At 38.7% G+C, this 72,089-nt stretch overlaps 1 protein-coding gene and 1 long non-coding RNA gene across 2 annotated transcripts in view; both read left to right on the top strand.

The window, feature by feature from the left end:
• Nucleotides 1-22,978: 22,978 nt before the first annotated feature.
• Nucleotides 22,979-57,150, top strand: THBS2 (thrombospondin 2). Its single transcript, XM_083830473.1, has 22 exons — nucleotides 22,979-23,223; nucleotides 24,271-24,345; nucleotides 25,257-25,813; nucleotides 27,227-27,311; nucleotides 31,710-31,906; nucleotides 32,655-32,795; nucleotides 33,052-33,148; nucleotides 34,202-34,372; nucleotides 35,166-35,342; nucleotides 37,374-37,547; nucleotides 37,993-38,120; nucleotides 38,224-38,376; nucleotides 39,405-39,623; nucleotides 42,851-42,958; nucleotides 44,735-44,894; nucleotides 46,364-46,482; nucleotides 46,927-47,161; nucleotides 50,017-50,244; nucleotides 50,689-50,960; nucleotides 51,927-52,024; nucleotides 53,923-54,062; nucleotides 54,734-57,150. Exons 1-22 carry the CDS (start codon nucleotides 23,217-23,219, stop codon nucleotides 54,739-54,741), a joined length of 3,549 nt encoding a protein of 1,182 aa, XP_083686599.1. The 5' UTR covers nucleotides 22,979-23,216; the 3' UTR covers nucleotides 54,742-57,150.
• A 4,630-nt stretch (nucleotides 57,151-61,780) lies between these two features.
• The window catches only part of LOC310897168, a 17,034-nt gene continuing 6,725 nt past the window's right edge, over nucleotides 61,781-72,089 (top strand). The window contains exons 1-4 of the long non-coding RNA XR_014582112.1: nucleotides 61,781-62,004; nucleotides 63,511-63,691; nucleotides 65,361-65,519; nucleotides 72,087-72,089. The exon at nucleotides 72,087-72,089 is cut by the window's right edge and continues 668 nt beyond it. This is a non-coding gene — a long non-coding RNA (uncharacterized lncRNA). The remainder of the gene's footprint in view (nucleotides 62,005-63,510; nucleotides 63,692-65,360; nucleotides 65,520-72,086) is intronic.

Raw genomic sequence — 72,089 nt, 5'->3', positions numbered from 1 at the left:
TCATGTCATTTAAATACAAACTCCATAGCCAAGAGGATGAAATATTGTTCATACTGGCGTATATGTACTCCATGTGTTGCTAGCATGCAACTCTGGGGTGGGGCAAGACAGTCATAATAAAGACTCGTGTCTTAGAAAGTGAAGAGAAGGAAAAAAAATGGTCCATTACAAAGCTGAAGGAGGATGGAGACAGTTACGCTCCAGAGCTGTGCTCTTGCTTTGAATAACAAAGGTGTGTGTATACAAGACACACAGTACAACAGAGTGAAAGCCAGATGGTGTTTCTCCTTTCTGTAATTAAATAATACAAAATAAAGTGTACTAGAGAAATTTGTGAACGCATCTTCATAAACAGGAAGAAAGAAAAGAGTAAACTCTACTCCCCATGCTCTGCATTTTTTGCCATATCTTCCTCTCTGGAAGACTGAAAAGACGTGGGGACTCAGGCTCATGTGTAGGGTGTGGGGAATGGGGTTGTCCTGTACATGCTGTATGATGGCACTCAAGGTGATCTACTCCATGACCTTCCCTGGCACCAAAGTCACCTGGCACCTGACTGCCAGGTCTGTAATCCCCTGGGTCCTCCTTCGCCCTTCATGTAGATGGGTGTCACATTCGCCAAACTCCAGTCAACTGGGACAGGCCCAGTGAACCGGGACTGATGTCAATTATTGAAAGTGGCTTGGCAAGCACTTCTGACAGCTCTTTCAGCACCCTTGGGTGGATCCCATCCAGCCCCACTGATCTTGTGGGTGTTCAAGTGGCAAATTCAAGCACCACAGGTACTCTGGAATAGTTAGACAAAGAAGCATCTTTAGCCTGGTTGCAGAGAGATTTTATAGATAGCACAGAGCTGCAAGGAGAACAAAATTAACCAGTTTGGGCTTATAAGCAGCAGCAATGTGCCATCAGTGATGGCAGCATGATCCCATTTCAGAGTTTATTTAAAAGCAGGATTGGGAGAGGACTGCTGTAGGTGCAGGCTGCTTCTGAAATTTCACTGCTTTGAGAGTGTAATGGGCAGTTTTCAGTGACTGCTGTGAGGTGCTCCTCTGTTTTATACCTTTGCTTTTCTTGACTGTCACTGTGCTTGGCTTGGATAGGAAGAGAGGCAGCCACGTGGCAGCATGAAATTTTATCACAGTACTGCTCACTCCACTGGCCTTGCCATTTCTGCTCCATTTCCAGTGGTGCATCCCTTCTGCAGACACAGTGAGGAAGTGAGGAGGTTCTTTTCTTACAGAAAATAAAAAATAAAAATAAAAAAAAAACAAAAAAAAAAAAACAAAAAAAAACAAACCAAAACAAAACAAAACAAAACAAAAAAACAAGGAAAACCTTCCAAATGCAACAAAATAATTTGGATTTTAAAGCCACTCCACTGCTTAGCAGCATGCCATTTAGGAAATCAGTTTGCCCTCTGGAGATTCTCAGAGATTAGGTTTCTTTTCCAAACCCAGTGCTGACTGCAGGGAAGTTTGCAGAGAAGACACATTCCTTCTCTAGGAAAACTCAGTAGCTTTAATATGCAGCCAGAGCTGGACAAAGCAAAAGCAGGTGCTCTGCACTGGAGGAATGGGGTGGGGTGGATGATGATTTATGTTTAGAATGGTTAAATGTTTTTTTTTTTTTTTTTCTCCAGACTTAGGAATGTTCTTTTTATATATATATATTTAGTAAAAGGCTTCTGAAAATAAAAAAAATCACAATGTGGTTTCAAGAGGATTTTTTCCCCAAGACATATTACAGTTGTGCAAGAAATCTTTATTTTGTCTCTCCAAAATGTAGCTCTCAAAACTGGAAACTTCTTGTTTCTTCTTGGTCTCTGCTCACTTTATGGCATCCTTCATGTTCCCCCTACTTCTTTGTAAATACATGAGGGAAGGAACAGGCACTGCACTACTGCCCTGACCAGTCTACTAATCTGTAGTTGGTCTGATCTATGTGAGTATTTGATCTGTGTGGCTGTTGTTGTGAAAAGCTGCATTTAATTACTTTTTTTTTTGTTCCCCCAAGCATAAGGATGTTATTTTTAAATTTATTTATTTTTAAAATATAAATTCCACAAGTAAGTTTCAATTCATTTGGATTTATTTTACCTTTTATTATACATACATACAGACAGACAGACAGACACAAACCTTCTCTCACTCCCACTCTGTCTAATTTTCAGACAAGGCTGACATTTTAAAGAAAATATTATGAAAGACTAACCCCTTTATGAAGATATGCACTTAACCGCTGTATAACTGCCACTGAGTTTAATCTAGCATAATTGTGGGGAAGAGTTCTGCATCCTTTTTCAGAGTGTTTATTTATTCTATTGAGTAGATTCATTTGTTGATTCACATAAACCACATAGATGTTCTCGGAAACAGGAACTGCATCCCCTGCTTCCCACTGATGTAGCTGTCTATTTTCTATTCCCTCATGAAGAGGAATAGTGGGAGAAGAAGAAATGAGTCTCCCTCCTCTATTCCCCAAAGCCCCAGGAATTGGATGTCTTACCAAATTAGTAAGAGAGAAAACCAAATTAGTAAGTTACATACCTCTGTGAGGGAAATGTAAGTTGGCATATAATTTACATTTCTTTTTCTTGAAAGAGTATTTTATTTCTAAAAGTATTTCCTATTAGGACAGAAAAGACTGCCTCATGCCTAGAACTGTTGGACCTCTGTAAGTCCACCCTTCTCCACGTAAATGGAAAACTGGATCCACATTGACCCCTGTCCTTTCAACTGAAATTTATAAAAAATGCTGCTAGCATGTAATTACTAAAATGTCAGGCTAGGCTCTTCACCTGGTAGAAAATATCCTCGGCATCATAGTGATGTCCTCTAGCACCATGCTGAGAAAGAGTTCTTTGCTGATAATTCCACAGATAGGATACTATTACTTCACTGTCTTACATTGAATCCTCTTCCTCTGTTTCACCACAGTTTGGTGCTTGTGGCTTATTTGGATTATTCAGTCAGACAGTATGGCAAATGGCCCATGAGGGGATTGAATTATGTTGAGAGTCAGGTCTGTGAAACAATATGATTTCACCTGAATGCTTATCTAAGCCAGTCAGAGACAGGGTGCCTTATTCCATTCAAAAAAATCTGAGTGGAAAGAATGTTTTTCATGACCTCCTTTCCAAGTCTACACAAATGAAGTCTTCACTTCCTCACACGACATTTCTCAAAATATGGGGTTATAGTACATACCAGGTTGACTCAGGTAGAATATCACAATGATCCAAAAATGACATTACTTTTCCAGTACGCCAGAGAAATGTGTTTTTTGAGTCATGCGTAGCAAAAGGAATTTCTTTATAGTACTTATTTTATTAATGTAGCTTTTTTTCCACTTTTAATGGCTTATTTTTTCTCTCCTCTCTACATTTTGCTTTCTCCAGGTTCTCATACTTTCCTTTTCTCCCCATGTTTTTGTATTTCTTGTCTAGATCATCACCTTAGGGAAAGTTCACATGCTTTTTGTGCTGAATTCAGTTTGCCCAGAAACTCCTTTTTTTGTGTGTGTGCTACAAATATTACAACTATATTTCTGTAACTCACCTTCACTTTCAGTCACCATCATCACTATTGGGGAATTCCAGTCCCAGCCCTCCTGTTTGGCTGGGCAGGGAACTCCTAGCTCACAACCAGCTGAATCTCAGTACTGCAGCAACCAGAAAAACAGCTTCTTCAGGAAAGCAACAAGATAATGTTGCTGGTAGAGAATGGCATATTTTTTTCCTGTTTATGAAAACAATTTCTATTTCATCCCTGCACTTTTCTCACTATATAGCCTTCTCTTCACTTCGATCCTTCCTTCTGTCCTGCATATTCATGTATCTTTGAAAGCTTCTGAAAGCTGTTCCATTTCTCAGCGTATTTCTTTAACTCCTCCTCAAATAACTGCCCCAACAAATAGTTATTTCCTTCATTATGGTGGGAAAGGATAGGATCTGTGTGTAAGCACAATGCAGGGTATTATGGTAACTACAGACAGCAGAACCAAGAACAGATAGAAGAAGGAAAATAGATGAAAGTGTTGTAGTGCTCTCTTCACTAGCACAAAGACAGTGGAGGTACTTGAGGAATTCCTGTTTTCTTAATATAATTTCCACACCTCCATATATCCTTTATAATTATTCTATGCACGAAACATGGACAGAGTGAACAGCTGGAAACATAGAATTTTCTTTTCCATTATCAGAGAAGGCTACCATACTTTGAGCCCTGCACATAGAACACGATGGCTTATGTATCACTAATTGTTGTTTCCTGTTTATGTCCCTTACATCTCAATATTCTCAATGTAAATGCACATTGGCATCATAGGTTCAACCTCATTTCAGTGTCTGACCCAAAAGGAGAGCAAAATGAGATTTGGACAACTCAAAACCTTTAGCCTTCTCTAAAGCTAGAAAATCTTTTGTTTAGTGACCAAAGTACCCCTGAATCTGGGCAGGGAAGAGAATAAATCTGACTTCAGAAGACTGTGCTGTGGGCGAGGTCTGGAAACAGGCTCTGAAGGATGAGTGAAATAAATATTTATATCATTCTAAGGGGAATTCAGAGATAAAGTGGTGCCTGAATTGAAAGTGTTTACTGGTTTGCAGGAAATGAACTGTACGTTTTTTTTTTTAAATGTGTATCAGGTGCACTCCTCGGTTGTAGTAAACCAACAGAGCTTTGACACAGTCGCTGGAGAAATGACAAATGAAGTCTGAAAGTGGGAAACAGAAAGATCTACCTTCTACATATTTCCAAATTCAGTGGCTTGAACAAACAAACAAAAAACGCCTGCATGTATTTACAATAATTGTACAAATATAGCACTTGAATGTGCAAATGCCCCATTTGACATGTTAGTTAGTGCAGACAGTTTTAGTAATCATCCTCAGCACAAATTGTGTTTTTTCTTGTACACTCTTCAGGTCATCTAGTAGATCTTAGTCACATATCTCGCATTTGCTGTACCAGGGGATATTTCTTCATTCATCAGCTTAAAAGAACAAAGATATTTAATTATTTTTTTTTTCTTTTTCTTGGAGAGAGTATCAAGGGTTTAGATATAATCAGTCACTCCTTAATTAATTTCAAATGTTGTGATTCAATCTAACATGAACCGAACCACTGAACTGTATTTCACTCACCATAGATTTTCTTCATAGTCCTATATTTTGTCATCCCAAATGTTGTGGGGTACAGTACCAATGTGATACTGCACTTCTGACATAGTAGCGTGGAGTGAAGTGAAACGCATTGTGTGGGCCATGTAAAGAGGAAGCTCTTATTTCCTTTGGAGACAGTGACATCTGGAAACCCTGTCCCTCCTGTTACTGTGAGAAGGATCTCATCTGAGGAGAGCTAAGATACTGCAAGTGTCATTTCTGCATATCATCATTTTGCCAGCAGGGGAGTCCTCTCAAAGTCAAACAATTTACTTTACATGTTTAATGCGAAGTAAAACAAATGCTATGTTGCAGATGTGCAGGACCAAAAGCATTGTTTTATTTCATGGCAGGCACACCCTTCTCATTCCAAACATTTAATTAGATCCACCACCATGACACAGAGGATTGAGAGAGGAAATGGAATCAGGAGCAATCATAAAAAAATAACAGGCAAGGGAAGAGGTCAGGGAAATAACACACAACCTATCAGAACTCTGTATTCCTCCTGTAAACCACTGAACCAACCACAGATGATTTTATTTGCTAGGTTTGAGTGGTAGAGAAGCTTTTTTTTTTTGACAAATCAGGTGCAAAGCAACTTGGCATTTACAAGTAGCAATTCAAGGAGTGAACAAAAGAACAAAGGCAGAGAATGTCATTACAATCATCACTCATGCAGAAAGCAAGGAGAAAGTGAAGTGAATTCTATTGCCGTCATGTACAGTATCATTCACTGCATGTCAGTAAAGATTGTTCTTTGAGACAAATCCAAAAAGCTAGTCAATGAAAAAAATGTGCTTGCACTATGCTCTTTCTACTTCATCTGCCAAAGATGGCTGCACCACCGGTAGTAGAACTCCTATATATTACTGAGTATGCTTCACAGCTTTAATTCTTCCACCAGCCCATGTTTTTATATATTAATTTCTTTTTTCCTGCAAGGTTGTCAAGATTTTGTCCAAGATATCTGACACAAGCCAACCAGCATTTGACTAGCTAAGCCTACTTCCCATTCAACATATTCTCCACCACTTTCTTGGACTGCGTAAATAGTTCTAATGGAATATATAAAAAAGCAGTTTCATATTTCTCATCTAAAATATTCCAGAAGGCTTTTTACGAACCATGACAGAGAAAGGAAATAGCTGATAGAGATATTTTTCTCAGTTGGCTAACCACAATATATAAACATACAGTTATGATAAATATCAATACCATTTCTGTTTTCTTTTTCCCCCAATTAAAATATGCATTACATAACACCCAGGGGACTGTTGTATTCTCACTATTTACAGACTTTTAACTTTCCATTTTTTGTCATTTTTAATCTAGATAGACTTGAAGGAACCATGGGAGTTAGAATGCAAATTTTCTTCGATGACTGTATGACTGGTTAGAACTCAGAACCAGTCAATATGCTTTTTTGAAATGTCTTAGGATATCAAACTTCCTTCAGGAGACTATTTAAAATACTTGGAGCAGATACAGTGTTACATTTTCATGAAAATCCTCTGAACTTTTTTAATACAGAGCCTAGGAGAACAGAAAAGCTACCACTTAGAGTAATACAAACTTCACCTTCTTAAAACAAGGAAATGCAATTAAGCTACCCACCCTCTTCTCTTCTGCCTCTGTAGTACCCTCTTGTGCTGTATGCCATCTCTGTCCCTGCTGCTGATCCCCCTCCTCTCTCCTTGCAATGATGTCCCCCAAATCTTCGCTCTGACCCAAGAAAGCATCTGCGAAGCATCTGGAAGTGTAATGAAGAGCTCATTCTACAGGACCTGTAGTAGGAATCCCTTGTCACCAGACTTGCCGAGTTGCTGTGCTTTATCTATACTCAATTCTGTTGGTCAGGAAATATGCCAGTAAAATTCTAGCTATTACATCAGTGATAATTTCCTTGGAAAGTGCTCCTAAAACAAAACTGGAATTTGCATATAGATTTTCAAGCACCTAGAAATATTCTTCTGCATCCAAAACTATTGATGTCTGGGGTTGTATCTAACAATGAGATCTTTGTATGCTCCAGACTTTCAGCTCTGGATGCACATATAATTCATATCTCAACACAGATACAGTACAAGATCTATGTATATTCCAGACCCTTCCTTATAACCTTTGTATTGTCTTTTCCCTGAAATACAAATCCAAATTTCTGGCCAGAAAATAGGCTAACTCTTTTCGGTTGTGGCCCTGTCTGGATGACCCGTGGCTCAGGACACTGATGAACATGGTTTCCATTAAGTTCTAAATGCCCATGTGAAACTTGCGCTGGTTCTCCAAAGTCCCCAAACATACATCTTAGTTTAGCTTTAGTAGGAGCAGCATATCTCTCTGCTTCTCGGGCATTCAGCTGATGCAGTCATAGAGATATTTGCTCTTTAAAAGGCACTAAGCCTCAATTCACTTGATGCTTTTTCTGGCTTATTTTGCTAGCTGACATTGAGCTTCTAACTTAAACCTTGAGAAGTTTTCTATGTGAACACCTTCCCTCCATGCACTTGCCTGAAAGGCCAGAGCTGTTATGTGCTCGAGACATATTCTAAAAGTCTAGGTTCATTTCAGGAAAGGTTGAGACAAGGTTTGAGCCTTAGGTGTATATGTAAAATGAAAGATCAAGACACTCTGCATGGGGCTTCACAGGTACAAGAGGGGGACACTGGAACTCAAAATGATCTTGAACTTGCAACACTAACACTGCATTGCTGCCTCAGGAGGCCAATGATTTTCCAAACTGCCAGGGTTAATGTGAATTTTGGAGTACTTGGAACAGTCATCTTTTAAACAGTAAGCCACTGTCAGTCCCAACAGTATTTCAGTCTTTATGCTGGCACTGTTCCCATTGAATTCAGTGACATTTCTGAGTAAATAATGATTAAAAACCGAGTATGGACATCAGAATTTGTTCCAATATAATATGTTGAGACAACGCATGTTGCCATGTCAGCCTCAGAAATACGTGTTTTCCTGGCAAGACTTCCCGGTCTGATGTATAGTTTTAGTGACCTCTTCACACTCCCTTCTAAACACAGCTGTAATGAGGAGTTACTTATGGCCGCCACTTTAAGTTGAGTTCTTTTCATGGCTTTGTCTAGGATACAGTTTAACAGTTGTCATTTGAGATCTCTTAAGTTTTGTGGGTGAGAAAACTAACAAAAAATCTTCATATTTATGGTGTAAGAAGCATAAGACATTTTCCCAATAAATTTTACTCTTAGCAGAGAACTATTGCATAAAATGGATACATAGAACTGACACAAAAATATATCAAACAGACATGCAAAATTTTCCTGAAAAGAAATACAAAAGATCAGCTACACTTTATCTAGTGAGATTTTATTTTATTTTATATTTTATTTTATTTTATTTTATTTTGTTTTATTTTATTTTATTTTATTTTATTTTATTTTATTTTATTTTATTTTATTTTATTCTATTTTAATTTATGCATGCCACTTTACTGGAGCATTGAAGTTTTCCTGCAGGAGTTCTTTCTACTTTCAGAGGCTTATAAAACCAGCATCACATTTTATTTTCATAATGCCTGCTCAAAGCATGAACTGTGTGTTTTCTGAGGTTTCTGCTTTGTTCTTTCAGCTTTAGAAAACTGTACTGATTCCAGTTCAATTTGCATGTGTCCATAAAGTAAGTCCAAATTAATATGAATCAGTAGATTAAAGGTTTCTTTTCTTTGTTCAACATTACTTATCTTCAACCCTTTGCACTTGTCAGAGATGTAGATATAAATTTCTTATTAGAATAATCACTCAACAGACTATGGCCTGCCTAGGAAAATATCCTTGATCCTCCCTTCCTAAGAACATTCCTACGCTGTGAGGGTCAAATTCTATTTCCTACTGACATAAATCTCTTATGTTTAATTTTTTGTAATATTTGTAATATTGTAATGTAATATTTGTAATATTGTAATGTAATGTTTGACAGTGTAGTGAATCTGATACTTGCAGATTTTACCATGGTATCCATTAACAACTGCTATACATATGATACGAATGTTACAGGCAGTGCAGATAACAACATCGCTAGGTTAAGGCTACCTGATTCTCTTCTTACTGGCTTTTAAGTTTTTCCCTTGCTGATACTCCAAACTAAAAGTTTCAGGTTTTGAGGCTGTCAGGAGACTTTTTTTTTTTTTTTTTAGGAAGGTTCAGAAAAGAAAAAAAAAAATTGGAAAGGTTGTTTCTGAATTTCTGAGGTTGGAATGGGCCCATCTTACATGTGATTTCCCCAACTCAAAAGTTGTTCTGAAGATTTTGTACCCTCTTTTTTTTTTTTTTTTTAATAAAATTTCAAATTTCAATCAGAAGTCTTCCCATTTTGTGGAACAAGCAACTGTACTTAGCAACTGTACTTGGAAAACATTGGGCTGTTCAAGGTTCATTGATATTTCTTAAAATTTTGCAGATCATTTCTTGTTTGGCTCAGTAGTGAGTGCATCTCAGTCCCTAACAATGCCACCTTAAGCTGTCTCCCAAAGCACAAACCTCCCAAAGGCACAGAGCATATCAGTCCCTGGGGCTTTGGAGCTAAACATGCTCTTTTCTGACACTGCTGATGTTGCTTCCTTTGGTCTTGGGCAGTCAAGAGGCCTCTGTTTCCTGGGCCCTGAATGTGTGAACAGAGAGGAGCAAGAGCAAGTAGACTGACTTGTGACCGGCAAGAACACACTTTAAGAGTTATTTTGAAGAGCAGAGACCAGGGGAATCTGTGGAAAAGTAATGTTGGTCAGGAGAAGGACTGCAGATTTGGGGACTAGACAAGAGAAGATGGCAGGGAGGAGGAGATCGTGTGACTGGTGTCACATATAGGTGACAGGTAAGGGGAGAGGATTAGATGAGAGAGAGAGAGTGGGGGTAGAGAAGCAAAGGAGAAAGAAAGGATGTCCAGGAGAGAAACTGGCTTGACACAGAGATAGCTTTAGCACTCTCACTGCAAAATTGAAGTCCTCAGTGTCAGGGTCCATGGCTCCCAGAGGTAACTGTGAAATCCACAGGGAAGTGTAGGCCCATCCTTGTCCAAAACCTGAGTCACTACTCGGCCACTGCTTTCTCACACTGTCTCTGCAACCTGTGGAATAAGTCTGTGTGATGATCCAACCTTTGGATAAACGTGGTTTGATATGAGGGAATCTCTGTGTCTTTTTCAATGGGTTTTATAACACTCTGCGAACCTCTGCATAATGAGGTGTGGGTACAAGGCCCGGAATAACTTGTGCTTTTTATGTTACCAGCCTCACTGTCTTGAAGGCTTATCATGCTGTTATAGAGCTCAGAATGTCAATGAAAAATCAACTCCTCTCCCAAATCTTGCTTTTATGAGTCCAGCATTGATTTAAACATCGAGATCTATACCTGAATTTAGCACATTCTATCTTCCTGTGTCTCTGTGTGATGGACTCAAGGTCCTTATTCATTCATTCACTCTTGGAGTATAAGTATGCTTTATTTTTGTCTTCACTGTTATTTTTACGTAGCTCTACTTTCCACATTTGTGTTCTTGGCTTGGGAGGACAGGTAGCAACTTGCTAATCAAAGAACAAATTATGAATTCATAGAGGCTTCAAGCAGAAAAGGCCGAAAGGACCTTGGAAAAGTTAGACAGTAACACTTATGGAAAAAAAAAAAATTCTGCTTCAGGCTTATCAAAACAGTGTGTGAACTCTGACATCTCTGACATTTATTGTCACTATAACCTGCAACATTTGCCCATGTTTTGTTAATTTTGGTCTTTGGTAAGAACCTCCAGATCTTGTTTACTTTAGTCTTCCTTTTAGGAGAGGAGAAGTCACCCTCTGGAAATGCCCATATCTCTGTGTTAACCATAGATGGAGTCAATGGAAGACTATCTAATTCTTGTAAAACCAACTTCTAAGTTAAGTGAGAAAAGTTTTTATAGTTACAGCAGCTCATGACCCACCATAATTGGAATTCTTTAAAATCTCACTTTCCTACTTGACATCTTTTCTTCCTTAGCAACATAAGTTTTAAAATTCTTATAGATCTCCTTTTCCTCATTGTAATAGGGTATGTGTGGGGGTGTGGACTATTTTTTTTTTTTTTTCAACCTGGAATAGAGTCCTTTTTAACATCTTTGTAAATCTATGTGAAGTTGTAGAATGGGCCTAATCAGGGAATGTCCATAAGACAATACTGTTCTGGTTGACCTGATCCTATGCCATGACCTGGTTACCTCTTTTACAACGCACAAGCGTACACCAAATCTGCTTTCTATCATGAAGGCAGATGACTAAACGCAGTTGTGAAATAGGTTGTCTATAAAGCAATCTAGTAAAGATCAAAGAAGATCTCGCACTGGCCTCGTGTTATGAAAATTCTTAAACACATTTCCTTTTGGCTATGTGTTCATCCTTACACAGACTTCTGTGATGCAGAAGTCTGATGACTTTTTAATTATATCTGGGACTGAATTTCTAAGAAAATCAGCACTCTAACCAGTCCAAACCTCAGAAAAGAGTATTCATTGTCTTTTTTCCAACAAATAATCTGAGATCATTTTGTTTTGCGGCAACACAGACATTCTTCCACGGATCTGACTTTTGGAGGCCATATGTCTAATACAGTTGGAAGCTACTGATATTCCTGGCAGAACTAATCACTGCAGATTTATATTATAAGGTCAGACTGTGTCCTAACAGGAGCAGAAATCACTATTGTGTGTTTAAAAGAAAGATGAAAGACATCCTCTTAACTGAGATAGTAGCAATGAACAACTTGAGTACCTATGGCTACGACACTGGTATCATTAGCCAAATGTCTTTCAAGCTTGTGGACAGTGTTTGGACTACAACCATTGCACAGTTAATTACTACTGTTTCTCTCTGACGTGTTAAAGCTGTCAATCTTCTGATCATTTCATAGCAGTCTTTTAAGCAACGCACAACAACAGAGAGATATATGACCCAAATCCACATCCTGTTCATGATGGGCTGATGCACATCAGGAAGGTAGGATGAAAAGGTGAGCTTATCCTCCAGCACTGAGAAAAAACTCTGTAAGGGGTACTTCAGCCACATGGCATAAATAGCCTTGTCTTCTGATTATGTGCATCAGCTCCCTTCAGCAGGTGGTTTAAGAGACCAGTAGTTGGAAGCAGTAGTTGGCTGAATCTACCTTACTCCATTGTCCATATATACCTTGTTATTGACACCGCACAGAAGTAACCTCAGTCTGGGTAAAGAGACTGCATCATTTCCATTTACAGAGTGAAACCCACTCTTGTAGAGATGGTGTCTAAGTTCGCTTTATAATCCAGGAGGCTGAAATACTAATTCTAATCACAGGCCAGGCAGTTCGATTTTTATTAATTACTGAAAATATGTTTTCCTACAAAAAATGAACTCCAATCTAATTTTGGCACACAAAATGTACATGCAACTATTCATGTTCCAAATATTCTGCTAATTTACATATACTGGAAATGAATCTGAGAAAATCACAGCAACAAGAGAGGACTGAGTAATTTAATAAAGGAAACAAATCAGGATTTAGTTATCTATCTGTGATGATGAAAAGAATAACTTTTAAATATCTAACTTTTATTTATTTATTTATTTGCTTTATATGGCTTCATGAGGACTCACATGAGTAAAACTGCAGCATAGCTATAGTTCCCAGTCAAAGAGGCTGATGCAAGGGATGTGTCTTGCTGCTTACTTCCTGTCTGAAGAGAACTGTTTTGTAGTTGATCAAAATATTTCTTCAAGATCAAACCTGAACAGGGCTATAGACTGCCTATTAAGATCTTATCACAGTAATGTTCTGCAAGCCATATGGAAAAACAATTCTTTTAGCTTTGTCTAAAAGCCTTTAAAAGGAACATTTTGAAATCACTCTGTTATATTTCATCTAGTATACAAAATTTAGTGGTAGGAATATCACTTCCCCTCCTGTATTCTATAAAGACATTGAAAAACTAACCCCACACAGAAGCATATTTCCTATGAATTACAGAATTATATCTCCATAGACTTGTTCTCTATGAACAAGGCACTCTGAAGGTGTGTTGGGTTGCTAAAAAAAAAAAAAAAAAAAAGAGGCACAATTACTAGTTACTTTTAGTTACTTTTGAATGTGGGAGCCAATTGCATTTTATTATCATTGTGGATGTCTGAAAGAATAAGAGAAGATATATAGCCAGTTATGTGTAAAAATATCTTCAATTCTTCTGGGACTCACAAAGTGATAGCTGGGCAACTCACTCTGCCATCCTTAAATACCAAATGCCCACACACATTCTGGGGCCCAAAAGGAGCAAGAAGCTGAACAATGACTAATACGATATGGTATTTGTATAATTTAACAGAAGTATTTCTCAAAGTTACACTATTTACTTTGCAGGAAAAATATGGTTGAGTTTTTCTAGCTTAATACCAAGAGAGCACTTAGTAGGAAAGTTAGTACAAAAATACCGCCTCTCGTTATTTTCTATATGGGCATTTCTTACTCCATACGAATAAGTCCATAGTCTTATTTATACAGCAAGTTCACAAGAATATCTGTGTGTACAAAACCATCAACATCTCCTTTTGAAAATAAGTGTAACAGGAGAAATAGTAAGTAATTAAAATGATTTCGATTTTCAGGGTATCTTCCACCTCAAAATATAGAAACACTCCCAGGCATGACTAATCTATCGGATGAATATTTTCATGAGGAAAGTAAGAAATATTACATACACTATAGAAAGAAGTAGATCTTGCCAAATACTGGAAATATTTTTTAGCAAAAATATTTTATTTTTTTCTTGATTACAACATACAAATTCAACAATGTTGTATGTATTAGAATTTTAGAATTTTTCAATAGCTCATGGACAAAAAATTAATTTTCTTCAAGAGCAGAATCAAGAAAATCATGAAATGGTTTTCTGAGCAAAATATATATAAAGTCTTCTGTTATCACATGTATTAAGTGCTTCTCAGTTATTTTCTGCAGAATCTTTTCAGTGTAGATCCATCACCGATACAAAGCAGTTGTAAATAGGTCATAGTAATTGTTGTGGTTGTAGTAATAGTTGAAAAAGAAACTGTGTGTGGCTGAGGAGCTAGTAATGTAGAGGTCCTATAAGGGTCTCTTCTTGACACAATTTTGTTCAGTAATTGTACGTACCAGAAACTATACACTAAAAATGCTGAGAATTTCAGATAACACAAAATTTTGAGGTGGTCTCCCTTAAGAACACATATCTTAATCCGATGAAATGTGACACCAAAGGAAACAGTGACTTTAACAAAGACTTGTAAAGGGTGATGATGTGATAATTGATTGAACAACACATCCAGCACTATGTTAGGATTATGAAAGGCCATGCAAACATTGGACATACATACATTGGCAAATACCAAGTAAGGCAGTGAATATATTTTTATCATTCATTTGACTGAAAAACTATATACATTTCTTGTGTTCATATTAAATATATATATACAGCAATTTTAAACAAAAGGGAAAAAAAGAAAAGGAAAAGGAAAAAAGGAAAAAAGGGCATAGAAGCATAATGAAAATATCTGAGATGAAAGAAAAACTCAGAGTATGACATGCTTAAATTTACATCATCAAATAAACTTTGTACCAGAACTCTGAAGAAGCTGGCATAGGAGTTTCCAAACCCAGTAACAAAGAATTTGAGTGAACCTGACTGATCTGGGACAGTCTCACAGGAAATGGGGAAAATTAATGTAAATGTATTTCATACGGGAGAGGAGAGAGCAAATAAGATCGCAGTAATACACAAAGAGTTTAGAGTAAATACCAAAACAAAGAATAAGGAACGATGGGGAGAAAACTGGACAAAAGCAAGATGAGTTTACCAAAGGAAGCTCATGGTGTCATTTGTTAACAGGCAGTACATGATTAATCAAAGTAAATAAAAGTAAAGCAACACATTTTTACCCAAGCTGGGTTTGAATTTCGTTATCTCTAAGCTAGCATAACACAGCTAGCTTCCAGGGATACTGCATTGAGGGACACATCTTCAAACAAGCGCACACTTATACAAACGCATGTAGGCATCCACCACCATGAACATTGGCTCATCCCCACCTCTGCAAAAACATTGAACCAATTGCAAAAATGCCACAAGTCAGCTTTACTGCTTCTCTTTTCCTTAATGTGAACCATGCAAATCACCATGCAAATTCAAGATAAATTATGTGGCTAGAAGAAAAAAAAAAAAAAAGAAAGAAAGAAAGAAAAAGACAGTTTTTGGTCAACAGAGCTTTTCCTGAAGTAGAACCAACTTTGTTCTTATGTGGTTTTCCTGGTAGTGAATAATACTCTGTGATCAAAATATAAAATAAAATAAATAACTATGTAAATGGAAGACAAGAATAAATCTTGATGTCCCTCTTGATTTGGTAAATATCAGCCCCTTCCTGTGCCCCGATTTCCAGCATATCACTGTGAACATTTGTGGAAAGGAAAGTGAAATAATGGTAGGAGAATAGTATCACAAGGGAGAAATGCAGGTAAGTGCTGTAAGTAAACAAGTAAGAATATTAAAGTCAGGAAACCATGCATAGATTGAATTATATCATTGTTCATTAACTTACGATTTCTGTTGCCAGAGAGCATGGATAGAAATAGGAGGAATACATTTTGTAGGAACAGGAACAAATTTCAGTTTCCTTATTATCTTTTGACTAATATGAAGCCAATTAATTCCTGAACAGAGTGAAACAGAACTATTTGCAAATAAAAAATAAATAACAAAAGAAATAGTGGATAACTTGCAAGAACGGGCAAAGTTCCTGTTGTGAAAGTCTATCATAAGAGTGTAGAAAAATATACCAGTGTATACCAAAACATCAGTCTGCAACAAATGTCATCAGGATTATTGTGTGTGGAGATACATTGTTTTGTTTCTGATGTATGCTGTAATAGATATTTTTCCCATTGCTCCAGTTTCCCCAACATGTCATTATACAACCATGTCAGATTGAGTAGGCTATGGTTATAATCAGAGTAAATTTCTCCCTTTTCACTTTTTAAGAGTACCAGAGACAGACACAGTAGAAGAAGGAACATACGTAACAGCAAAACCGATTTTCTTCTCTTTGAACTACTTCAAAGGTTTTTTGAACTGATTTAATTCCATTTAGACAATGGCTTTTGGAGCCATTGCAAAGCAAACTGGATGCTTATAAGCATGAGTACCAAAAGAGTCCACACTTTAAAAATGTATGCCAATGTATTTGTTAGGGAAGTGATGGTGTGCTTCCTGGGGAGATGAAATGCTGCCATCTGACTCTGACCATTCACAGCTAAGCAAGATAATTTGTATTTTAGATATTCACCAGCAACGCAAGAAATGGCTATACAAGCACACCCAAATAATTAATGTGTTTAGGGGAAGCTGTGGTCTGTGTGGAGATGTTCTTAAGAGAGGCAAAACTCATAATAGAGTAAATATATATATATATGATTCTGTGATTTTGTGATTCTGTGATATGGGAATTATTTGCTCAGCTTTAATCATCATAATCATTACCAGGCCACAGCTGAATGAAGCTCTTTCTTCCAGTTAGAGTCCCAGAGCCAGCTGTAGTATTTTCATGAATTGCTTTCTTTCATCTCTTCACTTCATCCTGTGGGACCCATGTCTCTGTCTGTGGGAGTTTTGCACATATGGAGAGATATCGAACCTCCAGACAGTTCTCTGTGGCCTTTCAAATTATTTTTGCAATCAATTTCAATTCTTTTAGTATGTTTTTTCTTTCCCTGTTGGGGCTTTCATCCATTCAGTTTCTCTTCCCTGTTTCGCCTCTTGGTCTTTTCAGAATCTGTGAGCCCCTTGCTTCAGGAATGCACTGTACCTGCTCAGACCACACTTTCATGTTGGCCACACTGCAGCACCTACAGAAAAATGGAGGGCAAAGGGAAGGGTGCAGATGCCAGAGGCCTTGCCAGGAAAAGGGAGGGAGTGTGGCAGAGGCAGCAACCTTGGGCACGGAGGCTTCAGGTCTGCCCAGAAGAGGGGCTCCCGTCCCGTGTTCCTACCTAAAGTCCCCACAGAATGGTTCCCCGTAACAGCCACCACATGCAACACTGGGAATAACCTGAACATCATGGGACAGTTGTATGGGTAAGCAAGGAGCTGACATGATTCTGATGAAATGCCAATGAGTCTCCAATAAAAATCCTTTTCAGAGTGAGATCATACAAACATTCGCTATAACCTGTTAAGACCTCAGGAAGTGTTTAGTATTTTATTTCACTTAAATAGGTGAAAAGGCAGTTGGCCTTCAAAGACTCCCCCTCTCTCACCTCCTACTGAAATTAATGGCATCTGGTCACCTGGACCATTCTTATATCTGGGCCGAACCACTGAAGTTATCATTTTAGTTGTATTCATTTGCTCCAAAGCTAAAACTACTACTAACTTCAGTGTGTTTTACTTCTAAATATGGATTAAATCACACTGGCTAAAAGCTTTGAGATTTGGGCTATCTTTAAACATAAGTAAATATGTCAGAATGAATTCCACTTGATATACAGAAAGCACAAGACAGCAAATAAAATAAGAATGATAATATTACAGCCCAGATAATAAGGCTCGTTAGTCATAGTTGTTTAAAAGCAATGCTGCAGTGATGTATTCTATTCCTGTTATAAATGAAAATAGCAATACCTTTGCTGTGTAATAAAGTTGTACTAAAAACAGATCTTTGGGTAAAAAATCTGTTCTGAAACCAGTAAAAATATTTATTTATTTATTTAGAACCCAGAGCAACAGAGTGGGATTTACTGAGCATTTTCAGTGCTCATTTGCATTGCACTTGGTAGGGGAATGTTCCTTTTTTGGAGACTGAAAATATTTGGCAACCCTACCATGTTCAGCAGCTCATAATAGGGGAAAGAATACCAACATTCTGTAAAAAAGGTTAAGGACACATTTAACTCTTTGTAGAAGAACATTTGTTTTGTCTTATGTACTGTAAGGATAGGGGAAAAAAAGGTTTCCCATTTTAAGTTCCTGACTGTGAGTTAGAAGTCTAGGGCTCCACTTCCTGCTCATTCCATAAGTTATTGTGGGATATTAGTTAAATAATATAGGGTCCAATTTAGCAAAATGCTCATACATGTGTTTAGTTTTAAACTCAGAGTTGTCTGGCTAACACCACTGAGCATGCTTTTGTGTATAAGCCCTTCATTGAGGCAGACTGGGTTTGTAAATGGGTGGTAGTAAGATTTCCCTCTTTGACAAGATTATTGCAAAAGTATACTGGCTGGTACTTGTAAAGCCCAAGGCCATTTCCTCTGACAGAAGGTGTTAGCACTTCTAACTGGATACATTTTATACCTGGAAATTTTTTAAAGAAGATTGGAAATGGAATACTTCTCCATCTGAATAACAATAATAATAAAATAATAATTAAAAAAAATGGAAAACTAAGTATCTGGTGATGATGTCCATTTATTCTGACCACTTTTGCAACAGAACTTAAACTAAACCATACATAATGCTTTATCAAGAATAACCTTCTTCCTCATCCTAGATGAATTCACTGTCCCCTGTGTAATTTATTCTGGTGTTAAAAATCTTCATTTATCTGGAGTACTTCCAGCATGTTGTCTGAGGAACCACCCAGGTCTTTCTCCCTATCAGTAATAGCTCATTCAGAAAACTGAATGGCTGAGTCACATGCTAATCTGAAGTCATCTGTTTTCATTTTGTAACCCCGTTATAAGTGAATTATGAAAATCAAGCCTTGCCACAAAAAGAAAAAAAAATGTATTGCTGTATCTCATGTATTTGGGGAAAAAAAAAGTGCAATCTCCATTTTAATGCTGAATTTCATGGATCTTACATTAATAGAAACACAGAACTTTAAACCACAGCTGCTCCAGCAGCACTTGCAAAGGAAGCCCAGGGATTCACAGATTTCAAGGACTGTTGAAGCATTCAATCTAACCTACACAGCAGAGGCATGGAGTCTTACCCCACTGCTCTTGTATTGGTATCACTACCAAGCTGCTCAGAAATGGTCAGCAGTTCCAGGGCCAATATTTCACCTTTGAGCTTGTGAAAATGATTGCATTTATGAGATTAATTCACTTGTATGGAAATGACACAAGCAATCAACAAATTATGCTGCAATTATTGCTATAGTTTTTAATCTGGAGTACAGAAAGAAGTTGATGTTTTCTATAAAAGGTAGCTCATTTCCTGTACAACCAACACTGGAGAACCAGTGCTGACAAACATCTGAGTGCTCATATTGCTGTCTTCTCATTCTGGTATGTCTATATGACACTAAATATAGTGGTGAAGAAGCATTCTGTACAGCCTAAATCAACAGCCAGTAGTATTGCTATTCTCCATGGAACTGCAGTAATAAGTGGTTTTCAACAAAATGATGATCTTACACATGTATAGGGTCTTTGAAATTACCTCTGTGGGAATAATGTAGCTATCATACTTATTACCACTTATTAGTGTATCATATGGCATCTGATATTCACTGATGTTGGAGACTGTAAGACATGGGCAGACGCTGCCTTAATGAACAAAAGACTATGTGCAGACACAGAAGTAACAGTCCTAAGTTTATCATTAGTTTGTTGGATGAGCCTTGCAACCTTCTTCCTTTCTGCTTCTCTGGCTTATGTAAATATGTACAAATAGATTTTAAAAGGCTCTAAAGAGCTAATCCATGCCATTACTCATGATAATGATGACAATTTATCTTTGCTTGATCTTACTAATTTTTGTTATTTCTATGAATTGAGCAGGATGATGGAAATAGAGTGCAACTATCTAACCTCAAGTGCTTCCTGTGAAACATGCAACCTCTATCTAATGCCTTCAGAAATTAAAAATAGGAATTATTCATTTATCTTCATTTATAAACATAAAAAAGCATAAAATCCACTATTTTGCATATGTGTAGTGTATAGTAAAAATAAGTTAAAGTTTTTACACAATCAGTGATGTAATTAAGAAGCTCTTGTGGCATTCATCAAAGTAATCTCTCTCTTCAGATGTTTGACTCTGCTGAAGCTACTGGGAAAAATTCATCGTGCCAGTCGGACAGTGTTCCAGAATTTTTATCAGCATCAGATGAAAATCCAGGACTGCAGGATAAGACTTGAAGGACTCTTACAACATATTTGTGCAATTAGCTTCATTTCAATGAGTGGGATTGCTTTTGTGTGTGGGGTGAAATGTTGATCAGGATTTCACCCAGCAAAAGTCATGGAATTTGTCTTCTGGCACTGTTCCACAACATCTTTAACGTTGTCAGAAAAGTAGTCCAAAAATTTCTAGTATGTATAGCATATTCCACTTTCTTCAGTGGGATTTCTTCTAATGAAGGTCTTGCCCTAGTGTAAGCTAAGACAGAATGTCAGCAATAAACTCTTTGGCAAAAACTAGAGTTATTTGATAGAGATCCATCACAGTTCTTTCTGAGACAGTGCAGAACCAGACTCACTGGGTCCTGCCATTCCCCAGTGATTTTCAGTAATGCATGCTCACACAGTCCAAAATGGTAGTCCCTAAGACTGGTGCAGAAGGAAAAAATAATAAAAAAAGAAAAGAAGAAAAAAAAACAAAAAGAAAACAAGAAAAACCCCAAACAGAAGACAGAAAGAGGTGTCATAAAGAAATGAGAATTTAAGTACCTGTGCTTATGTATGATGGGCCAGTCTGAAGCAAAACACAAGAAAGGTAAAACACTGAAGGAAACCGTTCGTATGAGAATGTTACTTCACTAGTGTTCCTAACTGTAAGCAAATCTGACTTTATGATCTCTGTAATTATCATTGCTCATTTTCAGACTCTACTTAAAGAGCAGGTAGATTGAGAAACATGAACGTAACTCCAATGTTTGCATGTATACATTGTCTAGCTGGGGAAAGAAGCATGCGCATTCATTGCTGTGAGCCTTTCTGTCAGGAATCCTGGACTGAAGATGATGTTTACCTCTTTAAAGGTGGCCAGGGAAAAGTAAGCAGTGAGCATTTTCACAGTCGTGGAAAGAACAGAAGCAAATCTGTCGTCTCAAAGGTCATCATCCTATATATAAATCACTCAGCTTGAAACAATATGCTATCAATCTTTCATTCCTTCAACGCCCACAGAGATGGAAAGAAGAGTTTTATTATGTGGTAGCTGGTTAAAAGCAATCAGGATAAAATTTATCTCTTAACTTCGCACTTTTTTACTGACTTGAAAATTTCCACTGTAAAAAGTGTTCTCATATGAATGTACCAATAGTAAACTGAATTATCTCAGATACCTTCTAGTCTCCTAAAGCCTTTGCTGCCCTCTCTTCTCCAACTGTGAACCCAGACTACAGTTGTGCCAGTGCTGTTCAAAGTCCTGTGGAAAACACATTGCACAGCTACATATATAAAGACTAACTCTTAATATAGTGGGGGGAATGAGTAAACGCAGTAGAATTTGAGGTTTTGTGAACTTCATTAGCTAGTTTTTTAAATTCTTGAGGTTTCGCAAAACTGAAAACCAAATGTCTTAGGAAGACAAAAAAGCCCTCTCCCTCCTAGCTTGGCTCAGTCCCCTGGACCCTGTGAGAAAGGGGAAAGTTCCTTGGCTCCCACTACCCTGCAAGGCCCAGGCCAGCCAAGTTGGAAGGAGCTTCCATGGCAGAAAGCAAGACAGTGATGCTTGCGTTGGCGTTTTCTGCTCTAGTGACAGATTGAGCCTTTTGAAGTCTTCTGAGTTTTGAAAGAGCAACATGTTTTCTACTGGAATTTCAAATTGTGATGAGAAAGTTGATGGCTTTCTATGCTTTCTTTCTCTGTATCTTTTTTTTTTTTTTTTTTTTTAATATTTGTGGTGTTTATCCACCTATACATTTGTTTGATGGGGCTCCACTCTCCGGATTCATCACACCTCTCAGAACCCAAATCTATGCCTCTTCTCATCAGCTACAAGATCCTTCCACAGATATTGTGCAAGCCCAGATCAGGCCTCTGCAGCGGGGGTCCTAGTCTTCTCGTTTGACTTCCAAAAATTTTCCATGCTTCAGGGCAGGTTCTGTGGACACACCACAGGGATTTCTTCTCCTGCCCCACACAGCACTGCCTGCAGCGTGATGGCTGCTCCTCAGCAGGGGGACCTGCTGGTCCAAGACACCTTGCTTGTGGAGGCACTTTCCAGTTTTCCACGCTGGGCGCAACACCTGAGTGAGATTTCTCCTGTGCTCACGTTAACCTGAGGGATGGCTCCCTCCATAAGAAGCATGGAGAAGAAAGCCCAAATTCCTTGAGGTCAGCAGGGACCAGTGCTCCACGGGGAGGCAAGAAGGGCCGGGGTGCTGGGGCTCACTTGAGAAACTACTGCCTGACAAACGGCAGGGGGACGGTACCCAAGGCGGCCTTTTTGCTGCCGCCGTAACGTAAAAAATATTTTTTAAAAAGGGATGAAAACGAGAGCATTCGGTGCTGGGGACGGCTGAGCCGAGCCCTGAGCCGCCGAGGTGCGCCGGGCGGGCCGGGCCGGGCCGGAGGGGCCGCAGCCGCTCTCCCCGCCAGCCGCCCGCGGGGACGGGGCTCGGAAGGCCGCGGCGGCGGCTCCCGTCCGCTCTCGGGTCCCGGCAGCGGCTCGCGGGGTCTCCGCACCGGCCCCGCCGCCTCTCCCTCTCCCCGCTCGCCCCGGGGGGCCCGTCCCGCCTCTCGCACCGCCCCTGCGCAGGGCGGTCGCGGGGCGGCGCGGGGCAAGGGGCCGGGCCCGCCGCCGCCTCGCAGGTAGGCGAGAGCGGGCGGCCCGGCGGGGAGGGGGCGGCGGGGGGCGGATAGGGGGCGAGGGGGGGCCGTGTCACCGCCGCCGAGCAGCGAGCCGGGGGCGCGCCCCGGCGCCGCTGATTGACAGCGGGGCCCGGCCCGCAGCCCATAAAGGCGGCGGCGCGGGGCGCGGGGCCGCGGAGGGACGTGCGACGGCGGCTGGGCTTCGCGATCCGCTCCGCGCCCCGCTCCGCACCCCGCTCCGCCGGCGTCGCCCCCGGAGCAGGCAGAGCCTCCTCGCCCCGTCGGCTCCCCCCATGCCAGGTGAGGCGATGGGCGCCGTGCCCCTCCGAGGAGCACCCCCGGGGGCTGCTCCGGTGGGCTTCGCCCTGGGCTACGGAGCCTGGAGGTGGGGGATGAGGCGACCCGACCTGGGACAGGGACAGGGACAGGGGCGTCTGGGCATTGCCCCACGGGGAGGTGCTGGGCGTGAGGGGTGCTGCAGGTAAAGCGCATCCCCAATGAGCGCAGCCCCGTCCGTAGTAAGAGGCGAGAAATCAGAGGAGCTGCGGGAAAAAAAGAAATGTCTGGCAGCCAAAGGTGGTATCCCCGAGTGCTTCCAAAAACGTGTGTAGCGCTGGGAGTGTTGGAGCGGGAGGTGTGTGCGGAGGAGTGAGTGTCTGCACGTCCAAGTGAGTGCCGCCTGCTCTGTGAGAGCACACGCGTGTGGAGATGCAGTTATGTGGCTTTTCGCCGTACAGCGCCGCGGGGCGAAAATAGCATCGCGTTGGAAGTCACTTTCTCCAGCTATGATTGGGTACAGAGGGTTGTAGGAATGGGTAATGATACGTGTATGAGAAGGAGGGAGACGTTTGTGTGAAGACACTGGGAAAGGCACTGAATGAAAACTATCCCTAGTGATTAAAACTAGCATGTAGTGAGGTCCTATTGTCCTGCAAGGGTTTTCATCTGAATGAGAAATTTCAGCCTTGTGATCCAAAGTAAAGTTGCAGCTACTAATGTGCTGTATATCATGCAGTATCATCTGGTCCCTATGCCACCTGGTAAAAAGATTGTGCAAAAAAAGTGTAGTTTCTGTGTGGCTTTCTTTTATTTTTTTTTCCTAGTAGGGTCATTTAAATGAAAAGGAGCCTTACTGTAGAGTTCTTCATCCTTTCACTTGATGCCACTTTACTTTACTTCTGGCATCAGTAATGAATAAGCATGACGATAATCAAAAAAGATAGGAATTTGATTTCCTATGTGTAGTTGGGGTATATAATGAGAATTCTGCTTATGTCCTAAGGCAAATTAAAATATTTGTAGTTGACAAAGGTTATTTCCCTAATACTTATTTTTGGTTTTTCATAGGAGTTATGGTGCAGAGGAGTGGGCTGTTGTGGCTTGCTGTCTTGATAACCCTGTGGGTTTCCTCAGATGCTCAGGGTAAGTGCTTAGCTAGATATAGTTAACTCACAAAGCTAAAACTTGGTGTAGAAATAGTCTTACCTGACATACAGTAGGCACAGTAAACATATATGACTTTTTTAAAGTGTCTGGAATTGTAGTTGCTGGGGCTTTTTTTTTTTTTTTTGGTAGATGCATCTAGCTACTGCTAAATGAAGATTTTCTAATATTTTTTTTCTTTAGAAATTATTGATTGAAATGTATATAATCTCAGAAGTAATTGCTATTATACTTTTCTCTGCAGTATAAATATATTGCGCAATAAACAGAATCACTTGGGATGAACTTTTTAAAAAGATGGAGTTAAAGAAATAAACCTCTACAGACCAAATATAAGTAAAATGTAATTTGGCACAGTGCCAGGCCCTCATTTACATCTGATTTCTTGTCCTGAACCTTTAAAATGCACATCTCTTGCTTCCTGTTGTCACATGGCTTCTCATCATTTGATTTTTGTTAGCTGATAGTCAAAATACAGAAATTGGCTCAGTTTTCTTATCCATTCATATATGTAAAAATATCTACTGATTACATCGTTACTTGCATCTGTGCATAGACATACATGAACATAGAGTTCATGAACATTATGTACAATTGTGTATTATATAATGCTATAAATTATATAGTCATGTGTTTAGTTATATGATGGCATATTGATACATACAGACATAAAAGAAGAGAGGTGTCATGTAAATGAAAATGACAGATGGAAAATATTATTCAGTTGCTTGCTAGTAAAGCAATTATGTTTGTGGAGGTAGGAGAGTACCAGGTTTGCTCTGCTGATCTTCATGTGCATCGTATAATTGCAGTTACTAAGTATAGTGTGCAGAAATGTTTCTTAAGATGATTTTTGTAGTCACATTGTCACACACTGTTAATTTTTTCAGATGGTGACAAGGAAGAGGAGAATACCTTTGATTTACTTCAAATCAGTAATATAAACCGAAAGACAGTTGGAGCAAAATTGTTTCGGGGTCCAGATCCCACTATCCCAGCATACCGTTTCATTCGGTTTGACCATATACCTCCATTTAAACCAGAGAAGTTAAAAAAGATTGTCAAACTCATACGGCAAAATGAGGGCTTTATCCTTTCAGCCACCCTGAGACAGGACAGGCAATCTAGAGGCACCATCCTTGCCTTAGAGGGTCCTGGCATCAGTGAGAGGCAGTTTGAGATAATTTCCAATGGCCGAGCCAATACCCTGGACCTCATCTATTGGGTGGATGGCTTCCAGAACGTGATTTCCCTGGAAGACGTGGACCTTGCTGACTCGCAATGGAAGAACCTCACTGTGCAAGTGGCAGGGGAGAACTACAACCTCTATGTTGGCTGTGACCTTATTGACAGCTTCATTCTGGAGGAGCCTTTCTATGAACAGCTGAAAGCAGAGAGCAGCAGAATGTATGTGGCAAAAGGGTCCATTCGGGAGAATCACTTCAGGGTAGGTAACCCGGAGGTCTCTGTTGAGGTAATGTATCTGCAGAGAGTTTCTGAAGATGCAATAGGTGCATTTTTTTTCTCACAATGTCCGTTGGATTTGACGAGGTCACAGGTTTTCCCAAGCGTTTCTCCAAAATGTGTTTTTATTCATTGCTGGATCCATATTGCATGAATTTGGGAGTTCTTGAAAGCAGTAGGAGTGGTAAAGGACTGATAAAGTCTAAGGTCAGGAGAAGTGCACACAAATCTTCTTTGTTTTCCAGATGTAAGGCTTCTGAATGTCACATTTTTTTTGTGGTGATTTTGCAGAACTCTGGAAATAGCTTGAAGACCTATTTTTTGGTTGAAGTATTTCTGTTCAGTTCACAGAACCTGTTGATATTTGTTCAATTTTATTTGAAAAAGATAGAGGAAGAAAAGAATTTTTAATTGAGTTGAAGGGTGTGGTGTTGGACCATACCCTAACAGAATATCTTGATTTGCCAATTTGAATAAATAACCTTTCATTTCAATTAAAAAAAAAAAAAAGGAAAAAAATCAGAACAAAATGTTTTGATCAGTCTTGTTAAAGATTTTTTTTCTTTTCTTGTGGAAAGCATTTTGCTTCTCTTTTGTTTTAAAACAAAGCAATTACAAACTTTCTGGTTTTCCTATTAAATGAAAATGATTTCTTGTCCATAAAATGATGTGATCTGGTCCATGTACTCTAAGGATAGCTTCTTTTCACTTACAGTTGAAATCAAACTTGAACTCATGGCTTCAAAAATTTGTAAAGCCCTTTATTTTCTCATCCTATTATGCCATCTAGTTGTCAGTCAGAGGATGACATGCTGGAGAGTGGTTCCATGTGTTGACTAGTTTTGGCAGGAAGGTCAGAAGTTGTTGCCCACGGCCTCTCCATTCCTGCCTCCATGACTAAGTTGTGCTGATGGAACTAGTTTTGGAACTGTACAGTTCAGTTGGCCACTGAAATAAGAAATAGTCTCAAAAAAGAAAGGAATTAGTTTAAAAATAGAGTAAGTGAAACATACTGGTCTGTTTTTATAGTGTCGTCTCAGGGTAGTGTCAGCGCAATTGAAGAGTGCATGGGAATGACTGGTTAAGGATGGAGGTGCAATGGGGCAGGAGCTTCTAAAGTTGGCTTTGACCTCATGACCAATGCGTCATAGAACTACAATCTATTACTGTTTTATTATGACCTATTTCAGAAAATACCTAATTTTGTTGCTTAAAGTATTGAAATTGTATATAACAGAACCATCAATACATTTTTTAATGTCTAGTAGATTGTTTTATTTTCATATTTACCAGTCAGCTAAATCCAGTCAGTAGCACGGGGTTGAGACAGATTAGTTATTGGTTAATTCCAAATTGATCTAACTGTTTTTTTATTTATTTTTTATTATTACTACAGGGTCTCTTGCAAAATATTCAGTTAATCTTTGATACTTCAGTAGAGGATGTTCTGCGTAAAAAAGGATGCCAGAGGAGCCAGTCAAGTAAGGCTTTTCTTCCCCCATTAATATTGTTCAGTTGACTTTGAAAATGAGAATTGCCAATATTGATTTATTATATTAAAGCCATGCAACAGATCCCTTGGAAATTGTAGAGGATTCTTATTTGGTGATGAAAAAGGAAGCAAGTTGCTTTTTGGTGGTGAAAGGAGCATGCTTGTTAGCTGTCTTGAGATAGCATTCCTTCTCTCCAGCCTACATCTTTAGTTCATGCTGCTGGTTTGTAACTCTGAGTCTCTGTTTCGAAGCAGGGAGAAAAGCTGTCAAGAAAAAGAAAGAAATAGAAATAGAAGGAAAAATGTATATGTATGAAAATATCTATCTTCTTCCATGAGGAAAACTCTGATGCTTTGAGCACAAGACTAAGAACATTTTCTGAATTCTGCTCCTGATTCTCAATGGGTCCATGAGCAAATCTCAGGGACGCGTCTTAAAAACACCGAGTTACTCAACAATGAGTTTCTCAAATGAAATAGGCTTTGGGTTTGAATCCCAGAAGGGTGTTAACCAAAACAACGAAAGCAAAATAAGAAACTATGGAAGGCATGTGTGTGACAGGCTGCCGTGGATTCTTGTTAGTCCTGTACGTGCTGACCTCACCAGGAGGGGAGCCCTCTGTGCGTGGGAGTAGATTGGATTCCTCATGACAGAGTAATGAAAATTTGTCAAGTATGCACTAAGGTTTTGCAGTAGAGCTCATGGGAGGTGCTAGTTTACTTTCCAGCGTTTGTAACTGGCAGGAGCTCAGTCAAGACTCAAAGACAATTGATTCCATAAGAACATGGTGTTTGCACAAGGCAGTCAGGACTTGGGGATTTTATTTGAAACTCTTATCATCTGAAATGCCATTATTTCTGTCATTTTGCCAAGACATATGACATTGAGCAAGTCAGTTAAACAGACAATGCTCAACTTTTTTCCTTGCTTTTACATACCCCGAAAGTTAAGCAGTATCAGGTCTTAACTTCTTCAAAGGCAGACAGAGTTCTGAGATTTTACAATGAGAAGTCTCTAAGATACATAAATATGCATGTATATATATATATGTATGTATATGTACAAAAAATTAAGTGAGCTTGCTGGTTGGTTTTTAAATCTTGATAAAGGATATTGGTTGGTTATCCCGTACATTCCAGAGGTGTGCCTTGCTGCAGGACCTCAGACACAGGTGTGATGATGTGTTAGAAACGAGTCTTGTGGGCTAGAATGGAAGTGGCCTTAGATGGCACAAGTAAGAAAACAAGCCCTCATTTGTTGATTATCATGTATCCCAGCCACACTGTTTTCTGTACTCAGAAACTACAAACAGCACAGAACTACTGATTACTGGTTTTCAGCTTTGTTGGTGGAAGAAAATGCTTGAGATCAGAACTGTTGTGGGAGAATAGAACATTTATTTAGGTCCAACTGTAATCTAAATAAGACATGGTTTCAGGAAGGATTCCGTTCAGCTACCCTGCTTCATTTGCCAGGGGAAGCAATATTCCCAGAAACTGAGGTAGAATGTAGAGGGCATATTCAGTGGTCAGAGACAGAACCGTGTCATTATTCAAGATGCTGGGCTCCCTAGGTGTAAATAGATTTAACCAGCAAAACAAATGAAAGAGGGTGTCTTCAAATCATTTGTATTACTATTGGTTGATTACCACAAAGGAAATGTTTTGAAATATCACCAAGTAAAAATGGAATATTTTAGTACAGTATTTCTACTATAAAGAGGAAGCCAATGGGAGTCTAAAGGGATAATTGAGTTTTGCATACTGTTACATACCTACTTTAGCCGCCATAACCAGCAGCATCGTTTTTAATGCATATTTTGTCATGTTTGTCAACTACCAAATTTTCAGGTCTGATAAATTACACAGATTTTGGTTTTATGCTTCCTGGGAAATACTTAGCAAATGATTTCATACACAGTATTTTGACTTTTATTTTACAATACCAAGAGAACACTACAAGATGGAAATTGCTTGTCTAATGGCAGAAGAGGGCTAATGGCATGCTGTTGTTGGAGGCTGTCAGAATGACCTGAGAATTTTCTTACGTGCATGACTGGGATTTTCTGGCATTGCCTATCCAGGTTAATTATCACAGATGAAAAGCCATGGGCAATATGCTACTGAGCACAGAATACATAGGTATTTTCCCATTTTCCTCGCCTGCCCGTTGAGCTGAGGTACAGGCGCTAAGGTGACAACTTACATGAGAGTGTCCCACATGGCAGACATTACCAGTGAATTGCCCTCAGCAGCGAGGGCACAAAAATCCTGCTGCTTTTTCAGAACCAGGACTGTGTTTCCCTTCTGTACCTTATTGCAGTATGAGAAGGTGAGGTATAATGAAATGGTAGCTTGAGACTAAGTTGAGTTGAGGGTAGGAAAGTATCTCTGTAGTGTGGTGGTTGCAAATATTTTAAGCAGGTCTTACACACAGTGCTGAGTAGGAGAGATGACAAAAACACGCCTAAGTAGACACATCAGTAAAATCCCTTCTCCAGCTAGATCAACAGAATGAGATTTGCGTATGTGAAGGGATGCACATTCTGCTGTTCTGGTTTCTCATTTTAAGGTAATCATGTGCTCCTTAGGAAATTAGCAGGAAGCCAGCAGCAGAGAACTGATTTTGCAGTGATCCCCAGGCATCTTCTTTCAGTCGCTGCCAAGTACCACTAGGAAGTGTGGATTTAGCTCTTCTAACATCGTTTTGGTTTATGTTTCCTGCTGAGATTGCAGCTTTATTAATGTCCTTAGAATGTTCCGGTCAAGGCACACTCCATGTTGGCTTGAAAAATATGAAATTAATGACCTGAGAAGTGCTATGGGGGAATCTGAGAAACCTGGTGTTTCAGTGTGGTAGGAAAATTGCATTCTTTCCAGGGAATCAAAAAGCAGTTGAAATAAACAGTTATGACACAGAGAAGTCTGATCCGTTATGTGGTGTATCGGTTTTCTTCCATCCTGTAAGTGAAGATAAGGCAATTATATAAATCCTGGAACACTGCAAACAATTTGTTGTCGACGGTGGCTAGCAGCAGATACTCCATACCTAGTAATAGAAAATCACATCAAACTAAATATCTTAAATACAGTTGAGAAGCAATTATTTAATGTCATCTTATGGGTTGGTTCTTTGTTCTTTTTTTTTTTTTAGACTTCTAAGTGAATAGAGAATAGAGAATAATTCTGCTCCCATTTTCATTGCCTGTACATTTAACTCTAGCGCTTCATGTACGATCAAGCATGAAATCAAGCCATAAAATTTTTTTTTAGCGTTGCCACCTTCCATGGCTTGTCTACAGTGACTGGTATTGGGGTGTTCAGAAGGATATGTTTTATGACTCACATTCCTCTGCTGATTTCTTCTTTTTACACTGCTATATGCTTTGCTTCTCTCTTTCACTTGGTAACCTCAAGTTATTACAGCATTTCTAAATCTGGTAAACAAATCTTTACTGAGTGATGGGACAGTATGGATTTCTATGTAGCTGGTAATAAAGTTGAATGTGCCATTGAGTCCTTACAGAAAGTTTTCATGGAAGCTGTAGAATATTTACCTGGTGAAGATTTAAATGCTTAATAGAAGCCAGATTATTTTATGTAGTTATGAGTGTTTTATATCTTTTATTTTTTAATTACTGCTGATGCTTTCTGTTACATTCTTTTTCAAGAGTTTGCTATAGACAGGGAGGTCTTTTAAACTCTGATATTAGAACATGTTCAGTTCTCCCTCTGTAATGCACGAGAAGTTCCATCTTAATTAAGTTTTGCCTGATGGAGGAGTGGTTGGAGCGACAAATCAACCTGATCTTAGCTTGATCTCCATTTCAGTTCAGAATTAAACTAACAATATAACAGCTCCTCTGAGTTTGACACCAGGCAGTGAAACATAAGCAGCCCAGAGGTTGGTTATATATTGCATATTGGTCCAAGTAAACACGGGCTATATGGGCAGAACAATGCCAACGACTTGCTGCGAGGAGGCTTCTATTGTGTCTTTTTCTCTCATTGAGAAAACACGATAGGTCATGAAAAAATAAGAAACCTTTCATGACTCTGAGTGGATGAAATGGATTTGATTTTCTGTTACTATGTCCTTTTCGCTTTCTTCATAAATGAATGTGTTGCAGTGCCAACAGTGTTTTAAAGCGAGCACTGTGCAAGACAGAGCTTGACTTTTAATTTTGAAAAGGGAAAGACGATTATTGGAACCAGCTGACATCTCACCCTTCTCTTTTATTCAGGGTATAATATAACATGAAGCTGTTCCAAAAGAGCTGTGTTTAAACTCTACCCATGGGTGCCAATCTGTGATTTCAGCAGGAATCTGTAGTCTGTGGAAGAACTTTTTATATGCAACTCTTCTTTTTCCCTCCCTTGCTACCAGCTGAAGTGAACACCATCAACGAGAGCACTGAAATACTTCACTTGAGCCCTGCTGTCACAACCGAGTATGTGGGTGAAAAACCAGAGAAGAAGGCTGAGTTCTGTGACCGCTCCTGTGAAGAGCTGGGAACAATGTTCACTGAGCTCACTGGCCTGCGCATTGTGGTGAATAACTTAGCTGATAATCTCCAAAAAGTGGTAAGTACCTGCAAGGCTGAAGAACTGAAAGAGGTCTGTTTTTTGGGGCTCTTTCCTTTCTCTTCCCCCTGGCGCTTTGATTCATAGATGGCGAGGCTAATAGAGGTTTCTATGACCCACATTTTCAAAGTGACTAGTAAGGTAGTTCTTGAGTATGGCTCTTTAATGAAGGCTTGGTTTTCACTGACTGGGTTTAAAAGAACACATACACATGCACTCACACACAGAAGAAATCAAACCTTTAAAAGATACTGCAAGTTTGGAAATTGAAAGCCAGCAAACTATACCTTATCTGTATACCGTTAAAGCAATGTTACCATGCTTATACATTTCTGAATGCATCAACAAGTATGCAAAAGGTACCAAAACTGTAAGTATATGAGATATTTGTAGTAAGTGAGATGGCAATGTTTTACTGAAGTGTGCAAATCTTATTCTGGATAAGTTGATCTTTTCTGAAAGAAGTTTATTAATATTCCATATGTCTCAAGAGTAAAATCTTCCCATGTAAAGGAAGAAAAACTCCTGAGAACAGATTTCCCCTGCTACTGGATGAGTGTAGTTGTGCTATTAGCGAAAAATTAATACACAGTATTGCAGTACCTGAGGTCATCATCTTTATGTACATATGTAAAAGTATAGATTTTTTTATGGAAAATTTAAATCCAGTAGTGTTTCTCAGTTTTGCCTTGTTTAAAATTATTTGATTACAAAGTGCACTAACTTTTTCATTTGCTTCATCTTCTAGTCTGAAGAGAACCAAATTATGTGGGAATTGATTGGGCCTAACAAAACACTCAAGAACCAGTCTGTTTGCTGGCAGGATGGCCGTGTCTTTGCAGATAATGAAAGCTGGATTGTAGATAGCTGCACGAAGTGCACCTGCAAGGTAAGGTTTGGGAGATATTCTTCTCTGCAGAAACAAACAGCAGGTTTAATCCAGCTCGACTGTCCAGGTCTGGTCACATTTACTGAGAGCTTGGCCTAGACTTATGAAACTTTTTCAAGAAAAAAAGTCCCCATGTCCGTGGCATTTAGAACAAATCAAAGAACTTCTATACATAAAACCTTCCCCAGAAAAAAAAACAGCTTTATTTGCTTCTCTATGTGAGTGTAAGTCAGTATGTTGTTTTCTTTGCCTGTAGGATTCTAAAATTGTATGCCATCAAATAACCTGCCCACCAGTCTCATGTGCTGATCCATCTTTTATTGAAGGTGAATGCTGCCCGGTCTGCTCACACTGTAAGTATTTAGCCAACGAAAGAGATACTTTTTGTCAGTTTTTAAAACACTACTAGTGGTTGGAGAGGTCACAACAAGAGGTAAAGCAAGTAAGAAGAAATAAAAAACTTATTTGTATGAAAGGATCATATGAAATAACTTTGCTGCTCAAAGTTACCTTCTGGAGGAGTTGTGCTTTCTTCACTAATTATATTGGTTGCTTAGAAGTAAGCTGGTAACTTGCATAGCTAAGTTGGACACTAGAGGTTAGATGCATATTCCTCCCCAGTCATATTTTCAAAGGTTAGGCATTCTGGTTTTTATTTGTTTGCAACACTATGTACTGTTGTTCCTATTCCATACTGCCTAATTAAAACAGACTAGCATAAGTTAGGACATCTTTTTGCCTTCTTTTGTTATATGGAACAGGTTGACAAGGTTAATTTAAGACAGAATTGCAGGCTGTGGCCTGGGCTTTGGAGTGATAGTTCTAGTAATTTTACTACGTCTTCTTTACTTACCAAGTCTTTACTAAGTCTTTTACTAGGACTTCAGTGTGAGTTCAGTACTCTTCACTCTGTACAGATCAGATCTATTACAGAAGAAAACATCTCTACTTCAGTTGGTTAGATGTTCTAAATAAAAACGCATTGGAATAAACTAAGAGTTTTTTACCTATTCAGAGTATAGAGCACATTCTTTCAATACGCTCTTGATCATGTTCATGGTAGTGTTGTGTTCAGAGGTGTGCATCATACTGACCTGTATGCTGAAGTCAAAGGCATATGGGAATTGAGTGTTTGTCTCAGTGCATTCTAGAAGTAAGATGTCCTTCTTCAAGGGGTCGGTGCCTTGTGCAAGTGCACTGCACACAGGGAGGTTCAGGATCTAATCTGGGCTAACCTCTCATTTTCTTAAACCACATTTCCATAACTTCAGTGGTAGCTCAAATTAGAAAGAGATCTAAAGGAGAAAGCATGTATTATACAGAGAAAGGGAAGTGAAAATCTTCCAAGTGCGGTAATAGAAACAACTTTTAATGCTAAGCACTTTTTTGTATCTTTTGCTTGCCAGCTGATGACAGTGAGGAAGGCTGGTCACCCTGGTCAGACTGGACAAAGTGCTCAGTTACCTGTGGCTCTGGGACTCAGATGCGAGGAAGGTCATGTGATGTCACCAGGAGTGCTTGTACAGGCCCACACATCCAAACAAGGATGTGTAGCTTCAAGAAATGTGACCATCGGAGTAAGTAATAAAATTTCTCCCCTTTTTTAAAGTTTCTTTTGACTTCTCTAAGGAAAAATAAGCTTAGTCTGGATTTTCTGTGAACACTTATTATTCATAACGGTTGGCATATGAACACTCATATGTATAATTAAAGTAGCTATCGTTACATTCTTTATGTCTCCCCTTTCAAATATTCCTCCTTTTACTATCAACGTAGTATCTATGTGTATTCTGGGCACTCTCTTAAATAAAAAGATGGTACGTCATCTTTTCTTACACATTACAAACTGGAGTCTCTTCTTTGAAGACAGCATGGAGATAGCACTCAGTTCATATTTGCAATACCTGGGGTCCTAGGTTTAATCTGCCTTCATGATTATTGGCCCATTTTAGTCGTTTTGTAGTGTTTAGGAATTGGGTATTAAAAGGATCATACTCTTCCCTCAGAACTGTAGTTCATATTGTTGCAGATAGCCTCTATATCCAAGCTACTGGAGTACCTGAGGCTATTGCTGAAGCTGCTAATTGTTCAAATATGCATTTTAAATATTAGTTCCATTAGAACGAGTTTATTTTTAAGTAAAATGTTTAACATTCACTTTAGTGCTATACTGATTGTTGAGACTCTTAAGAAAGCTGTACTTGAATGACCAATCTGAAATGCTGGACTTTGTAAGTGACAGTGGTAGGAAAGAGACAGGATGTGCATCAGCCTTGGTGAGGGGCTTATTAGAAGGTTAAGTTTACAAGTGCGTTTGTATTACTGCTGCAGGTGGGCTATTTCCTTGAATTTTGCTCTTTTCTCTGGCAGTACGTCAAGATGGTGGCTGGAGTCACTGGTCTCCATGGTCTTCCTGTTCAGTTACCTGTGGAGTAGGAAATATCACTCGCATCCGCCTCTGCAATTCCCCTATCCCCCAGATGGGTGGGAAAAACTGTGTGGGAAATGGGCGTGAAACAGAGAAATGTGAAAAGGTTCCATGCCCAGGTAAGTCTGTGGCCTTAAATAAAAGATGACTGTTGTGGTTTAACCCGGCTGGCAGCTAAACACCACACAGCCGTTTGCTCACCCTCCCCCCTCCCTCTCTGGGATGGGGGAGAGAAACGGGAAAGTGAAGCCGGTGAGTTGAGATAAAGACAGTTTATTAAGACAGGAATATAATAATAACAATAATAGTAATAGTGATAATGATAATAGTATTAATAATAATAATGTGTAAGAAACAAGTGATGCACAATGCAATTGCTCACCACCCGCTGACCGATGCCCAGCCTATCACCGAGCAGCCGGCCCCCCACCCCGGCCAGCCACCCCTATATATTTTTTAGCATGACGTCAGATGGTATGGAATACCCCTTTGGCCAGTTTGGGTCAGCTGTCCTGGGTCTGTCCCCTCCCAGCTCCTGCTGCACCCCTAGCCTGCTCGCTGGCAGGACAGAGCGAGAAGCCGAAAAGTCCTTGGCCTGGTGTAAGCACTGCTCTGCAACAATTAAAACATCAGCATGTTATCAGCGCTCTTCTCATCCTAATCCAAAACATAGCACCCTACCAGCTACTAGGAGGAAAATTAACTCTGTCCTAACTGGAACCAGGACAATGACTCAATAGTGTTGTTCAAGAAGTCGAACTTCTTCTCTTTATACAGCTCTAGATTATAGTGAATTTCTATGACAGAGAATATCATTTGTAGTTTAGGGGTTAAATAACTCTTATTTGCTCTGAGATTCTGAGTTTTAGCATCATTTTCAGCAAGTAGTGGTCACAGAGGTTCTGGAGGAATCAGGAGTCAAGAAGTGGGGATGTCTGTTACAGGCTTGCCACTGACTTTCTGTGTAACCTCTTGATATTCACAACAGTTCTCCATGGCTGTAGTTACCATCTTGCTAATCTGCCTCACAGTGTTTTTAGAATGAACATAAGGATGCAGTCTGAAGTTTTATAAGCCTCCCAAGTTAGTATTTGGCTTTAAACATTAACAGTTTGAGAAGTTCATTTTATAGTTTATTTATTGGTGCATAGTAAACATATAAATATTTTCTATCTAATAGGAAGCTTGTACTGTACATATTAGGAATAGACATATAATCCACAGTAGCCAGGCTTCTTTGAATGCATGCATATATATTTTATATATATGGAACACATTTATTTCATATTACAACTCTTTGTTCTTCATCTACATGTTCTAACCTCTTTAGAGATTGCTTTTCATGCCTCTCTTTTTCTTTCCTTTCATATGATTTTTCCTCCTTTTTTCACTCCCTCTTCTTTCCGTGCTTTCCATTCTACTTATGGGATATGAGCCTGAATTTCATGCTAATATTAACCCAATATTACTTAAAGAGCTATTTTTTTACCTGCGTGTGCACGCAAAGCTAGCAATATTGACAAGGATGATTTATTTATGGACACACACTATTGCGCTTCTGTTTTTTACAGCACTAAGAACAAACAGTTTGGTTCAAAAATGCTTTTATTTCATGAAAAATCAGGAGTGATGACAACAGAATTGGTAGGATTGTACCAATATAAATTGTGCAGAAGAATCATTCAAAGTCACTTATACTGAGTTAAGCGATGCCGTTGAAGATAAACTGGTGAATATATTAACAAACAAGAGTAATAGCTTCAACCTCAGAGTCCTAGAGCACAGGTCTGGCTCAGCAGAAGTTTGTATCCTGTAGTTACCTGCTGCTGTCTGTATGAAATGGAATCTTAGCAGGGAGCTTTGAAGCTGCCGTACTTGCTCTGGTCAGCTTAAGTGGAAACGCACCAAGCCGGTGGGCGCTGCATGTTATTTTGAATTATTAGCCAAAAATGCCCATAAAGCAGTTGGGTATTTTTATTTGCTTGTTTGTTTCTGAAATATTGCTATCTCAGTAGAAGGCTTTGCCAGCATCTTTCTTCCTCTGTGTGTGCAGTGAGAAACTGTCAGGGATCCCAGCAAATGATTGTTGTAACTGGCACGAAATGTTGTCCCCAGTACATTTCTTTTCCCTTCTCTTCTGCATATTTTAGTGAATGGCCAGTGGGGTCCTTGGTCTCCATGGTCTGCTTGTACTGTTACCTGTGGAGGAGGAATCCGGGAAAGGTCTCGCCTCTGTAACAGTCCGGAGCCACAGTATGGAGGAAAGCCATGTGTGGGAGATACCAAACAACATGATATGTGCAATAAGAAGGATTGCCCAATTGGTTGGTATTTAATCATTTGTTATTCTGTTTGTGTAGTTATTTTCGCTTTTGTTTCTTTAATGGAAAAAATTCAAATTGACACTACAGAAATCTGCTAATGACACCTTGGTTACAGGAAAGCACTTTTAACTTTTTTTGGGTGCTGATTAGATCACTGGGATTTTATATGTTTTCTTGATACTGACTCTTCCTGAAAAGGGATGCCTTTCTCAATCAGGGCCTAAAATGCATTCAACTGGATTTAGCAACCTGTAATAGTTTCATATTAAAACAATAGTTAATCAATGTTAAATACACTTAATAACCCTAATTTTGAAGGTTTTTATGAGACTTGTCTGTATCAGATGTGATCTATGCTTATGAACAGAGAATTGCTGTTTTTTAAATGGTCTTATGTGCCTTTCATGCTCATAACTTAATATATGCTTTTATGTGTCTTTTCCAGATGGGTGTTTGTCAAATCCCTGCTTTCCTGGAGCAGAATGCAACAGCTACCCAGATGGGTCTTGGTCATGCGGGCCATGTCCAACAGGTTTCCTTGGCAATGGTACAGTCTGTGAGGATCTTGATGAGGTATTGACTTTATTTCCACTAATATCAGGAAATTACTGTGAAGTTTTCATTATTTGGGAATTATGTGGCCATCTAATTGTTTTCTTTCTTTCCTTTCCTACAGTGTATAGCTGTGTCAGATGTTTGCTTTAAGGTGAATCAGGTTCATCGCTGTGTGAACACGAATCCAGGTTTCCACTGCTTGCCATGTCCTCCACGCTATAAAGGAAGTCAGCCCTATGGGGTAGGACTGGAAGTTGCCAAGACAGAGAAGCAGGTAAGTGATGTTGGAGAGAATTTGATGGCTCAGAAACTGAGTAATTCTCACTGAAAGTATCTGTGAATTAAAATGTGATAAACTTGGGTGCAAAACAAAGATAACTTCAAATAGATAGCTTCTGCTTCAGGGTGTTTTTTGATTCAAGTGACAAAACACTGAATTTGTTGGTTTCTGTTAAAGGTTTTTATTTTCTCTAGGCATCTGCCTAGGACCAAATGAGTGTAACATGCAGGAAGTGGGCATTCCCCTAGTTTGCAATGATTTCTCTTGGGTGTATATACCTAGTTGGGGGATAGGGAAGTGAAGAATTAGGGTAGTTACCCATATAAGTATATTGCTGTTAATGTGGATATCATCAGACATATGGGAGACGTTCTCCTTAAGTTCCATTGGGCTGACAACTGTCAGTGGGGAAGGATATAAGGAAGTGAAAGTGACATTGAAGGCTATGGTTTGAGAGACAGGACAAAAATATTAAAACAGATGCCTTAGAATGCCTTCTCTCTGTTGCTGTTGAATCAAACTCTGGTTGATATAAACATAAGATTCTCAGAAACTGTCAAAGAAATTAAGCAAAGTGATATGAAGAGGTAACAAAAGCTTACTTGAGGGGAATGTGAAAATGCATTAGGCTGTTCTTGATTTAAGAAAATAAAGGTAGTCTTTGAGTATTGACAGGTGGAACACTGAAGCAAACAGGTGAGTACAGTGTACTTTCCGTTGCAGTAAATTTCTGGGCATTAATGACATACGGAAGAACACAGATAAGAGTCCTGAAAACGTTGACCACTTTAATTTCTTTTGAATAATGTAAAATTTTTCCTGTGGCTTGTTTTAATTATTTTCATTGTACACAATGTCTAGAGATGTGAACTGACAGAGCAATATGGCTTACTAACCACAATTAAAACAAAGTTCCTCTCTTTAGGCATCTAAATAACTGGCCTGCTTTTGATAAAGTTGAGGCACACAGAGCTGGCTGTGATGATTATCATGCTCCAATTAGTATGCTTTATTTGTTACAGGTCTGTGAACCTGAGAATCCATGCAAGGACAAGACACACAGCTGCCATAAGTCTGCAGAGTGCATCTATCTAGGCCATTTCAGTGATCCTATGTACAAATGTGAATGTAGGACAGGTTATGCTGGTGATGGACGCATCTGTGGTGAGGATTCTGATTTGGATGGCTGGCCAAATAACAACTTGGTCTGTGCTGCTAATGCTACATACCACTGTGTGAAGGTAGGTAAAATACTGTTGATAAAAAGTTACACCATAACCAGATTTTTTTTTTTTCCAAACAGTTGTAAGTAATGTTTTTCAGCATCAAGCTGGTGGTTGCTTTCATTTAAGCTTTGAATGTTTATAGCATTCTTATTTTCTGGAGATTCCATCGAATATGTATTCACTTAACACTAGATTCAGTAAGGATTCTCAAAATGAAATCCAGAGTCCTCTGCTTTGGATTTCTTTCTGCTCGGCATATGTTGAAGGCAGGGGTGCCTGTGAGTGGCGTTAGCATACTGAATAGGAGCTGCCTAAAGCATGTGTAGAGCGCACAGCTAGTTAGAACTAAACAGCATCTCTGAGTGCAGGTGAGTAGGAAATCTCACCTGCAAGGCTTGTAACAAGACACTAGTGGTCAAGTAAGGTCTGTGGTTCTGAATCCTTTGTGGACTATCCTTTCCTTTTAGAGTTACACTGTGAAACTGGATTCAGAGCCTGAGGAAAATTTTTAGCAATGGGAAACAGAGATGAATACGAGTAACTAGACAGAGTTGTCTTTGTAACGCTTGGTGGGAGAAGATGGGAAGTGCAGCCTCTCTTACCTTTCAGAATGTGGAGTCACGGCTCTTACCCTCTCTCCCAGATGGAATGACCTGCCTGCCACATTGGCTCTAGACCTGGCATGGGACTGTTCACCCTTGCTGCTGTGGCTGAGCCATCGTAGTGAAAAATGAAAGATCACTATGCAAAGGAGGAAGTAAGCATGAGGGAGCCTAAAAGTGGCTGTATATAGGTTTACCAGTGACTGCTTGCCATGGTATGTTCCCTGGGACCTGTTTCTATGTTGTTAAAAATAGGAATACGGATCAAGAAGCTAGGAAAGCTTGAAATCAGGCAGTCTGAGAGAATCAGAAGTTACCCAGGTGTAATCCAGTTAAGTTGTGAATCTAGGCTTTATCAGCACAAGAGAGTTTCAGAGTCTCTCAAATACCGATTTCTTCACCCTAGCTGATGTGTGTTCATTGTGGTTCCACCCAGTTCAACAGTTGCAGTTCATATATTCATTTTTGGTTCGCGTCATCAGGATCTGCAACATGTTGACTCAAGATGTAAGACACATGATTAGTTTTCACTAAAATCCTAACATGCTGTACCCATTCAGAAAAAAACCTGTTTCCAAGGACTGATTCATGCTTTCTATAAGATACGTGTTGGTCTAATAGACAGAAGTATTTCGTTTAAGGGGAAAGAAAGAAAAACACCTAAAAAATACCAGAAACAAACCAAAGCTTCTTTCTTTGAGCTGATAACAGTTCAAAGTTTACTTACAGCCTAAGCAAAGCTATATGAATAAAGCAAGTAGTTGTAGGTAATAATAATAAAATCTTAGGAATATATTTATTGTAAATTTATTTTTCATTCACATGAAAGTAATATTTTCTTTTTCGATAAGTATTACTGGACCAATGTAGAACTTGGTCAACAGGTGAACCAATGAAGCCTAGTTTACTGTGGGTTTGTGTCTTGAGGTTATGTTCCCAGGTGGAAGGTGTGTTGAAGGTGTACTTCCTCTACAGCTACCTCCATGGAGATTGTGGTGAGGCGGGGATCAGTCTCTTCTCCCAAGCAGCAGGAGATAGGATGAGGAAATGGCCTCAAGTTGTTCCAGGGGGGATTTAAGTTGGATATCAGGAAAGATTTCTGGAATTTCGGCATTGGAACTGGCTGCTCAGGGAAGTGGTTGAGTCATCATCCATGGAGGCATTTAAAAGACGTGTAGATGGTGCTCAGGGACGTGGCTGAGTGGTAGACTTGGCAGTGCTAGGTTAGTGTTTATAGTTCATGATCTTAGAGTTATTTTCCATCCTAAATTGTTCTATGATTCTATGTCTAAGTCTTCTTTCTAATATCTAATAAAATGTTTTTTGAGTGCACTGGTTAGATCTATCTTCTCTTCATCCTTTACTTCTTCTTGTAAAGCTTATGGGAACCGGCTGCCCTTGAGGGAGCTTAGGGGAAACGGCTGCCTCACTACTGGGTTTGTATGAAATTGGACTGAAATCTATAGAGAATACAGACAGACAAGCATACAGATGCAAACATACAAAGTGGTTGAGCAAGCTTTGACTATTTTTTTTTTCATTGTTAAAAAAAATAAAAATCATTTTGTATCACTGGTAGGCAGTACAGAGTTGGAGAATAAAGGCTGTTCACAAGTATTTTGTAAAAATATGCCATAAAAAGTTTGCAGTTACATTATGGTTTTGATACTTATCACAAGTTTTCCAGTTCTCTCTTTCTTAAATTGTCAATACTATTGGAACTGCTGAGGTTAAAAACAGGGCTGGTAATATTACTGGAGTATTCTTTTTTTTTAGGGTAGATGTTACCAAAAAAAAAAAAGATATTTCTGCAGTCCATTGGCAGATACAGTTTTGGTCTGAGGTAGATATGGCATGGGAGAAAAAGCGAGAATAACAAAGTGTTTTTTTGTAGTTATATTTATTCTTAGCTAGTGGTAGAATTGCAATCTATTTTTTCAGCTGATTTTAGTACTTTCTTTAAAAGGGAATACATGTTAAAACTTTGATTTTTTTTTCCCTACTTTTTCAGTCTAATCTAAGCTTTATTCTTTTATAATAATCATTCTTTACAAGGCTTTGTTAACATAATAAAGAGATAAATTCACCTTTCAATTTCAGAGCTATGAGAGAGCAAAAGTGCAGCAGAACAGTATAAAGGCCCATTTTTCAAAACCCATGCATACAGGGTTCCCCTTACTGCTGTGTACTACCTCATTGCAGTAACTTTCCATATGAACAACTGTTTCTGAAGATATCTCCTGGCTTGTATGCTTTTCTGGCAACAAAACTTGGACATTTTATATGTAATCTTCAAACATACTTCATGAGCTGTCTATAAGAAGTTGATGTAAGCAAGCGTGTGTGCGTGTGGTGTGTTTGTTCTTTGCTAGATAGTTTCATCTAAAATTTACTGGAAACATCCCTTTACCAGAAGAAAAGCTGAGAAATAGAATGATTTGCAGATGCATTTCACTTACTGTACAATATGAAAGCAGCAAATGAACTACTATCTTTGGCAACAAACACAGACTCTTTAAAAAGTATTTGTGGATGATTTTCTTGTTTTATAGCCTCCAGTGTAACATATCTGCTCTTCTACCCAGGCAAGTCATTCTGACATAATGTAAACCTAATGCCTCAATTCTGTCTTTTCACCAGGATAACTGTCCCCTTTTGCCTAACTCTGGCCAAGAGGACTTTGATAAAGACGGCAAAGGAGATGCCTGTGATGAGGATGATGACAATGACGGTGTTGAAGATGACAAAGTAAGATGCATTTCCCTGTTATCAGTACATTTGACCCAAACATCTGTTTTTAAGGAAAACCATTACAACAGATGAGAGCCTTATTGTTCAAAACTTAATCTGAGTTACTCTGCGTTGCTTTGCCTGAATGATGCCTGCTGCAGAGTAAAGTTGTGCTGGGTCAAATGAGAGTAGCACTGGGAAGAGCAAAACAGCCTGGGGAGCCCAGGGCTAAACTAAGTTCTCCATATCAGCTCCGGGTTTTGCTGTGTGCATGAAAACAGTTCAATTGAGTTTTATATTTTGTAATGGGAGAATGATTGTTCCATTGCATTTTAAAATCTGATAGACATTATATCTGAGGTATGGTAGAAGCAAATTGTGATAGTAACTGTAAACGTAAACAGCATCAAGGGGAAATGACAGGAGGAAAGTTACTAGCCTGTTTCATACTTTGCTCTTTTAGATTTGCCAGCAAGAATGAGATTCATAAACTGGAAGAACTTAAGATAGGCAGTTAGTCTAAACATGTTATCTCTTTGCAATCAGCAAAAGGTCAGAAATATATAAAGAGTGGGATTCATTCTGCCTTTTCTGAACATATTTAGGATGCATGAATTTAAGATTACTGTTCCTCTTTGTTCCCTTCACAGGGAGCCTAGATTCTCTAGAGCAAATGATGGTTAAAACTGAGTTAGAACTATGTTCATGAAGCCTCTGTATGGCATATTTAAAAAGTCAAAGAATCATTGGATAACATAATACGGCTTACTGCATATATACGGAAAAATTGTAGCTAGTTGTTCAGTTTTATGTACAGTATAAAATTTTGACTTGCCCCTATATCATGTCTTTAAGTATATAAAACATATATGTGAGGAATCTAAAATGTGAAGCTAAAAATGATTTGCTAGTAAAGAATGTTTTTTTTGCTTTTGCAGAGGAAAAGTAATTTAAAAATATTTTCAAATTACTCCCTTCAGATTCCACAATGCTGATCTGCCCCTCACTCCCATTGCTTTGATTTGGTTTGTTGGTTCTTTGCTTTCCACACAGCAAATGCCTGTGCAAAAGTCCCTGTGTAATTTGGGGATATGTAAAGCGCAAGAAATTTTATTTTGGCAGTCTTTCAGATTAGGGGTTGAATTAGATGAATTTCTAAAAGTTCCAGTAAAGGGAATTTTGGGGAAAAATATGTTGTGTCAATGAGAGTATGGCATATTAATTTTGCTTTTTAAATTTTTTTTGTGCTTGATTATCATGTGCAATATAACACAACCCATAAAAAGTCGGTCCTTGTTTAAAATGAAAAATGAAAATACTTGGTTTAAAAGTGAGAATACTGATACTAGTTTGTTCCAAAGAAATCAGAGTATCGATTCCAGTTTGTTCCAAAAAAATAATACGTACTGAGATTGGACTGATTTTACAACATATTCTGGTTTTGACAAAACACAGGTACCAGTGGGTTGCACTTCTGTTGAAATTTCTGAGTATAGATCCAATTTAAAATGTCTGTTGCTCTCTCATAGTGAGATAAGTTATATGCCTCACATATCTTGTACAAAAACGCAAAATACACAGTGAGCTAGGCAGTGCTTCTTCAGTTCTTCTTCAGTGCTTCTTCAGATCTTCAGTTTAGGCACAGTTTGTCCACTGGAAAAATAATGTATTCATGTCTTGATTTTGGCCTCTGTCCAAGATGAATAGGAAGAGTTACCACTTCATAGTATGTGCTGATGACCTCAGTTCAAGCTGTGATTTATATTCTTAAATGTCTTTATTTCTTCTCACTAGGACAATTGCCCTCTTTTGTTCAACCCTCGTCAGTTTGATTATGACAAGGATGAAGTTGGTGACCGCTGTGATAATTGCCCCTATGTGCACAACCCTGCTCAGATTGACACAGATAATAATGGGGAGGGTGACTCGTGTGCTGTGGATATCGATGGAGACGGTATGTTTTCAATCTTGAGAATTAGGTGCTGTGCTGTAAGTACACTATGAGTTATGGCCAGTAAGATGGAATACCTGCTTTTATACATGGAATAAAATCAAGTTTAGCTGCTCAAAAATGCAACAGAAGAAAGAAGACTGAGGTCCATCTGTCCTGTGTAGTATACTTGTCCATAATGTCCCTAAGTAAATACAGTGGATACTGTTGGAGAATAAATCACAGCAGATCTTTTGTTAGTGTAATCTTAGAAAAAATTCTTTCCTTCCTCTGTGTTCCAAAGTAATCGGTGTCTAATATAACAATTTTGTTGACTTTTTTTCTCCTTTTTAAAGTTTAGGGAGGGAAAAGAACATCAGATCATCCATGCAGTTAAGATAATATCTGCAGTAAATTAATCTGCTTTTTTATGAAAGCACTGCAATGCCCATAACAATCCAAATACACATTTTTTTGTCTTACAATTTTATTAAAGGTGTTTATTTTATCTACCTGTATATGTCTATATGACCCAGATTTGATCCAAGTAAGGAGGGAAAAATCAGGTACATGTCTCTCAAAAATCTTACTTTTGTAGTAGTTCAAATTTATTTGAATCCAGAAGTACTATTAGTTGTAGAAATCTGGTTTTGGATTTCCTTCAGTAAACGTAGAAACTTTAGGATGCTTATCTGAATTAAACTTCTAAATATTTTGAGTTCTCTCGTCCTTCAAATCATCAGGTTCTTAGTAGTACTCGTGGGAGTTTGCATATATGTTTGAAAAAAAATAAAAAGAAATGTGTTGGCTTAAAGATTGCACAAATATCCAGGGACCATATAGTGTAGGAAAGGGTCCTTGTGTCCTTTCCAGATAGCTATGTCAACATGTATTGATTATGTTTCTTTTCTACATATTATAATTTTTGAAGGAGGTTGTCCATTGCATAATGAACTTTCCTGAGGGGGAGCAGTTTCTGTTTAAAATTTGGCATGCTGTACAATAAATGACATATGTTCTGGTAAAATGAAATCACTTAGTGCTGAGGCAGCTGAACATTAATGCAGTTGTTTCTATACAAAACTATTCAGACATTCCACCATGATATAGCTATGCATTCTATGCCGTTACATATAGCATCTGTGAAGAAAGTACAAAACAAATTATTTTAAAATACCCCACCTCTTCATCTATTTTTTTTAAAGAAATGTAGAATCTGTGCAGAAAGGGTAGAAACATAAGACTTAATCAAGCCTTACTTTAGCAAAATCTCTGAGGAAAGTACATATAGAAGTGTTTATCATAGCAAGAAAAGTGGGATTGATACTGTATTATTTTTTTTTCTAATACTACCCACTGTCTCATGATATATCAGCCTATGAACACCTTATGAATGGTTCTTATTTACTGGTGACTCTAACAGTCTATGATTGTCTGTGCTGGATGACATATCATTTTGATTTCTTCAGTCTTTTTTTCTTCTTTCCTCCTAGACATTTTTAATGAACGAGATAATTGTCCTTACGTCTATAACACAGACCAGAGCGATACAGATGGTGATGGAGTTGGTGATCAGTGTGATAATTGTCCATTGATGCATAATCCAGACCAGGTAAATGTTAGGCACAGTTTCATTAATGACAAAGGAAGAGGAAAGTAGGAAAACATATGAGGAAATAGCTGAAGCTGTTGCTGTTTCTCTTGCAATTGCATAATACAGGTAGACTGAAGGAACTGCACTGCATACATGCACCCAGTATCTCATGTGTCTGCCCCTACCATAATGGATGACATCACTTAAAAGAGTTTGTAGCTGTGCTCTTAGATAACATGACACATTTTGTTGCCAAACAAATTCTGACCAGGTCTGATGCACTGACGATTGCATAAGTAGCTATCCTATTTGTAAATCACGTTTCTGCATTAAAGATGTTTTTCATCACAATATCACTTGTCTGCAGAGAAGTTCCCAAGGAAAAATATTGATAAATTTAAGTATCAGGCTGTCAGTATTTTTGTGCTTGGTAATGATCTTTTTCTTTTTTTTTTTTTGTAGACTGATGCAGATAATGACCTTGTTGGTGACCAGTGTGACAACAATGAAGACATAGATGAAGATGGCCACCAGAACAACCAAGATAACTGTCCTTACATCCCCAATGCTAACCAGGCTGACCATGATAAAGATGGTAAAGGGGATGCCTGTGATCCTGATGATGACAACGATGGTATTCCAGATGACAGGGATAATTGTCGCCTCAGATACAACCCTGACCAGGAGGATTCTGATGGTAAGAGCAATGTGACATGAATTTAACTTAGTTCTTAGTATCCAATTCTGATCCTGGAATAGAAATATTTCACGAAGAGAAATACTCTCGAAATTAAACTGAGCTACGTTTTATATTTGAGGCAACATGGACTTCAATGGAAGTGGTATAGCCAATTTGGACCGCAATTAGAGCATTAAGAAATCCCTCTGAGAGGGGCTCAAACAAACACATGATTATTTATAGAGAAACACCTTTCAGAAATTAATATATATATATATATGTATATATTTCTGGTTTTAATTTTGAAATATAAAAAATCTGGGAAAATATTTCAGATTGAATTTCATGTCTTAAATGAAAAAACGATTTGCTTTGTTTTCAGGCAAGATGTCATCTGAAAATTAAAAGGGAAAAAATATGGCTTACTGTTCTGTTTTATTTTGAAAAGGAGACTATTTATGCAGTTCTTAAGTCTAAAGTCATTTTTTATTTTAAATTATTTTTCTAAAAAGTATTTTTTAGCAGCTTTTCTCAAATTTGTTTTATAGGTTAGTAATTTAAATACATTTTGATGATGCATCTTTCACAGTTTAAGAAATGGATATGTGATTCTTGTTTTTTCCAGTTCTGTCCTGAAATACTGCTGGGCACTCTCAAACAATCCTTCTTTGTGTTTGGCTGTATTTCAGTAATGAAATAGTGATAGTTTCACAGTCATAAATGTAAATGAGAAAACATTTGATCCTTTGAAAACCAACACAATATGTCTACAATAATGGCCCTTGCAATAAATACGTGAGCAATTTCTGTTCTGAGTTATACAACTTGCTGGAGTCATTCCATGGTTATGCTGGTGAAATTGAAAGCAGAATTTAATACCTACACAATATGGTTTTATGTACTTTTAGAAAGACAAAATCCAGAGACCTGACTGGTTTCCTGGTAAGACAACTGCTGTAGGAAGTTTCTGATTGGTAGTACTGCTTTACCTTTCAGTCCAATGATATAATGGTAATATCTTTGTACTTGTCAATTTCTAGTATAGCCTCGTAATGTCAGAAATACTCCAAAATAAGGGTGTCCCCAAACTGAGGTATAGTCATCTGTCACCTGGATCTTGTGAGTGAGAGTACCATTATGTATGGAGTAAGCATTCACAGAAAGAGTAAATTTAAAAAATCTTAGCCAGCTCATCACTGTCATCAGTGGCAGGCCCAAGAGAAATCTTGGAAAAATGATAAATAAAGCCAAAAGATGCTCCCACGCTCTTGAAGATGTGAGCTATAGCATTTAACGATGAGGCCCTTGAGAGAGCTGTTGGACATGGCTGGGTAAACAAATGCTTTCTAACTTTCTTGACACAGAGTCAACATTGTCAGCAACAGCTCAGTACCAAATGAACGTCATCAAGACTTTCAGTGGATAACTAAGTTCTCCTATGACTCAAATATTGCCTCTTTGATGTTGGCAAGGGGAATAAAATTGGAAATTCACTCTCTTCTTCTAAGTGCTAAGATAAACAGGTGCTTGAGCACACAGAACTGATCAGGATTTGGAGTTTTCCATGGCCAGTTGCCAGATTGGAAAATAGGACTATTTTACAGTCACAGTCAGAGTGGTTCAGGTTGGAAGGGACCTCTAGAGATCATGTAGTCCAACCTCCCTGGTCGGGCAGGGTCCCCTGGAGCATGTTGCACAGGATCTTGTCCAAGCAGGTTTTGAATATCTCCAGAGAAGGAGACTCCACATCTTCTCTGGGCAACCTATAGCTGAACTTTCAAAAGTCTTTGAGTTATTAGATGCTTTAGCTTACTCTAACTATCCTTTTTGGCTGTTGCCTAAGACTCATTCTGCTTTTCTGCTCTATTTATGAAAGGTTTATTCCTGAAAAATACTATGCCAGTTAGGCATGGTAATGTAGGTTTGCATTTGTCTGAAACATCTAGTAATAGCTTAGATCATTGGATCATTGCTATTTCTCATTTTGTTAATTCCTATGTTCTTAGAACAGTCACAAACACATTTTAAAAAGGAGATGCTCAGTTATGTGAAGTCAGAAACAAATTAACTGGTGGGTCTGGTTTTACATTATTAGTACCCAGTGTAATATCCAGTTCCTTCTGTTGTAAAAGTCAGAGACTTCCTTCTATTTTCTTACGTGTTTCTGAAGTGCTATGTTTTATCTTAAGACAAATTGTTTTACCCACAAGTGAAAGAGTAACCAAGCATGTATACATATTTTACAATAATATTGTCCCCACTTTCTTTTGACATAGTGGTGACATTTCTGCAATCTGAAGCACCCTGCATGAATTGTTGCTGAAGGAATCTTGAGACACAGATAAAGTCTTAAAAAAAAAACAAAAAACACTGAGTATCTTCAGTAGTATATAGGGATTTGGTAATTTGCAGTAGGGAAAAGATTTTAACACTGCTTGAATTCATTTATACTGCACGTATTAAAATGTGGCCTTATATCCACATCTGGGACAAATCATACTGAAAATTTAATACAAACATTAGTGAATTACATCGGCATAGGAAACTTCAAAGTCCCCCAACACTGTTTCTAAAGAAGCATATAGAATAAGGGCCAGATTGATGACTGTCATAAACCACTGACTGGCCAGTTTTATTAGCATTAATTTTGGCCCTGATCTAAGTTGATGGTTTCTTCCAGTCATTACCAGCAACATTTCAAATGTTCGTTTCAAATGAACTTTCAGAGAATGAAGCTTTATTTGGAGCATTCTTTGAGTAACAAGAAATAACGTACTCACATGCATCATAAATTTCTTCCACTAGTGCAAGAGCCATTACGTAGCACAGATAATTTGCTAACAATTGTATTCACTTATTCCTATTGCTTTTAGGTGATGGCAGAGGTGATATTTGCAAAGATGACTTTGACAATGACAATGTCCCGGATATTTATGATGTATGCCCTGAAAACAATGCCATCAGTGAAACAGATTTCAGAAAATTCCAGATGGTCCCTCTGGACCCAAAGGGAACAGCTCAGATTGATCCCAACTGGGTTATTCGCCATCAAGGCAAGGAACTGGTGCAGACTGCCAACTCTGACCCTGGAATAGCCGTGGGTAAGTATCAAATGTTAGCCTGCACCTTTGCATAAACAACCAGTGATCTAGTGAACGAGGAAAAATAAAGTAGATAAACATGTCTTTTTGGTGCTCCAAGGTTGGGACTGAAACATTGGTTGTATATGCCCAAATTAAAAATAGCTCAATGCTGTTTGCCTTTGTTGACCATTCAATTTGTCACTGGCTGTAACACGCATGCAATATTCTGCAGAAAAACCTTACATAGGTGTAGTGCCTGCTGTCTTTTACCCCTTGTAAATAACATATTTCTCTCTAGAAACCTCCGTAGGATAGGTTAGGTAGGCAAGTGTAATTACCCTCTGTTCTTACAGGTGAAGAAATTGAAAAAGCAAAGCTTAGGATTAAAGTTGGGACTCTTGGGTGTTGGTGGCTGAATCCAACACTGTAATTCAGTGGTTTATGTCTTTTGTCATCTCCCAGGTTACGATGAGTTCAGCTCTGTTGACTTCAGTGGCACATTTTATGTTAACACAGACCGTGATGATGACTATGCTGGCTTTGTGTTTGGCTACCAGTCCAGCAGTCGGTTTTATGTTCTGATGTGGAAGCAGGTCACTCAGACCTACTGGGAGGACAAACCCACCAGGGCTTATGGCTATTCTGGTGTGTCACTCAAGGTAGTGAATTCAACAACTGGTACTGGTGAACACTTGAGAAATGCTCTCTGGCACACCGGAAACACCCCTGGACAGGTGAGAGATTTAAAACTTCAGGGCTGTGATGATGTCTGATTAATCTTTTAACAAGAAGGGAGGTGTCTGGAAATAAGTTTTCTTTCACACCTCAATTGTTGCAGAAGATTACAAGCTTTTCTTCAGTTCACATAATATTAGTGTCAATAATAGCATTTGCCTTGTGTTTCAAAGAAAACATTACACATATAAAAATCATGAATGGAAAAAATTACATGTGTAAAAGGGAAGGTGTGGTGTGGCCAAAAAAGAGTAAGAGATCTCAGTTCTGCACAAATCCTTTGTGACCTCTGTACTGGCACTTGTTCCTTCAGCATTCCAGCTCGTTTGAATTATGCTTGGTTTAGACCTCAGCAACCAGTGACAGCCAAAGAGAAAAGAAATGAAAACAAAGAGAAAAAATCACTCCTGTTCCAAGTAGGGCCCAGCCACAGAAGAATCTTGTGCCTTTTGGAAAAGAAGTTAGTGAGGCTTTGTGCGTGAATAGGAATTCCACACTTTGAAGTTCTTGCAGGAGCGAGGCCTCAACTGAGTGCAAGAGTTTTCAAGGAATAAGCCAGAGGTAGTAACATCTGTGCAAGCTGCAGTCCGTTTCACTCAGTGGAGCCACTCATACAGATAGGAAGAGCAGCATCAGATCTTTCAGCGTGGGTGTCTACATGCAAATAGGGGCAGGACTGCATAAGGGAAGTCAGATTCAATGCTGTAATGGCCTTCAGTGACAGATAAATAAATGATCTATAGTTACAGACAGGAATTTTCATTACTCTCCCTAGAAAGGAACAGAGTGAAAAAATTGTATGCTGATCATATGTTAAACACTGGTTTTGGTTTCATCATATGTTAAACACTGGTTTTGGTTTCATGCTCTGCAGCAAATGATCTGCAGCCGCATGTACAGTTACTGTAGTGGATGTACACTTCTGAAGCAGTGTTTCTAATACGGCATTTGTATTCCTACCGTAGGTGCGTACTTTGTGGCATGATCCCAAGAACATTGGCTGGAAAGATTATACTGCATACAGGTGGCATTTGGTTCATAGGCCTAAAACAGGACTAATAAAGTAAGAAATATTTCTGTGCCTCTATATTAGAATTAGTATAACTTCCGTTTCTGTTGATATAACAGCTATTTCATCAGTTTCTTTGTTAGTTTTCATAATGATAATACTTACATTAGTTTATTTCAATATTTAGGGAACCATTTTGTTATATTTAGAATGACTCAGGTGTATTTAATTTAGTAAGGATGGTTCAGTATTTACATCAGTTAAATATTCTTAAATTAAAAAAAGTAATCTTTCTCAATAGCTCTTCTGTAAAGGGACCAAAAATTCCTAAGCAAAACTCAAAGCAAGATTAAAACATGAGATTCTTCCATAGCCTCTGGAATTTGAATGAATGAAATTAATTAGAAACATCAGAATTGCCACAGGGAAGTAGGCCAACCTCCTGTCTGCTTCAGCATCCTGTCTCCAATAGTGGCTTATACAAGATACTGCAGAAGTAGCCATAAGCACATCTGCAACGCACATAGCAAGGAGCTATGGCATATTACTTTCCTTAAAGCCCAGCTGTTTATCTGATATTCCAAAGAATAAGCATTAACTGTTTATGTCAATTTTATCTTGTACTAACTACTGTAACTGTAAGTATGTTTTTCATGGGGCAGAGTCTGACATCTTAAGGTCTTGCTGGTTTGTGTTTAGTAAGAGTAGGGGAGTTTGGCTGTGAAAGACAAGGGGACAAATTTGGTTAGACTACTTGGTGTGTCTCTTGGGGAAAAAAAAAGTTTCTATGTATAAGTCTTTATGCATCAAATGATTGCAGTGCAAAGCACTGGCTGATAGAGGTCAAAAAGAAACTTGAGTTTTTCATTCATGTTGCTGTTGCCTGTAGCTTCCTTAGTGTCAGACAAAACATATTTCATATGGTAACACACTAGATTAGTCTACCGTGACAAATTCTATGGTCTGGGACATTAGATTCCTTCATTCTTTAGGGTGTTTTAAAAGGAACTAAATAAACAAAAGCAATTATTTCAATAGTATAGTTATGGACCTATGTTATTTGTACAGAAATAGCAATTTAATATTAACATTATTAGATCTGCATTTTTTTTTTTTTTTTTGTCTCTGCTGTAATCAAAAAACTGTAGACTCACTTCACGTTTGGCTATTTTTAGAGACTGAGAGCCTAAGAACCTTAGGTTCTTAAGGTTCCTGTTGTAAGGTCTCCCATGAGAAGTGGATAATCTAAGATCAAGGAACTGCAACTTGTCTGGTAGAAAATAAAAATGAAGAGGTCTGTTGGCTCCAGGGTGGGTGTCTGAGACACTCAAGGGGAAAAAAAGATAAAAAGAAAAAAAAAAAAAAGAACCGACTCCTTTTCCAGTTTATAAATCTAGCTGTTTGTGTCCAAATCCTTCCAGCTTTCATTAGGAGCTTAGGAGCTTAAGACATCTGAAACTGAAATTTAGCATGTCTCCAGTTAATGTTTTGTTAGAATCTAAAGGGACAGTTTTTCCAATTTCTGATTTTGGCCCTTGCACCTAGAGATAAGTAAATCAGCCATTCACACGGCTGTAAAGAAGACTTTGCAAAGCTATGTGGCTAGGTCTTGTGTTAACCTCTGAGTTCACAGGGACAGAGTCTTATCAATGAATGATAGTACATGACATAGTTCATTCCAGGAGACTTGACTGTTCTAAATAAAGAATTGGGAAATCTTTTGCAGATGGTGCGCATAAAATTACTTATAGAACAGCTCCACTACTTTTGATTAATGTATTATGGCTGCCAGCCATGCGGGCGTGAGAGAGAGTTGAGGAGTGATCTTTACAATGAAGCTGTGTTATCTGGTGACTTGTTAAAATGAATTCACTTCTTGGAAGCTGTTACTAGCCCTTAGCACTGGACACTCCATCATCCTCCTTTTCTAATTTATATTATGTTCTTTACAGAGTTTTAGTTTATGAAGGGAAGCAAGTCATGGTGGATTCTGGACCAATCTATGATACAACCTTTGCTGGTGGACGATTGGGTCTTTTTGTCTTCTCTCAAGAGATGGTCTATTTCTCTGATCTCAAATATGAATGCAGAGGTTAGTTACAGAAAATGTCTGGAAAATGCTGATGCCTTTGATACAACCTATGGAGCAAGCACGAAATATGGAAATGAAAAGTAGCCTCTTGTTACTGAAAGCAATCTGTAATCTCATAACATGTCGTGAACCTTGATTTGTTGAAATGCCATGAATGCTCTTTGCCCCTGTAGTAATCTCAATTTGAATAACAAAACCCAGATGTTTAATATTACCCACCTGGAAAAAAATGAGATAGAAATCTGAGTGAGATATGCGCTTAGAATTCCCTCTGCAAATCCACTTTCCTTTGTAGGCTATTTCAGTGTGTCCTGCGGGCAAAGAGCTACTTCGGGATCACCCCTCTTTCCAAGAGACACGAAGGAGAGAGTAGACATTCTTAATGAGCATGTCTGTGTATTGTGCCACCTCTGAAATGTTTTGAAATAGGAAAACCTTGGAAAGCATTTTCTCTATATATGATTTTTTTATATTTAATATATACATAGGTGCATATTCGTGTGCACATATAAGTAGATGCCTATTTTTATGTGAATGTTCTCACATATGTAGGAAAATGTAGAATGGGAAGCATTGCAACCTTATACAGGTATCATTCAATCCTGTCTGATTGAATTCTAAACCAATAAATCAACCACAAGTTAACATCTTTTCTTCTCCATTTCTTTCAGATGCTTGAGCAATGGTTGCTGCATTACCAGCAAAGTACTGTAAATGCTATGCAACCTAGACACCTCAGTACATCCTGGTACTCCCATTTTCTGTTTTTGTGTACCTCCTTCTCTGTCCATGGGCTCCACTGACCAGGTACCTCCATGCTGCCAGGAGTGGCTCGGCCATCCCTTCACCCAAGTGCCTTCTCACAGCCAGCACTAACGAAACCTAAACACGAGCGTCTGACCCACCACTGAAGCAAAAGCAGATTGATACGTTAGAACACTTTTGTAGAGTGAAAACTTAGCAAACCACATTTGTTTGTTTATTTGCCTTTTCTTAAGGAATGACGTTTACATACAAAAATGTAATTACTTAATGTATTTATATATATATATATGGAAAAAGGGGGGAGATAATGATTATTAGTCATTATCTTTAAATGAGGAAAAAAGTGCTTAAATAACTTTTTAGGTGTGTGGTTGATGCTTCCTTGCTCTGATCAGGGCTGGACTTCAGTGAGAAAATCTCTGGGTCCAACTGTAGCCAAGTAACAGAGGGCCACACCAACAGTGTTTATACTAACAGTGAAAAAGCTTTTGGAGAATAAAATGAAGGTCAATTATGAAGATTTCTTGATCCAATAAGATGTCCTTTAGCTGATGAAGATGCTCTTAATAACACCCATTAGAATTAAAGTTGGTAGAAATGTCAAATTTGCAACCTAAGCATTGTCTATTATCAGAGACTTAATTCAGGCAAAACAGAATTGAACTAGAGACTCCCATGTGAAAGGGAAGAGTGACTAATTTAAAAGTCCAAAACTATCACCATTGTCTGACTTTCATAAAATGATTGCTAGTTATTCCATTTCCATTATATTTTGCATTCCCTCATAATAAAAAATATCCCATGAACATGTGGAGCAAAATTAACCTGAACCACTTTCCCACCTCTGCTGCAAAACGCACTTTGACATCTTGAATCCTGATCTGGGTTTTTGAAAAGGTGGCAACGCCACTGTTACTTAATTTGGTAATGTAAGAGCTTAAGGTTCCACTTATAAATATTTTGTTAATATTTATTATGATTATCACACCAAGCTACCTTCTCTGATAATTTATTTTAAAGCATGTCATATAATGCATCAGTAATACATTTACAAAGGATGATATTTTAAAGCTATTTTTAAAGCATATCACAGTATGTAGATATCGTCAAAGCATGGTATACACTTAAGCAAGGGTTATATTCAAGTATGCTTTAAAGTTAAATAAATAATAATAAGGAATTTATAAATGGAACCTTAATATATATCCAGTTACCCTATCTTTAATATTTTGTATTTTTACCTGTCTGCTGTATATAGAACTTTATAAAATAATGCTGAAGGGATACCAGTGTTTATTCTAAACAGATACAACAGTTATTCAGATATACAATAGTATAAACATGTTTAACATTTCGTTTTTGTTTTCTTTAAGTTGTATGGGCTTTGTTCACAAAAAGAACACTTGCTGGTGTAATTTTATTCATAGATGGGTTTACTAATGGAATAATACAGTATCTCTGCCTTCTTATAGGGCGTAGTGAGATAAATGTTGAATCAACCTTTTCTCCCTTGAAATAGATTTTATTGCTATATTCATTAGAAGGAAATCCACAGTTGCTGGCTTTATTGCACATTTTATATTGGTCATATTATCAATTCTTTTTTGTTTGTTTTTGTTTCATTTTTTTTTTTCCAAATCCTCTTCATGAGGTTTTTAAGTGTGTTTCAGTTTCTTTCTTTTGGTGTTTCAAATTGTATCCGTATCCCCAAGTCCCAAGCAGAAGGGAGGGTTACTTCATTAAATGTAATGATTGTAATGGCTGTGTAGGGTTTTTTGTTTTCTTGAACAGAGACATCAGTGTAGGGATGAAGATGTTAATATTTGGACTGTATCATAATTTTCCTATTCTATGTAAATTATTTATGATGGTTTTTTATTTTTCTCATTTTTTTTCCTTGCAAGTGTGTGTGTGAGAGAGTGAGATCAATGAAATTTCACTTTGTTTTGCCAAAAATTGTAAATAATTATTTATTTGTTTACATGGACGGAACTTTATCATTTAACGTCCTGATTCATTTAGTCAGATCCTCATTTATATATATATATATATTTTAAGAAATTAATGATAGGAAATAAACTGTAAAAAGGTTTTATTAAAAAAATTCTCTTTACCTTTTTTATAGTTAAAATGTTTATTGAAGGAAATATTCCATTCCCCAAAGCCCTCAATTAAATAACCTCTTGCCTTGCATTTCAAACAAACCAAAAAATTTCTTGCTGGGCTACAAATCACTTCCTTTCTTCTGAGGTTGTAAACGACAGGTTTCCTAGTCTTATTGACACAAGACATCATTCCTCATAAAGCCTTATCTGGCAAACTATCCCAAGTTTTATTTATGGTATTCTGACTGAGAAATGTTGGTCCTGCTTCTCTCTTTTTTGCTGGACTTGTATACACATACTCTGTATTGGATCTTGGCCAACGTGTTTCAACACATACACGATCGAGTTCTGCAAACGCTTCTGCCGTGAGTCCCGATTCAGTTGTTGGTATATGTCTGTGTGTGCAAGGATTGCCTTCCTACTGGAGAATTTCAGGAATGAGTGGTTAGTGTCAATTCAAATGGATTAAGATACAAGAAAAAAAGTATTAGCATGAGAGATCTTTGCCACCAATATGAACTACTCCCAGGGAGGGGAATTTGAATTGGATTACGAAAAGTCAGAATGTCCAGCATGCCAAAATGCCGATTTTGAGGTATGAACTCAAGTCATACTCACTTGTAAATATCCCAGCTATTCACTTTCCTTGGCCTGACCAATACCCCAGTTACTTGCTTTCTTTGGCTTGTGGTTCCAGTGTGACACAGCCAGAGTACTCAGACTACTGCACCAGAAAGCCGTGTACTCCTCAACATCAACTTTTGATGAAACCTTTAAAGCAGTACAAATGTCCAGGCTTACTGAGAGATGGGTCTCTTCTATTTATTCTGCAAGGATGGAAATGATTGACATTGTTCAGGTAATAGAGTGATCAAGATCCTGTTATCCATATTTCCAAGAGTTCCTTTTAAATGTCTGGTGTGGATCTGTGAGAACAAGGCTGTCATCAGGACAGCGTTTTGAGCATAAATACTTCATAATGATTTGAAAAGAACATAGGAAGAAAAAAAAAAGCCCTTCATGGCAACCAAACAAACCCCTGCAAAACGACCCAGGGAAATAAAACCATTAGAAACAAGTGAAACCATAACAAACTGCCATAGTAGTACAGCGTCTTTAAGAAAAACAGAGAAGGAAGGATGAAAAACCAGATACTACTGTGAATGAGTGAGTTCACATAAAACAGTATGTCCTCTGACCTCTCTCCAAGGATCTAACTACAGGGTTTTGAGAATGTTCAAAAACATTTGGCTAATTTGGAAAAAATACATATTTAAAAATTTTGGCAGCCTCTGCTCTTCTTGTTACCAGAGGAATTACTATGAAAGAAGGCCTGGAATCCCTGGAGAGAGGCTGGGTTTCTTGCAACGAGAGACACTGAGGAGACCTGGGCTCCAGTTCTGTTAGTGACTTCTGTGTGATACTAGGCAGATTTTTTTATTCATTTCCCTGAGCATCAGGCTTCCATCTACTAAAAGTCAATGATCAAATTTCCTCCGCTTTAAGATCCTTTTGATAAGTTTTATATACCTCATTGTTTCTGGGTCAGCCAAAAGAACAGGAAATACTGAAATCCTGAAACTCCCTTGAGATACACTTCTGACGAGACTGCTTGTCCACTTTTAAAACACGAGTCTTTCAGATAAGCTTTGGATAAGCCTCTGAATTCTGAAAAATAAAGCTGAACTACTATTACTCCATTGTAATAATAATAATAATAATAATAATAATAATACAATGGTTTCTTTCAGAAAGGAAGGGAAAAATCCACCTAATGATTATGCCTGTGATTTCTCACATCAGGCAGCTTAAATATTAGCATCATGAATGCTAACATCTGTCTACTGCTTGCTTGCTGTGCAGTGGAGGCAGAAGCTGAACAGACTGTCGCAGACAGTGGGCCAAATCCTCATCTTGGGATGTGGGAGTTTTCCTACTACATACTTGAGTGGTATCTGGATGAGATTCAGGGTTCGGCTTGTGCTACAGACTTCCATAGAGAGAGAGTTCTAATGCTTGCATGGGAACATCTGCTCTCTAAAAGTGATTGAAAAATAAATAACTACGTAATAACTTGGCACAGCCTTGTTCCCAATGTGGAGAAGACCACCCTTGTAGATCAGGAAGGTGGACTTTGAAGCAAAAGAAACCTGGGACTGATTAAACCAAAGGTCTGTCTAACTCCTTGTCTTGCTTTTTGAAAGGAGTCAGTACCAAACGTGCCAGAGGAAGGTGTAGAATCCTTATCATTAAAAATTAGACATCAGCATGCCTAGAGTGAAAACATTGTTCCTACCCCCAGGCAGTTAATAAGTGGTTTCTGCCCTCATGCCTGTATGGTTTATTTTATAATAATATAACTGCAAATGTTCTTGTTATTCATACATTTTTTTTAATCCCACTTCTTAACCTTAGTAAAATCTATTGTGAGTTCCCAAGGCTGATTATAAAACATATACACGTAAATTTCCTTTTATCAATTTCGGGTCTGTTACTGTTTAATTTCATTGCCACTCTATTCTCACAGACTTTGGGAAAGAGTGAAAAGCATACATTTCATTATAAATCTGGATGTCAGGAAAAAAACAACACAATACTCTGCTTTGCTCTGTCTGTGTGCATGTGTTTGTAATGGGATTATGCAGTTCATCAAAGGTAAAATTTCTGCTTGCTGTAAACGTGAGCTGCCGTGTTGTAATTCTGTTCAGGTGACCTCCTTCATGTCTCTGTTGTCTAGCTTTTGTGTAGACAAATTATATGTATGTATATATATATTTGCAAAGGGTAAGTGTCATTCTGTGCTTGTCTTATTTTAGTGCTTTTCCTAGCCATCTGCTGCTGGCCACCACTGGAATCAGGCAAATGAGTGAGTTGGATGTTTGATCTGACATTTTAAAACCTTTTAACCTGTCAATGATCATTGATAATTATCCAGTCATCTTGATATTTGTAGAGCTAGACAAGAACATGTTCTTCCTTTAGAAGGAAGTGAATTCATTTTCAGAAGACAGCTGAGCATTTCTGGACTCCTTTCAGCACTGCTGAATACACCAACTTCTAGCTGCTGGAGGCATGCATTGCAAATCACTCTTTAAATCTTAGCAACATCTGTAATAAGGTAACTTGGAAATTGTTTTTAGTCATTGAGATTACGTAGTCATTCAGTAACTTTTATAAGATATAGTGCTGACACTCTCTTTGTGATCTGATTTCCTTTCTTTAAATCATGTTGATGAAAAGAAGAGAGAGGGTGGAAAACTACAAGCACTGTCAGCTGCTGCGTTGGATAATTTTCAACCAATGCCTTTTTATATATATGAAGAAAATGAAAGCCAGAATTTTCAGTTTCATGCAAGGCGTGATTTTCTCAGATAACGTCTTCTAATCGTTCAGTCCAGTTCTCTTCCTAGAGTCTCTGCTGCTGCCCACTTGAAAATAGAAACAACGTTTAGGGAAGGATCTGCCTATGATAAATAAACAATGATTCAAGTTATGGCAAAACCAATCACAATATTCAGGAAAACAATATTCAAGAACAGTGGCTATCAGTTGTTAAGACATTTCTTGCTGGTGAGACGTAAGTACGGTAGAGCTGAAGCATCGAGACCAAGCAAATTAACACTTCCCGAGTACTGAAGATTCAGCTGCAATGTCTGTTCTGGGATTTTGCAGTCAGAAGTAACAGGCCACCCAGCTGGCTGTGGATCTAATCCAGTGGGTTTAGCTATACTCAGTAGCTCAGCTTTGATGCTGAAGAAGTGGGGAAATGTCTAGAACTGAACCCAGTGATGGATGCGTGGCAGATCTGTTGCTTTCTCAAGAGTGATTCAGTTACAAAGAGATTGGTGATCCCTGTTCTAGACAACAGCACTTCTCCATTTAAAGACAGAAGTTCCTATGCTTGTAAAGGAGACCAGGGGCAGGGAGGAAAACATTGTTTGTTACGTGTTCAAGTTTTTAAGATTTGCATAATTTTCAGAGAAATGGAACATCCAGAGGCAGTGAAGTGGCAGAAACCACATCAAAAGAGAAGGGAAATTCTTAGTTTTAAGTGCAGAAAAAAGACAGAAACTGTATCTTCCATCACTGCAAAATCAAGAAACTATTGTTCTCATGCCTAGTATCAGCCTTCTCTGTGATGAGAGAAGATATTATCCTCCCCTTCTGAGACATGAGGCAGAGGGAAGCTGTGGCTGAACAAAAATGGAGCAGAAGGCTCCTGAACACTCAGTCAATGTCTTTACCACAAAACTATCCTTTTCAAAATAAACAGGCACAAGTCGTTATGACAATAACATGAGAACTTCAGCTCCTGTTGTTTCTTGTTCAGGCTTTCCTGTAACAATTAGTTCATCTCTCTTTAAGTGAATTGATGACAGACAATCACAAAACTGACCTTATTTAAATGCTTCTTGGTTCCCTTATTATCGCCTGAAAAATCGGATTATTCATCCAACCATGGGACACTACACAGGAGAGGCTGATCAAACAACAGTCTTCTAACTCTTTATATTTGGCCACTGGAAGGCCCAGACTTTCAAACATATCTCCAGTTTTGAGCACAGGAAAACTAATGATTATTTTAACAAATGACCCACATCTTTAATAAATAATTGGGGATTATTAATTGAAAAAAATATTTAGGAATATTTTCAAAAGAGGGAAAGTATTTACTATATTATAGTTGAAGATGGGTGGATAATTTCCACTTTTCTCCAGTGATTCCTTGTAAAATGTTTTCAGCTCTTTTTTTTTTTTTTTTTCCATTTTTGGTAACTTTTTGTGAATAAAAATGAGAAGCTGATTTTTGTTATTAACAGTTGCAATCATGCTTAACCTTGCAGAAAACCTGATGCCTTGTCACATTTTTGCTGAAATCATGTGTCTTGGGAAAGAAAGTTCTACCAGAACCATTTTTCTCCTCTGCAGAGAGGAAAAATTGTTCTCCACCAGCAGGCATTGATTGACAGCCTTCTGATGAGAGAAAAGTACAGCTAAGTTGCAAAAAGCGGGAGGTGGCACGTGCGGCATTATTCCACTTGACCCTCTCAACAGCCAAAGAAATGGTCAAGGTAAGAAATTCTGCAAGCAGCTATCCTCATGCTCAGTCCCCTACAGAGGAGAAAGGGAAAATGTGTTCAGCCCACAGAGTTACTTAAAACACTGAGGTCTGCAGAACAGATCTGTGGCTGCTATTCTGCCTGTACTTTGAATACTTTCCCCTCTCCACGTATATCTGTCTACAGCGTAGTTCCGGATTTAGCACCTAAATGTTGTGCTTAAGATTGTTTTGTTTTGTTTTCCTTAATGAAGCATATAGACAAAAAATAACCAGTTTTACGTACTTGTTTATGGAATATTCATGTCAGTGTTTTTGTTTGTTTGCTTTGTTTTCTTCTATGGACTAGAGATTAATAATGCCCCAGAAAATGAAATAATGTTTTGAAAGGATTCTTTAAAAATGTTCCGTGCAAGCACCATGGTGTAGTAGTACTGCAAAGGATTGTTGTTTCTGCCTCTTCATTCTTGTCCAGAACTTATTCAGTGTGGTGGCTGCTATTTCTCAAAATAGACTCACTCGTTAGCTCCATGTATTATATACATACCTTCTTCTCTGTACCATTTCTCCCAAAACAGCATGAAACATTGGGATTTAACAATGTTACTGGTAAATCACAGCCTATTTCATATCACCTGCTACTTCATATCCTCTGTTTAGGTCCTGCCCAATTCCCAAAACAGAGTTGAGAAACTAGTTTTTGCAGTACTATATTTTCAAAACAAAGGATTGCTTGGAAAACTATATGTATTAATTTCTACAGCTTCAAATGAAATTAATGCTCCCCATACACATATGGACTTCTTATAAACAGGATGTTTCCTTTTCTGTCCAATTTTGATTCAAAATTCAATATTAATTTTAAATTGACACTCACAAATGGCAATGGAAAAGATTTTATCAACACACTTTTTGTACCCTTTCCTGTAATGTTCTAGGCAGGTTTTAACACTAAAAGGTAATGTGAAAATGAAACCTGTGATGTCTAAATAACTCAAGATACAGAACCGGTATTTTTCAAGAAGAAAGATTTTTTTTTTTATAAGAAACTGTAAACACTTCACTGTGAAGTAAGTAAAATAAGAAATGGCAAGTATCTGAGACATCTTTTCCTCTTCTATTGCTCCATCATTACTTTGCGTAGATGTGTCCATATGGGATAAGCCAATGTTGTCAGCTTGCCTTTTTAAGGACAACCATTTTTTCATACACATATTCATAATTTTGATAGACAGACAATCTCTTAGCAAAAAGCCTGACACTTGTTATGCTGCAAGTGTTTTGCATTAGGAAAAAAAAAAAAAAAAGCTGTGGAAAGATTTGTTCATTCGAAAGGAAACAATCACAGAGCATTTTAATTTCCTGCTATATCCATACTTTTGTTCCTCATCAGCTGGGGCTTTGACACGTCTTTATGCTCTGCACTGTGATGTCCCTATCATGTGAAAAGTTGTTCTACCTCTTCCAGGGATAATCTATAGGAAGGGTAGAAAATCTTCCCATTTTTACCTTCCCATAGCTCTCAGCCATGCACAGCAATGCCAAGGTGGTGTGAAGCAGTCTCCCATCATCACAGAAGAGCAGCTGCTGAGAAGGAAACTGGAGAAGGATGAAGACAAAAAGGCCAATAGGAGGAATCTGTACAGCTATTTGCTTGGACACAACACCAAAAAGGCAGCTCTTGAAGGGAGCTCTTAAGGGTGACTAATTTTTTCTTCAAACTCAGTATTAATTTTCTGAAATGTATTAAGCCAAAGGGATTTTTTAAGCTTGTCTAATAAGTAACTATGAATGCCAGATGCATTTGTCACCTCATCTATCTAAGGTTTGTTTGTTTTCTTTCTCTTCCATCGGCCTCATTGGGCAGCGCTGTAGCAGTCAGCAGCGCTCAGCCACTGCGAATGGGCTGGAGGCCATGCTTCTTCGCCCGGCCAGGTGCACCACCTGCTGCCTCCTCGCCAGCTGTAGGTAGGGAGCCTTGCAGGTGCCGGAGGTGCTGCCATGGGAGGAAGGGGAAATTAGATGCTTGCGATGAGATAGAAATATTGGGGAGGTAGGGGGTGTGGACATATCTCAATTTGTGGCTCAGCTGTGAGGTGCAAATGCCTGGGGAATTCTATTAACAAAGTCTATTAATATAGGTTTTCTGTGATACCTGGGTCAAGGATATTAATTTTGCTCACCCAGGGCCAGTCACAAAGCATTTGTGCCCATATACCTTTTCAAATACATTTGCATGTAGACAAACCTGTATATAGATAGATATAAAGTAAATGCTCATACTCACAGGTGCTTGCATGCAAATCAAAATGGAGAGAGGAAAAAAGAAAAAAGAAAAACAATTGCACAATTCCTGTTAACAAAAGTATATCTGCTGATTCGAAACAGTCACAGACAAAAATATCGGTACTAAATTTATTGGCTCAGTGGCAGATAGAGACACATTGTGATGATTTGTGCTGCAAAGGGGCCTCCACTTCTTTAAACAACCTATGGCAATATCACTTTGCTGGAGCTATTGGAAAGTCAGCAGGAATCTCTCAGATGGAGACATGTAACATACCAGATGTGGCTTAGACGAATGAGTAGGGGGAGAGCAACAGCGGTAAAATTGCACAAAATTTTATAGCAATTGACAAACCACACAAAAGAGGTGGGCAGCAGGAGAAAAATACTCGGCTCAGAGTTATAATCGGTGTTCGCAGAAATGTAGGATTTAGTCTGCAGAGATCATCAGCCAGTATCTGAACCACTTAAGATGCCTGGCAGGCACCCTTGGGGAGCTGCTGTGCTGTCTACATCAGAAGCCAGCTGCTAGACTTTGTTGTAGTGTATTTGTTCTTAAATAGATGATAAAACCAGAGAGCCAAATTCCTGCTTCAGTTGTGCAAAGGCAGGCTCAAGAACTAGACATATGCATAAAATATAGAAGTTAAGTTCCTCGGAATAAGCTTACAGAGGTAGCATACTTTTTGTTTGGGGGATTTTTCTCTTTTCTGTTTTCTTCATCCTGTCAGAACAGAACAAGACCACTGATCTATGTTCTTACCTGAGAAACACCAAGGCCTCTTAAAGATGGAAACAGAAACGATTTGATATTGTTAATGGTTAGCTTTAATGGTTAGCTGAGGGCAATGGTTAAATCACAGTTTCCAAAGGAATACTAGTCATAAAAGATTGACCATTTGGTCTGTATATCACAATGTCCCAATTGCAGCTGTGTCTGTAAGAAACGCTGTGTTTCCAGATGTGTGGGACAGATGATATTCTGGTAAATAAATGGGGGGAGTGGAGGAGGGAACAGAAATGAGATTTACCCATCTGAAATGTAGATTACACCTGGCCTAACCCTTTATATTTCCTTTTCAGTTACTCAGTGCTGTGAATTTCATTTTGGACAAGCATGGATTTCAGTTAATGATGGAAATGTGCACAGTGTTGATGCCCTCTCTATTACTGAACTAAACAAAGCCACTGGTCTCTGAAAGCAATGATAGAAGTTACTCCAGTCTCCACAGGGATCATTAGGTAAGAACATGGCTACAGATGCTGACTAGGTCTCCACTTTCTGAAGTCTGTGCTTCCGCTTGCAGAGTCCCTCTGCTACAACAGTGAATAAACTAACTATATCTTTAACAAAAGTCGCCTAAAGAGATGTTTCACATATGCTGCACATGCAATTACTGCTGTCCTAAAAAACCACACCCTTCAAAAGCAATATTCTCTGCAGGATAAAAAGGATGAAGGTGACTAGAGCTTGCTGAAGCAGGAGTAGTGAGGCTGAAGACTGAGAATACAGAGCTCAGAAGAACTTCAGCTCTGAACTATGGGTTTTCAAATGGAGTTTCAAATAGTACTGAATAGAGAAGGGTGTAGGAAAATAAATAGTAAAATGGCGTCTTTAGATACTTGTTCTAGTTTCTGACATCCTTCCTTCTAAAGAAGTACTTTATTTAAGTAGTAAATACAGTACAGTAGTGCTGTCTTAAAAGATGAGCTATGTTTCAATCCAGCAATCCCAATGTGGGACAGTTTATCACAAGGAAGGAAGCTCATTCACTATCTACCTATAAACTGATTAAAAAAAATATCAAGGAAACAACTACCTAATCAACACTGTTAAGCTAACACTACTGCATATACTGACTATGCCATATATGATTCTACAGGGAGAACATGAATGCTGAGAAGAAGTTGTGATATTATACCCGAACAGCCCTTTACACTTACAGCATCAAAGCAGGTGCAAGTGCAAAAAGCAGGAGTGTCCCCAGTGGATACTGCTAGCCACAGAGTTTAGATTTCAACCCCATACTGTGTACGCATACCAGCAGTGGAGTAGACATATGAACAAATACTCGAAGTGGAAATAAATGTTTCAGTAGTCATACTTCATAGCAGTAGTGAGAATCACAACCTCATGTTTGTAAACCTTCATCAGTTCTTTGTGGGAATATCTGAAAGCCTTAATTGCCCACTGGCCTAATCATGAGGTGATGATCACTGCCTACAAAGTGCTGAGAGCTCTCAGCAACCACTTCAGTCAGAGCAGGGAGATGCTGATAGTTGGTACTTCACAGCAGCAGCAACATCCTTCCTCTTCAGACCCGTACTGTTTTCTCGAAGTTCTCATTGAGAACAACTGTTGTCAGTAAACAAACAATAGCAGCTCAGCTGGTGTTCCAGCTGTGCTTGGGCCGACAGCTTCAGTTTCCAAGCCTGGCATCAGCAAAATCTGTTTCTGACTCTGGAGGAGAAACCAGGCATTTGATCTGCAACTCTCGGAAGATGACTCCTTCCCCCATCCTCCCGTGCCTTTCATGTCTCCTTGAATTGCATCTCCTACCGCCAGCATTCAGGGGAAGCCAACTCTGGTGATGTCAACAGGGCTCCTCCAAACAGGCAATGTGTCATCAAAAAGAGGCTCCTCAGAGGAAACCTGGAGCAGTGCCTAGAGCGAGTGCATGCTGCCAGCCCTCTGAGAAGCATTTCTGTTATTAAAGGGGGCCAAGGGGCACTGGCAGCCTGTCCTTCTTTTCATCAAATCAATCAGGCACCAAGGAGCAATTCCAGCAAAACAGTCCAAAGTAAACACTGTGATTTTGAGAGGGATAAATGACACAAGAAGCCAAATGAGTCCTTGAAGAAATAGTGTGGTAATATTTCATTAGACCACCTACTGCCACAGCTAAACAGCTGTACTATGTACAAGTGTAAGGTGATGAGGTCTTGAGAAGTAGGGGAGCCTAGCAGAAAGGATGGGCCATATTCTTAAACCTCACTTTAAAAGCAGACAAAAAATAGCTTCAGAAATCCTGGCCCAGAGGTCTGAAAAACAAATTATGAAGCAAATTTACCTATAGTAAACAATGTTCTAAGATGAGTGTTCTTTCTGGATGTATGTTGATATTGAATGCTTTGTTGTGTTTTGTGGTTTTTGTTGTTGTTGGTGGTTTGATTGATTGTTTTTGTTTTTGTTTTTCCAATACACACCAAACCTTTACTAAGGCCATAATTATGATAATGGAATTACTTTCAGTGTCCTACATCCCATAAACAATGCCCCTGTATGCAATGCATTACTTTCATTTTTACTATTAGCTAAGCTGTTATGCAACCTGATGAAAGGGATTTTGTTTGTTTCTTTGTTTTAATAATACTCTCCTCAAAATCTACTGAACTAGATTTATTCAGAAAAGTGACACTATTTGAAAGCTAAGCTATAAGATTCATAATTGTCTTGCAGTCCTAATGATTGGGGTTTAGATATTCAACTTCTGTCTGACGGTATGGTGATTTTGAAGGGTACTATGATGTTAAGCAAACAAAATTGACATATGAAACACTCAAAAGACACATCATTAAAAAAGAGCAGATTCTCCTGGTTCTCCTTTTAATCTCCAGCAAACCTAGAGATTACTTGCAATTGACCACTGCATTTTCTTTTTTAAAAATTGAGAAGGTGGAGGGTTGGTTTCTTTCTGGTGTTATGTTGTTGGTTTGTGTGTGTGTTTGTGTGGTGAACTGAAGAACATTCTGCATTTAGACAGGGAAAGAAGCAGTGTGTATTAGCACTGATTTAAGTAGTCAGCCTTCAGTTGTTCCACAGCCACTGGTATTTATCATGTCCTTATGACTTCTGGTAATAAAATCTTCCAGGCAACACCTACCCATCTCATAGCAGTATCTACTACAATCCCAGAGAGCTGCAGACTGGTACAGTGCCCACAGATGGGGGGCATCCCTGGGGCCAGGAGCAGTGGAGGCTCCCCATGGGTTGTCCCAGGGCAGGGCCTGCAGTCAGGGCCTGCCAGGAGCAGGGCACTGGGAGCACCAAGGCAGTCCCGGGCCCAGGCACCTCCCTGGGGACCAGGGTGGGCCAAGGCTTGGGCCTGCCGGTGAAGCCTGGGATGAGGCCCAGTGAGGGGCACTGGAGTCAGGCATGGCCTGAGCCAAGGCCCAGCATGGCTGAGGGTAGAATCCTCGCCTGCAGCAGCCCCAAGGGCAGGGGTGTAGCCCTGGTTAGGCATTTTCCTTCTCTTCCCTTGCAGCAGCTCCTGCTGGCGAGATTTCTCTGGTCTTGGAATGGCTTAATCCCTCCTAAGATTTTAGATACTCTGTGGTTCATACCAGGTTATGAGTTTGGTGGTCTTCCAGTGTAACATGTAAACAGTATTGCACCAGGTTGTTCAGAGCTGCAAAGACCATGTGGAAGATTTCTGTGAATGCTGTAAACCATAGCAATCAGTTAAAAATGTATTCATGCTTATTTTATTAGAAACCAGAATCAGATGCATAATCCCACATAGGAATTAGAGCCAGAAGCTGTATCTGTTCTCTTGAGCTGCCTTTTTCCCTGTACTGATCCAATACCACACTTTGCCTTCTAGCAGGACAGCAGTTGTCCCACTGCATGAATTTCAGCTACTTCTTTGCTGGGGGATTAACTGGGGCAGGCTGTGTTTAAATGAAGCTTCAGCTTTGCTGATATCCCACTACAAATGGTCTTCAGCTTTTACAGGCATGTTATGATAATGACAGGCACAGGCTGCTCGGGTGGAGACTTCATCCTTTCCTTGTAAGCAGTTCTGTCAAGAAGAAACGCCAGTTTTATTTTTTATGAAGTCATAAAAATGTTTTCCCATTTGCATGTCAGTTATCTCTGTGCTTACTGGTGTGAGTTTGGAAATAAAATCTCATTCCTTCTGCTATGTTTGCATGAATGGTGGCACCACTCTGCACCCCTGCTTACCCTTTCAAAGGCTTGTGTGTGAAACAAGGACTACCCAGAAACTGGGTGCACGTGTAGAACAGTGGTCCCACCATGGTGTCCAGAATATTTGTAATAGGTTCTTCCCAGTGCAAAATATGGTTAATTTTGAAGGCATATATTTACATTGTTAAATTAATACATATTAAATGAATGATCTTGTAACATGTGGCATGGGAGACTCTTGCCATGACTAATCTCTGTGAGTCAGTCACCATTTAATCAATGATACTTGCAGTTTAACATGGGTTTTCAACCTCATCGCCTATAGTTTCCTTTTAATATGGCAAGAAAAGTGCTTAACGTGAGCATTGGCAGATAAATAGCATGGCCCTAGATGATAAACTTGTAACTACAGAGCTTTGCAGGTTGGGGTGGAGTTGTGGTTGCAGGGACTGAAGTTAGGGAAATAAGCCTAACAGGAATAACAGGAGAAGCCTGTTAGAGACAAGCATCATCAAATACCTGCTATGTGTAGTTTTTTGATAGTATTTAGAAATCAGAATCATAGAATCACAGGATGGTTTGGGCTGGAAAAGACCTTGAAGATTATCTAATTCCAAACCCTCTGCCATGGGCAGGGACATCTCCCACCAGACCACATTGCTCAAAGCCCCATCCAACTTGGCCTTGAGCACTTCCAGGAATGGGGCATCCACAACTTCTCTGGGCAGCCTGTTCCAGGGCCTCACCACCCTCATGGTAGAGAATTTCTACCTAATGTCTAATCCTCCTTTAATTTAAAACTATTACCTTTTGTCTTATTGCTATACTTTATCCATGATAAAAAATCTCATTCTGTCTTCCTTGTTGGCCCCCTTTAAGCACTGGAGGGCCACTGTAAGGTCTCCCTGGAGCCTTCTCTTCTCCAGGCTGAACAAACCCAACTATCTCAGCCTGTCTTTATAGGAGAGGTGCTCCAGCCCTCTGATCACCTTTGTGGTCCTTCTCCGGGGAGTGAAATATATGAATAATAGTAATTAGGAAATATTTAAAATATTTTTCTAGATGCCCAAATGTCACAGAAGTGGGAAAAAAGACCATGTTTTTTATTTCCTCAAATAAAGTTAAGTTTAAATGGAAAGTGGAGTCAGCTACACATGCTTGCAAAAATCACAGATGCACAGCCACACGTGGTTTTTATTTTCATGCCAATAGATGTACTTTCAGGTATTTCATACATTCACGAACTTTATGGGACACATACACATAGATGTATTCATGTTATTCTATCACGTTTCATAAACAATTAGTGCAATTTTAAAATATTTAAATTAAGAGAATGTGTATTGAAGTTAGGACATTGGAAGTGTATATATCTGAGATATATAAGTAGTGGACTCAATATAGTTTGCTCAACATTCTCCACAGGTTAATTAAGTTTCTGAAAAGGTGTATAAAAACACAACAGCAACAGATGTAGTACAAATAAAAGATACTTTTGAGTTTACATACACAGTTTAAGCTGTATTCTATACTACACAGACAGGAAAATGGTTGTTTGACGTAGATCTATGGTTGGATTTAGCATACTTTTTAGCCTAGGTCTCATTTTCTTATCAACTGAAAAATCACCTCGCTTACTCCATAGTGTTTAGCCTGAGGTATTCTCTTCTGCACCAGAGCAGAAGTCAGCTCTTGGAGAGCTCGATCATGAAACCAGACTTGCTTCCAAGAGCAGTAAGACTTGGATAGCTAGACTGAGAGTTATTACAAGAAGATGCCCTTGAGGATCTGACAGCTGGAGCAACCACTACAGAAGTACTTTAATAAACTTTCTGGAAATGAGGGGAATGTCTACCCTCTGCAGATACATCTTGGAACTTAACTAATCTTCAGCACTGGGTAGAGAAGAATGGCATGTCTGGGTTTCTGGGGAGCCCTGGAGCAGTATGTTCTCCTCCTTTAAAAATCTGTGCTATCATTTATCAGGGCCTGCTGAGAGCTTTTTTGCATCATCTTCTTTTCTCAAGGGGATTAAAATTATGTGGAGAACATCCTATGCACTTTTACTCAGTAACCTCCCAAGTTGCTTCAAAAGCATACAAACACATCATAATGCGAGAGGATTGCACAACACTATCCATGAATTCATGTCAAGGCTGTAGTCTCAATTTTCATAATCTTTGGAAATCTACCCAGGGAGTATAACCTTTGTAAGACTTGAAAACTCCTTTCTCATGACTAGTGAGAGTTAGATAAACCATAATAGGGTTCTGTTATGTATCTATCTTATATTTGTTTTATTTACTAATTTTTTAATTCACTCCCTTTGAACTTTTCAGAATTAAATGGTATTGCTTAAGTAGAAGAAAAAGAAATGCAAGCCAAGGCTGAAGAAAGAAACAAGAATATTTATAGTTCAGACAATTCTGTAATTGTTTTGTCTAGGTCAAAATGATCTATCAAAGTTTCCGTGGCCATGAAGACTCAAATGAAAAATTTGGTCAGCTCTGACTAAGTTTATGCAATAGTGATAGAAGAACTAGGTCCTTCTGTCTGATAGACTCATTCTTCTCTTTCTGTACATTGTTGTTTTGTTTTTTGATGGCATTACACAGTTCTTCGTGATGCAGTGATGGTTAGGGCCTAGAGTGATTTTACTAATAGTGACTGCCCCTATACATTTATATAGAATAAGCACAATTTCTAAACCAGGTAGAACTGAAGAAAGAGAGGAAGAAGAAAGAGCTTGTCTGAAGCCTGAAATAATGTGGTGTACACGGGTCAGGCATAGATTGGAACCATGAATTTCAGAAAGAGAAAAACAAAACAAAACAAAAAACCACTAGCATCTACCCTGGGATTTTTTTTTCCTCAATTAGGAC

The sequence above is a fragment of the Anser anser genome (assembly GCF_964211835.1).
Source record: "Anser anser genome assembly, chromosome: 3".
Lineage (NCBI taxonomy): Eukaryota > Metazoa > Chordata > Aves > Anseriformes > Anatidae > Anser > Anser anser.
The sequence above is the reverse complement of the archived record's forward strand: the minus strand, read 5'-3'. Positions and strand labels throughout refer to the sequence as shown.

What these genes read in the sequence shown, in the direction of transcription:
- THBS2 (XM_083830473.1), top strand. An exon ending in TTGCCAAGACAGAGAAGCAG is followed by an intron (nt 38,377 to 39,404) that starts GTAAGTGATGTT and finishes TATTTGTTACAG; the next exon opens with GTCTGTGAACCTGAGAATCC. An exon ending in CCTAAAACAGGACTAATAAA is followed by an intron (nt 52,025 to 53,922) that starts GTAAGAAATATT and finishes TGTTCTTTACAG; the next exon opens with AGTTTTAGTTTATGAAGGGA.